General features: G+C 45.9%; 1 protein-coding gene across 1 annotated transcript; it reads left to right on the forward strand.

Annotated features, from left to right (window-relative positions):
• Nucleotides 1–3,857: 3,857 nt before the first annotated feature.
• CDKL3 (cyclin dependent kinase like 3) lies at nucleotides 3,858–34,630 on the forward strand (the record flags this gene model as incomplete). The annotated part of the gene is made up of 12 exons (XM_080698914.1): nucleotides 3,858–4,031; nucleotides 8,695–8,889; nucleotides 12,591–12,769; nucleotides 14,421–14,533; nucleotides 16,817–16,956; nucleotides 21,451–21,539; nucleotides 23,947–24,100; nucleotides 24,205–24,533; nucleotides 27,359–27,449; nucleotides 29,606–29,771; nucleotides 30,954–31,051; nucleotides 34,559–34,630. The coding sequence occupies exons 1-12, from the start codon at nucleotides 3,867–3,869 to the stop codon at nucleotides 34,628–34,630; spliced, it is 1,791 nt and encodes a 596-aa protein (XP_080555040.1). The 5' UTR covers nucleotides 3,858–3,866.
• Nucleotides 34,631–71,942: the final 37,312 nt, after the last annotated feature.

Here is a 71,942-nt window from a genome sequence, read left to right on the forward strand (position 1 = left end):
CGGTCTGCGGACACGGGGAGGGGCGCGGCCTGAGGTACGCCCGCAGGAAGTGCACGTGGAGCGGAAGTGCCCCGGTCCGCCCGGAAGTACGGATCCTGCGCACTGCCGCGGCCCGCCCGGTTCCCTCCCTCCGGATTCTCCAGTTTCAGTGCTGGGGACTGTGTTGGTCAGGAGGACTCGAGCACTTTCTGTGTATGCATCTGCGGAATTCCGTCCACCGCGGGGAGGGAGGGTGGGATGAGGATTTAACAGAGCCCCAAGCTCGTCCTGGTCCCACGGAACCGGAAGGGCTAACTCCCCCCCACCCCGTCCTGATTCCTCTCAAACCCAGATAGAGATCGCTTGCTTCCAGCAACCGTGCTGATTAAGTTAGCTAATCCTAACTCTTGATGGCTTCTGCTGTGCATTCACAATGTGATATTGTCTGTCTGTCTGTCTGTCTGTCTCTCTCTCTCTCTTTTCTTTCTTTTTTTGGTGGTACTGGGGATGGAACCCAGGGGCTGTCTGGGCTACGCTTCCAGACTATATATATACATAATTTTTTTTTATTAGAAACGGTCTCACTAAGTTGCTGAGAGCCTCACTAAGTAGCTGAGGCTGGCTTTGAACCTGTGCGATCCTCCTGTCTCAGCCTCCCAAGAGAAAGGGTTACTCTTAAGCCACACTCTTACCTTTCCTTTTTTGCCTTCCTGCCATAGAAGTCCTAATCCTCCTCATAGATAAGGAGTAGAAGTGTAAGTTTACAAAGGGGAAATGTTAAAGAGAAACTATGTTTCTAAAGAAAAAAAATAGCAATTTATAACTTTTTTTTCGGTACTGGGGATGGAACTCAGGAGCATTCTACCTCTGACCTACACCCCCAGGCCTATTTTTTATCCTTTATTTTTGAAATTGAGTTGCAAAGGGTCTCAGTAGCTGAGGCTGTCCCTGAACCGGCTTCCTCCTGTCTCTGCCTCCCAAATGTTGGGATTACAAGGGTGCTCCGCCACACCCAGCTTTCATAACTATTTTGGAAACTGACAGTTTATAATTTTCTGAAGTATGGTAACATCTTGACAAATTCTGTGCATGTGCTGCAGAACGTCCAAGAGCAGCAGATACACTCTATCCTGATCATCAGCCCTGACAAAACCCATTCATGGGAAGAACAGTCCTAAAGCTACAGTTGCATGGTGTAGCAGCCTTGTAGCTCTAGATTGTGAGTCTAGTGAGAGCAGGGACTGCCGCTTGTTCATGTTTTGTTTCTTTCAAGTATTGAACCCACAACAAATATTTAATACATATGCTTACATCAAGTCTTAGTCCTAAGATTCACCTATAACATCCTTATGTGAATAGAAATGATCATTGTTGTGCGTGTGTGTGTGTGTGTGTGTGTGTGTGTGTGTGTGAGAGAGAGAGAGAGAGAGAGAGAGAGAGAGAGAGAGAGAGAGAGAGAGAGAGAGAGAGATGGGTACTGATTGAACCCAGGGCCTCACCAGTGCTAGGCAAACACTCAACGCTGAGCTACATCCTTTTGAGATAGGGTCTCACTAAACTGTCCAAGCTGGCCTTGTGTGGAGATTCTCCGGGACTTGGGAGGGAGAGACCTGAGAGGGGAAATGGAACAGCTACCGGATGGGCAGCTGCCCTGAACACCGGACAGTTGGCTGATGACCAGCTGTCCTGCAATGAAAGCCACAGCTACCTGATGAGCGGCCGGACTGAAATGTAATCGCCTGATGAGCAACGACCCTGAAATGAACGCACGGACAATTCCTCTCTTGCAACTGACCACCTTATTTTAGGCACAAGATTTTTTATATTTCCCTATTTCCCAGTGATTCCCTAGTAGAAATGTGTAAAGGCCAAAGAACAATAGTGAGGCTTGAAGTGAAAGACAAGTGAATCACCAATCATAAACAAGACAAAAGGAAGGCCTGTGACATCACAGGGCTTGGGATTAGCCCCAGGATCTCAGGTCTCTAAGATCAGCCCCCTGACCTTGCGGGTGGGTCCTGGGGGGCAAATTCCGGAAAGACAATGGCCACGCCCAGAGTTTGGGAGAATTCCACCTTTCGTAGAATCTCCTTTGACTCTCGGAACCTTCCTTCCTCGGGCTTCGTCCGTCCTCCATCAGCCTTCAGCCTGTGATTCTCCTGCCCCAGCATCCTAAGCTGCTGGAATCGCAGGCATGTGCCGCCGGGTCCAGTTTGGAAGTGTTTTATAGTATGGTTGAGTAATGTGTCAAAAGGAAAGGCAGTTCTGAGATTGGGGAGATAGAAACCATGAACACCTCTCCTTCCTTCTCTGCTGCCTCTGAGTATCAACGCAAACTCCGGCAGCACAATAAAAAAACTAAAACCTTTTAAAACACCAATTTCTTTATTATTCCAATTAAACGAGGATGTCTGAGAGTGGGACCTTTTCAAAAGCGATAAATAATGTACTTGCCAGAGTTAGGACCCAATGGACTAGAGCTAGTGGATAATAATGCCCTTTTAGGGGAAGCATAGCTAGATTTGGCCTTTTAACATTTTACAGAAATAAGAAGGCCCCCAGGAGACAGCCAGCACGCCCTAGTACTTGCTCCAGTGATACCCTGTTACTCCTCCTGGCCTGTCATTCCCGGGGAATACCTTCTACTTTTTAAACAATCAGACACTGGCTGCCCTGACCCCTGTACGTCACTCCGTGTGTGCCAGAACTCTGAATTATTTGCTTCTCTAAGGAGTCTTTTAAGAGTTCTGACATGAAGTGAAGGAGTTTTAAAAAAGAATTACTAGGAGTTAGAGACATTTAGAAAGCCTATCGCTGATGTTCAGGAAAGGTTTTAATTTAATTTTAATTTTTGCTGGGAACTACACCCCCAGTCCTTTTTATTTTTTATTTTGAAACAGGGTCTAAGTTGCAGGGGTCCTCACTAAGTAGCTGAGGCTGTCCGCGAACCACCATCCTCCTGTCTCAGCCTCCCAAGTACTGGGATTACGACCGTGCGCCACCACGCCCGGCAATAACTTTTTTTTTTTTTTTGTACTGGGGATGAACGTAGGGCCTCGGCACTTTTGGAGCACGCACTGTACCAGTGGGCTATAACCCTCGACCAAGAAAGGTTTGTGATTAAAGAGCCATCTTACCCTCGTTTTCAGGATGAATGTCAGCTATTAAGGCCAACTCAGGTCTATTGGCTATTAAGGTAACGAGGTAATCTGTTAAAACTGCAACCACCCAGGAACTCCTTGGAAGTCTGGCTTTAACAAGTCCGCTCGGAGCTCGCTGTGGTCTCCAACCAGGGCGCCTGGCGACGCAGGCCGCTTTCCACGCCGCGATCACGGCGTGGACGCCCTAGCCCGGCTCCAGCGGTGACAGCCACCTGCGCACGCGCGCTTCCGCCCCGCCCGAGCTCGCTTCCGCTCGCCTCACTTCCGCTTCCGGACCGGCCCCGCCACATCCGGTCTTGCGCACTGGGGCCGGAGCGTCCCCGCCCCCGTTGCCGTGGTAGCCGGCGGGGTCGCCTGTGGAGGGGCCGCGCTGTGCAGCCGTCGGGCTGGACTCAGGATGGGCTGAGGCGGCGGCGGCCGGGAGGATCGAGGGCGCGGCGCGGGTGCGTGAGGTTTGCGGAGTGGGCGGCCCGGGGTCGACGTGGGGGCGGCCGCGGCGTCGGGGGCGGGAGCGGGGAGCGGGGCGCGGGGCGCGGGGCGCGGGGAGCGGGGCCGCCGCCGGAGACCGGCCCTGCGGGAAAGCTGCCCGCTGCCCGCGAGTCCGTGTTGGGCAGCAGGGGTTTTGCGCCTATACCTGATCCAGCCTGAATAAATACAAGTGTGGACGCTTAACATTTTCCATCCTCGTTCTTTATTTCTATGAAGAAGTAGAAGCCGGGCCTGAAAATGGAGATGTATGAAACCCTTGGAAAAGTGGGCGAGGGGAGCTACGGAACCGTCGTGAAGTGTAAACATAAGGACACGGGGCAGATAGTGGCCATAAAGATATTCTATGAAAAGCCAGAGAAATCTGTCAACAAAATTGCAACGAGAGAAATAAAGTTTCTAAAGGTTTGCTTCTTTTGCCTTAATTGTTGTCAGTCAAAAGAAAAATTGCGTTATGTAAAAGAAAATTTCATGCCGGGCACGCTTGTCATCCCCGCACTTGGGAGGCGGAGACAGGAGGATCGCGCAGGTTCGAAGCCAGCCGCACGCGCTGGTTTAAGAGACCCTGTTTCCAAATAAAAAAGTATAAAAAATAGGTCTGGGAGTGTAGCCCGGAGATAGACGGGCTTCCAGGAACCCCAGTACCACAAAAAAAAAAAAAAAAAGAAAGAAAGAAAATTTCAGTTAACACGTGTACTAAAGCATAAAACCAAAAACCTATCTTATTGCCTACATTTTGTAATTTTGCAGTGATTTAAAAAAGTATGTGTTTGTGTATAATGTAACCGAGTCATGCCAATATTCAAGAATATTAAAATATAAACTGTTTAGGGGGTGCACACCTGTAGTCCCACTACTTGGGAAGCTGAGACAGGAGGATCCAGGGTTTGGGTCCAGCACATGATAATTTAGCAAGACCCTGTCTCAAAATAAAAAGTCCTGGCTTGTACAGGCCTGGAGTCCCAGTACTTGGGAGGCTGAGATAGGTTTGAGTCAAGCCTGGGCAATTTAGTGGGACCCTCAGCAACTTGGCAAGACCTTGTTTCAAAATAAAAATAAACCAGGCATGGTCATGTATTTCTGTAATCCCAGTACTTAGGAGCCTGAGAGCGGAGGAATACGGCTTTGAGGACAGCCTCAGCAGGTAGTGAGATTCTCATCAACCTAGCGAGACCTTGTTTAAAGATAAAAGGTTGGGTGTGTAGCTCTGAGGTAGAGTGCACACACACACACACAGACAGACACACAAGTAAGGATTGAAGAGTGTGGCTCTGAGGTATAATACATATATATATATATATATATATATATATATATATATATATATATATATTTTGTGTGTGGTACTGGGGGTGGAACCCAAGGTTTTTTTCTACCTCCAGGCTCTACTCCCAGACCTATTTTATACTTTATTTGGAAATAGGGTCTCACTAAGTTGCTGAAAGCCTCATCAGTAGCTGAGGTTGGCTTTGAACCTGTGCGATCCTCCTGTCTCAACCTCCCAAGCGCTGGGATTATGAGTGTATGCCACTATGCCCAGCAATGCACTTATATTTTAAACAGAAGGACAGGAAAATAGATAAAAATAAGACTGAATTTAAAAATGTCTCTAGCCAGGTGTGGTGCTGTATGCTTGTAATCTCAGCACTCGGGAGGCTGAGACCGGAGGATCACGGTTTGCGGACAGCCTCAGCTACTTGGTGAGGCCCTCTGCAACTCGGACCCGGTTTCAAAATAAAGAATAAAAAATAGGGCAGGGGCTGTAGCTCGGAGGTCAAATTCCCCTGGGTTCCATCCCTAGACCCGCCCCAAAAAAAATAATAATAATAAAATTAAAATGTCTCTTAGCTGGGTGTGGTGGTGCATGCTTGTAATTCCAGTACTTGGGAGGCTGAGGCAGGAGAATCACAGGTTTGAAGCCAGCCTCAGTAACTTAGCAAGGCCCTCTGCAGCGTAGTGAGACCCTGTTTCCAAATAAGGAAAAAAAAAAAAAAACATCAGGCTGGGGTATAACTTGGAAGTCGAATGTCTCTGTGTTCAATTCCCAGTACTTCTACCACCACTACTACTGCTACCAAAAGTGGCTCATAATAATGCCAAGTGATTGACCCAAGCCCTGCTATCAGGACTTTGGAGTTTTCTGGAGAAAATGGGCCATGAATTTAGCTTTAAAAGATGTGTGAAATTTAGATAGGACGAACTATTGATTTCCAGGTTAGGGTAACAGCATTAAACTCAAAAAGGCTAGCGCAGGACCACAGGTAAAAAAGCCAGACTGCAAAGGAAAAAGAGCAGAGACATTTGCCTGTAGAGGTTCCTGTGCAGGATTAGAAAGACTTTGGATCAGTGCAATAAAGTGGAGATAATTTAGTCTTGTCTTTTAGGCTAAGGAGTCAAATTTTGATTTTGCGAGGGAAAGTGAAGAGTTTTGCTTTTGTTGTTTGGTGTTTTGCTTTTGTGCTACTGGGGATTGACCACCAGTGTTCCACCACCGAGCCACATTCCCTGGTCTTCATTGATTATTTTGAGACCTGGTCTCACTAAGTGGCCCAGGCTGGCCTGGAGCTTGGGGGCCTCCTGCCTCAGCCTCCGCGGTGGCTAGGATTAGACTCGGCCACCGTGCTCGCTGCTTCTTTCTTTAACTCGGGTGCATTTTGTAAAAGTAATCAGTGTGGTAAGAACATAGAAATGAACTTGAAAATGTATTTTACTGTTAGAACTATTGTGCAAACTATTTTAAACTATTCTCGTTGACTTCTGAAAGGATTTATTTGATATAATCTAATTCCACAAAGAGATTTCTTGACTTAACATTCTCAGTGGGAAATGATTGCCAAAATGTCTCACTTTGAACTGTTTTTTTTTTTTTTTTCCTGTTACGATTTCATTAAATAAATTATGGGAAGTTAGACTGTGAAAGTTATTTAGTAAGGGAGAACAATAAAATTAAATGCCATGCAAGGGGTGCTAGAGCATCTCCGAGGCTCCGTGGTGTATCTGAGAAGGTGCTTGAGTTCTTACCTGGCGACTCTTCGTGTTCGTCAGCCCACATGAGCCCACTGCTGTTTTCCCATTTAAGAAAAAGACTAGACGGCACTGGCCGCTTTCCTTAGGCCAGTAACTATGGCTGCAGCTCGCTGGCACTTTCCCAACTAGGGAAATCGGGGATGAGATGGGGAAGGAATTGCGTGCTGTATTTAGGCATGCTTTTCTATTAGGTGTGTCTCAAGGATGTTAGTCTCCATGTTAGTTACAGAGGAAGGGAGGGAAAATTGACGTTGTGCCACTGGAATAAAGGTAAATTTTCTAATGAATCCAATACTGAAAATATGCCCCTTAGTTTTTAGCTCAGTGGGTAAATATTTTTGGTAATTTGAAAAGATGGTTAAGTATTTCAGAACTGGTTATAATAAGGTCAGTGCGTTGAAAAATAGAATAGCAACATAAAATATTAAACCATTTGTTTTCTAAGCTGATGTGTGGCCACATTTTGGTGTGTGGCGGTAGCTGGCAGTTAAACCCAGGGCCTTGCACGTGATGGGCGAGTGATTACAACTGGGCTACGTCCCTAGCTCCTTTTGTATTTTGACAGTCTCACTAAGCTACCAAGGCTGGCCTCAAACTTGAGCTTCTCCTGCCGCAGCTTTCCATATACCCGGGATTATAGGCAGCACCAGTGCACTGGTTTATACGGCTATATTATTTTTGTTTTGGTGGTACTGGGAGTGGAACCCAGAGGCATTCTGCCTCTGGGGTATACTCCCAGACCTATTTTATATTTTATTTGGAAACAGGGACTCACTTATATGGCTATTTTTGACACTTTAAGATTATTTTAACGATTGGTGCCAGTACAAAAGGTATTTTGTTGTTTAATAGGAGAGTGCAGGCAGTGAACAGAAATTACAAGTAATTGTGTACTTATGTGAAGTCCCTGTGGCTACACACTGGTATCTCATATCTGAAGATTTTTTTTTTTTTTTTTTTTTGGTGGTACTGGGGTTCCTGGAAGCCCTTCTACCTCCGGGCTACACACCCAGACCTATTTTATACTTTTTTATTTTTGGAAACAGGGTCTCCTAAGCCAGCATGGCTGGCTTTGAACCTGCTCCATCCTGGGCGGGGTGGGGGGAGGATTACAAGCGTGCGCCACCACGCCCGCCACCACTCCCGGCTACTCCAGAGTTTAGAAAATAATTATTTTGTGTAAATCCAGAAAACACATAGTGGTGATAAATGCATGCTTATTTGATAACATAAGGACATAAGGGCTAGAGGTGTGGCTCAGAAGAATGTGCTGAGCACTCACGCCCTGCTCAATCCACAGGACAATCAGGAGACGTAAGGATCGTTGACGGTTCAGATGTTAGATTTAACCACAAACCAGGTTAAAATATATAAGAAAAACATGTGCTTGGGAGGCTGGGATAGGAGGATCGCAGGTTTGTGGCGAGCCTCAGCTACTTTGTGAGGCCCTGTTTCAAAATAAACCAATAGGGCTGAAGTTATAATGCGGAGGTAGAGTGCCCCTGGGTTCCATTCCCAGCACCACGTACACACGCAAAAATGGGATACTTCTCAGCTGTATACCAGGGTTTATTATAGCACGTTGGCCCTAAATTACTTTGGTAACAATCAGGTGCCAAGTTGAGATGAACTAGGACATCTTTTGGGGTTTTTTTGGTAGTACTGGGGATTGAATCCATAGGCATTCTACCTCTGAGCTACCCCAGCCCTATTTTTTATTCTTTATTTTGAAACAGTCTCACTAAGTTATGAAGGGCCTTGCTAAGTTGCTGAGGCTGGCCACAAACCTGCGATCCTCCTATCCCAGCCTCCTAACTACCGGGATTACAGGAATGCGCCACCACGCCCAGCAGGATATCTTATTTTATAAAACTGATTGTGAAATGGCTTAAAATTTTCTTAAAATAGAAATATAAACCAAGAAATTTTTATTGAAATATATGGAGGAAAAATAATATTCCTGTTTCCTTAAATAATTAGATATTATATGTACAAGTTATTGTGTTTGAAATGACATATTAAAAATCTGTTTTGTCAATAGCAATTTCGTCATGAAAATCTGGTCAATCTGATTGAAGTTTTTAGACAGAAAAAGAAAATTCATTTGGTCTTTGAATTTATTGACCACACCATATTAGATGAGTTACAACATTATTGTCATGGGCTCGAGAGTAAACGACTTAGAAAATACCTCTTCCAGATCCTTCGAGCAATTGAGTATCTTCACAATAATAATGTAAGTGCTTCTGCAAGGTAAGCAAATTATGGGACAAATATGAATTGTAAGTCCATTTAAATATTGTTTTATTTTGGTTTTGCTGAATTAGGGATTGTACCCAGGGGCATTCTGCCACTGAGCTGCATCCTCAAACACTGAGATTACAGGCATGTGCCACTGTGTCCTGCTTAACCTTGCATTATTTTTATAAAAGTGGCTAGAATTCTTTTTCTGTACAGTAGTAATAGGTATTCTGAAAATGAACATTTACAATTTAGTTGCAGAACCAAAATAATGTTGAAAGTTACTGCTGTGGGTTAATGGAGACCGGGTCACATGGAGGGAGGTGTGGAATGAGGCCAGTCAGTGCAGATCCCTTTAGAAGACAGAGAAACAAAGTGGTCAGAAGGTGCAGGGCATGTAACTTACCCGAGGAGAAAACCATCTATTGTGGTCTTTAGTGTTGACTTCAGTGTGGGCGAGTTCAGCCCAGCAGGTTTTTATGAAGCTTTGTTCTCAATATGGCACCACTTCCTGGAAAATGACATATTTTTTCAGAAAATAGTAGTAAATCACATATTCAGGAAATAACAGTGAAAACCTTAAAAAAAAAAGTAGATTTAGTAGGTGACACAGGCATTTTCAGATCAGAAATCTTAGTTTCTTTTTTTTTAATTTTTTTTATTGGTGCACTGTATTCATACATCATAATGGGATTAAAAAAAGGTTTTGTAGACATATATGCACACATCTCCCAATTAGCCCCTACCCGATCCCCACCCCGTTCCCTCCCCATCCCTGCTTCCCATGCTTGGCTTAGTGGTTGACATCTAGTATTAGAGTAATTTATCCAAAATTAACAATGATAATCTCACAGAACAGTTTCATTTGTCTGATACCAAGCTTCTGATGACTTAAAGATAACATTTCAATATTTCTTTTTGCTTTCTTTCTTACCAGAGAATATTTTTTTCTTTTTTTTTTTTTTAGGTGAAACTATCATACATTTATTTATTTATTTTTCAGAAAAAAATCTATCCTAATATGGAATATGGACTCTAGATACCCAAAACAATCTCAAAAAAGAACAAAGCTAGAAGATGTATATTTTCTGATTTCAAACCATATAAAGCTACAATAATTGAAACAGTGTAGTACTGTTGTAAAGGCAGATATATAAACCATTGAAATTAAAAGCCTAGAGATAAATTCTTCCATATATTGTCAAGTTATTTTTGACAAGGTTTCCACGAACATTTGGTGGAGGAAATAATAATCTTTTAACTAAATATTATTGAAAAATAATAATTACATGAAAAAGAATAAAATTGGACCCTTACCTAACACCATATACAAATATTAACTCAAAATAGATAAAAGACCTAAATATAAATCTTACAACTATAAACTTTAGAATAAAATCTGGGTCATAAAACCTCACAACATTAAAATTGGCAGTGATTTCTTGGATATGATTTCAATGGCACAGGCAACAGAAGGGTAAACAAACTCCCTAAAAAATAAAAAAAAAAAATTGTATATCCAATGACAATGTAAACAGAGTTAAAAGTTACTGATAGAATGGGATAAAATATTTCCAAATGCTATATCTGAAGGTATATTAATATTCCAACTAGAAATCCTAAAAATTAGCAACAATAAAAGCAAAGAATACAATTTAGAGATATGTAAAAGACTAACATAAATAATGAATCTCTATAGATAACCAGTCTTAGTTGTCTGTTGGATGGAAAATCTTGTTTCTCTGGTTCTGGTGTGTGTTACCTAATTCTTCTTTGTAGTTAATCTCTTTGAGTATTTTCTCTAGCGCTGGTTTTGAAGACATAAATTCCTTCAGTTTCTGTTTATCGTGGAAGCTTCTTATTTCCCCATCTAATTTGATAGAAAGTTTTGCTGGGTAGGAAATCTTTGGCTGGAAGTTGTTTTCTTTCAGAGTTTGGAATATGTTACTCCAAGCCCTTCTGGCTCTCATGACTTGGTTTGGGAAGTCTGGAGTGAATCTAATTGGTTTGCCTCTGAATGTCACTTGGCCCTTTGTTTTTGTTGCCTTTAAGATTCTCTGCTTGGCTTCCACATTGGTCATTTTGACATTTATGTGGCGTGGGGATCCTCTTCTCCGATCCTGTCTAAAGGGAGTTCTATAAGTTTCCTGGACCTGTGTATCAACCTCTTGCTCTATGTTTGGAAAATTTTCTCCTATTACTTCCTTGAAGAGATTGTTGATCCCTTTGGTTTTACCTTCTTTTCCCTCCTCTATTCCAATTATTCTTAGGTTAGCTCTCTTAAAATGGGCCCATATTTCTTCAATGTCAGATTCCTGCTGTCGGATCTTTTTTTCTAAATTAGAAACTATGCATTCATTTTTGGAGTGATCATCTTCTAAGAGCGAGATTCTATTCTCCATGTGATCTAATCGGTTGTTTGTACTTTGAATTGAGGCCTTTACTTCATTAATTGCATCCTTTATCTCTCTTTGGCTCTCTCTGAATTCTTTTCGAAACACCTCTATTATTTCTACAGTTATTTTCCTGATTTGATCTTCTAGAAATCTCTGAATTTCTGTTTTATCAGGTTCTGATGTCGTGGGGTTGTGGGTATTCATTGCTCCATTGTTATTCCTCTTTCCCATGATTTTGGAAGTTTGTGCCTTCTCTGGGTTCTTCCCTGGGTCACTACGACTTCACTTAAGGTGCTGTGGATCTCGAGTCTGTAGTATCTCAGTCCCCACTACTCCTTTACTGGGTTGTATCACAGAGTCTCAGACCCAGGGAGTCAATAGAGGCTGCTTTAGACCATGGGTGGTTCCAGGTTGGGCGTTCTCCTATGGTGTGATAACTCTGCCACCGCCACTCCCCCACTGGGTCAAGTCCCTGGGAGTGCAGTACTGGGATTTTTTCTCTAGGGGCCGCAATTTGACTCACAGTTGATGAGTGCGCCGATGGAGCTGTAGTGGACTCGGTGAATTCGCTGCTGTTGCCGCTGGTGGCAATATGGCGCCGCTGCCACACCCTCGGCTGTGAGGCTGGCGTATTTCTTCTCTGGTTTTGAGCTCCGCTCTGAGTCCCTGCAGGGTGTGCTGAGCCCAGCCACTGGGAGCTTTAGATGCTCCCTGTGCCGAAAAATCTGCCGCATCCCGCCCGGCTGTTCCGCAGCAGCTCACCTCGGCTCGCTGTCTGCTGCTCCTCTCTGCAGCCTGGTGGGCTGTTGAGTGCGTTCGGCAGTAAGGCGCTGTTGTCGCATCCTCGGCTGTGAGGCCGGCGTATCTCCTCTATGGCTCTGAGCTCTATTCTCTCTGGGACCTTGTGCTGCAAGGAAAACCCGAGGCTGGCCACAAACCATGGTCCAGGATCCTCCGTCTCAGGCTCCCAAGCGCTGGGATGACAAGCGTGCGCCCACGCCTGGCTGTCCTTTTTATTTTGTATCTTGCTAAGTTGCCAGGGCAGGCCTTGAATTTGCGATCTTCCTGCCTCAGCCTCTTGAGAAGCTGGGTTCCAGGTGCACGCCACAGCGTCCAGCTGGCTTCATTGCATTTTGAGATGATGGATGGGGCAAGAACTGAAAACATAACCATTTGTACCTGCGGTAAGGAAATAGCTTCACTGTCCTAATCAGCTAGGTTTTCTCTGTATAATTTTTGAGAGATTTTCTAAATAACGAAACCTCATTTTAAAGCGCTTCATCTTTTGTTTGTTTTTTAGATTATTCATCGAGATATAAAACCTGAGAATATTTTAGTCTCCCAATCAGGAATTACTAAGCTCTGTGACTTTGGTTTTGCACGGACACTAGCAGCTCCTGGGGACATTTACACAGACTATGTGGCCACACGCTGGTATAGAGCTCCAGAACTAGTGTTAAAAGACACATCTTACGGAAAGTATGTTGATCGTGGGAACCGGCCTCTCCTTTTCAGGGGTCTCTTGTCCCCTACTACTGACACTCTCTGCCCTCAATGTCTGGTCTGGGCTACAAAGAGGACTACTAGAGGTAACAGAAGGACCCTGTGGGCAGCTGTCCTGCTGGCCGCACAGCTATGCCTCCCTTCCGCTACGGGCCGCAGCCCCAGGAGGTGCAGGCTGACACCCTCACCAGTACGGCAGTCTTCAGTTCTTAGAATCCTTCTCATTTGGGTCAGTGAAAAATAGATCTTAAGCCGGGTGTGGTGGTCCCTGCCTGTACTCCCCGTACTTGGGAGGCGGAGATAGAAGGACTGCAGGTTTGAGGTCAGCCCCAGCAACTTAGTGAGAGTCTCAGAAACCTAGCAAGGCCCTGTTTCAAAAAAAAAAAAAAAAAAAGGAAAAGGGTGTAGCTTGGAGGTAATGGCACACATACACAACAAAAACAACAATTTATAGTTTATTTTTTGTAAATGTGAGGTTGAATATCTTTTCATCTATTTATACAAGCCCTACTGATAGAAACAACCTTTCACAAAGCATCATGTGGAAACAGTGATGTATTATAGGTGACTCATAATGAGTTAAATCATGAAAAAATGTAAGTGGTAAAATGTTTAAAAAATGTGTGTGGGGGGTACTAGGGATTAAACCCAGAGGCTTTCTGCCTCTGAGCTACACTCCATCCCTATTTTATTTTTATTTTGAAACAAGTTCTTGCTAGGTTTATGAGAATCTATTTGCTGAAGTTGCCCTTGAATCTGTGATCCTTCTGTCTCAGCCTCCCAAGTACTGGGATTATAGGCCTGCACCACCATGCCTGGATGAAACTTTTATTTATTTTGGTACTAGGGATTGATCCCAGGGGCATTTTACCTCTGACCTCATTTTACCTCTAGACCCCAGCCCTATTTTATTTTCTACATTGAAAAAGGGTCTTACTAAGTCAGGGTCTCTAAATCGCTGAAGGTGCATCAAACCTCCAACCCTCCTATTTCAGCTTCCAGACTCTTGGGGTCACAGGCATGTGACGCCGTGCTCAGACTGAAGTTTTTAACTTTTATGTTTAAAATATGAGCTGAGTGTGTTGGCACAGCTTGTGATCCCAGCATCTGGGAGGCTGAGAGAGGAGAATCGTGGTTTGCAGAGCCTCGGCTACTTAGTGAGGCCCTCTGCAGCTCAGTGAGACCCTGCTTCAAAATAAGAAATAAAAAATAGGGCTGGGGTGTAGCTTGGAGGCAGAATGCCCCTGGGTTTCATCTCCAGTACGGCAAAAACAAAACAAAACAAACCCTTACTGTCCAATGCTAACTCAGTAAGCCACTGTAGTAATATCTTTTTATACACATCTAAAACAATTTTAGAATTAATTACTTTTTATCTGAATTGCTACTTGGCTTCTTATGCAACTTAAATACAAGTTATTTAATGTTGTTCATACATCGTGTTAATCTTCAGTGTTAATCTTCCATGGGTGGTCTCAAGTTGGCATGTGAGGCTACAGTGAAATTTGTCAGTGACACCACTCAGTCATTCCTGCTTCTTAGGCCTTGACCTCACTGGAAGCTCCTTTGAGGGTGGTGAGTAGGTGTCCCACCTAGCTCTGCACGTAACGGTCCTGGTTTGTTTCAGGCCTGTGGACATCTGGGCTCTGGGCTGCATGATCATCGAGATGGCCACCGGGAACCCTTACCTTCCTAGCTCTTCTGACTTGGACTTACTCCACAAAATTGTTTTAAAAGTAGGTGGGTATTACTGAGATATTCCACTGCATGCCTAAGATAAATGTTGCCTGTTCAATTGGACTTGAGTTTCAAGCTTAGCTTTTCTGCCTAAGAACAGGAAGTGTATTGTCTTGGTAGATGGTAGCAGATGGATGCTTCGGGCTGTTAAAGAAGACAGAAATGTCTCTGTTTTTACAAATAATATTTTCTTTGCCAGGATGCAAATAGCTGAGCCATATGTTAATGGTACAATAGGAATGCATTCCAGTTTGTCTAAAAGTTATTTTTAAATTTTGGCTTCAGGTGGCTTCAGGGCACTTGCCTATAATCCCAGTACCTGGAAGGCTGAGACAGGAGGGTCGCAGGTTGGAAGACATCCTTAGCAAGTAGTGAGACTCTCACCAAACTAGTGAGACCCTGTTTCCAAATAAGAAATAATATTGGGCTGGGGGTGTAGCTTGAAAGTAGAATGCCTCTGGGTTCAATCCCCAGTACCACACACACAAAATAAATAAATAAATTTTGGCTTCTACAAATACTTTCACTTCTAAACAAGGACATTCAGTTTAATAGAATTGAATCAGATGGTTTAAAAAAATTCGCAAATAGAAAATAATTTGTTCAGAAACCATCCTCTTTAACAACAACAACAACAAACACCATAGCAAATAACAAAACCCACAGTAGATAGCCATGTAGTTAAAATAATTTATTCAAGAACATATCCGAGCCAGGCATGCAGCGCCCACATCTAATCCCAGTTCTTGGGAGGCCAGACAGGAGGATTGAAGGTTTGAAGCCGCTTCAGCAACTTAGTGAGACCCTGTTTCCAAATAACATAAATGAGGGCTGGGGTGGGGTGTAGTCAGGAGGTAGAAGGCTCCTGGGTTCCGTTCCCAGTCTCTCTCACACACACACACACACACACACACACACACACACACACACACGATGAGGAGGGCTGGAGCATAGCTGAATGTAGGGTGTTTGCTTAGTATGTATAAGGCCTGGGGTTTCACCCCCAGCACGACACACACAAGATGAATATATTTAGTATAAATTTAAAAATAGGTTTGATGAAGGCCTGATGATTTGATGGTCTGTTGAACTCCAGACCGCCTGCTAGTAGCACAGGGCAGTCCAGCGGTCTGCTGGCGTACTCCTGAGTGAACAGCTAAGGAACCTTTGTGTGGTAACTAAATGTAGTTACGGAGCTGAGCAGTTTCGCCACAGTGGAATCAGGACCAGTGGTGATCAAAGACCCGGGTAGAAGCCTGCGGTGCACACCTCTGACTCCAGAAGTTCTGGTTGAGATTAATATTGGAAGGAATCTTAGAAATGATGGGATTGAACCTGTTATTTTACAGATAAAATATGCCATAAAAAAGACTTTCTCAAGGTCACAGAACTAATTTCAGCAAAACTTGTTAGAACTTAGTTCCCTTCACACTTGTTCCTTCCATTCTAGTACCAGCCTCTAGCCTTATTTCTTCTATGCAATATTTTCTGTCCAAATCCCTTTTTTTGAGTGTTGTACTGGGGGCTGACTCCAGGGCGTTCTACTTCTGAGCCATACTCCCAGCCCTTTCTATTTTTTAATTTGAAGCAGAGTCTGAGTTGCTGAGACCTGCCTCGAACCTGTGGCCCTCCTGTTTGAGCCTCCCAGCAACTGGGGTTACAGGTGTGCACCACCACGCCTGGCTCGCCAAGTCATTTCAGTGTTGTAGCTAATCTGAGCAAAGCTGCAGTTTTGCTGACGAATGCTCGATAGTTAAGCCATTTAGATGCCAAAGAGGAAACGCGTAAAGGTTTGCGTGAGTTTCCATGGTAGTATCACGGTCTTCTAGCTTGGTAAGAAACAAGCCTGGTGGTCTCCCTGGCCATGCCCTGTGCTCTCAACAGTTTACTGGGGAAGGCTCCCTTTTTATGACTTGTTCAACTTAAAAGAAATTGAAGAGCATAATTGTTATTCTTCCTTGTTTCAGGTTTTAGTAATTTAATGCAGATCACGTGGCAGTTTGATTGTAGACTTCTTTTCTTTCTTATAAACATATTTTTCACCAGGCGTGGTGGGCACGCTTGTAATCCCAGCATTCGGGAGGCTGAGATAGGAGGATCACGGTTCACAGACAGCATCAGCTACTTAGTGAGGCCCTCTACAACTTAGTGACACCCTGTTTTAAAATAAAGAATAAAAAAATAGGGCAGGGGGTGTAGCTCGGAGGTCAGATGCCCCTGGGTTCTATCCACAGACCCACACACAAAAAATAAAAGATAAAAAATAAACATATTTTTTCTTTTCAGGCAATTTGACACCTCACTTGCAGAATATTTTTACCAAGAGCCCTATTTTTGCTGGGGTGATCCTGCCTCAAGTTCAACACCCCAAAAATGCAAGGAAAAAATATCCAAAGCTTAATGGATTGCTGGCAGACATAGTTCATGTAAGATTAGTTCCTGTTAAAATTAAGAATTTATATTTGAGAAATTTGCGTAAATTATAACAGAGTTTAAAAATATTACTTTAATGAAATTCTCAGAAAGATTCCTAAAGTAATGTTAATCTGTTAGAAGTTACAGAAAAATTCGAATTTACAATTAGAACTGAAAGCTCCAAAGATAATCGTGTTCATTACTTTTTAGCTCACCCCAATTTTAGTGCTGCTTGGGGGTAAACTGGGAAAGGTCCAAGGTCTTAGCATGTTGCCACCACGCTTTCATCCCGTCTAGCTGGTGAGGGCCTGCTCTCTGGAGTCTGGTGTCCCCAGGCTGCTGCAGAAGACGCAGCCGCACCGCGTCACCTGCAGCCACGGAGACAGGCCAGCCTCATTCACTGCTTTGTCTTTACGCTGCTTTTATTTACTTATTTACTTTGTGGTACTGGGGATGGAACCCAGGGGCATTCTACCTCCAAGCTACACCCCCAGCCCTATGTTTTATTCTTTTTGAAACAAGTTCTCACCAAGCTGTAGAGGTCCTCACTAAGTAGCTGAGGCTGGGGTGAGCCTGCGATCCTCCTGTCTCAGCCTCCTGAGCACTGGGGTTCCAAGTGTGGGCCACCACGCCCGGCTTATGTTTTACCTGGAAGCGGGGTGTCACCAAGGTGCTGAGAGCCTCGCTGACTGTGAGTCTGGCTTTGGGCCCATGATCTGTCTCGGCTTCTTGTGGGGTGCCATGCCTGGCCAGAACACAGTCTTTTTTTTTTTTTGCTACTAGACTCAAGGACATTCTGCCTCTGAGCTATACCCTCAGTCCTATTTTGTTTTTTATTTGGAAACAAGTTCTCACTAAGTTATAGAGGACCTCACTAAGTATAAGTTTTGGAAGACCTCACTAAGTATCTGAGGGCTGCCCTCAAACCTGCTATCCTCCTGTCTCAGCCTCCCAAGTACTGGGATTACAAGCATGCACCATGATGCCTGGCTCTAGAAATACCATCTTTTATTTATTTATTTATTTTTGATGGTACTGGGGATAGAACCCAGAGGCTTTCTACCTCCAGGCTATCCTCCCAGACCTATTTTATATTTTATTGCTGAGAGCCTCACTAAGTAGCTGAGGCTGGCTTCAAACTTGTGCAATCCTCCTGTCTCAGCCTCCCAAGCGCTGGGATTACAAGCGTGCGCCACCACACCCACCATAGAAATACTATGTTTTAAAATTTTTCATTTAAGGCCGGGCGTGGTGGCGCACGCTTGTAATCCCCGCGCTTGGGAGGCAGAGACAGGAGGATTGCGCAGGTTCGAAGCCAGCCACGCGTGCTGGCTTAGGAGACCCTGTTTCCAAATAAAAAATGTAAAAATAGGTCTGGGAGTGTAGCCCGGAGGTAGAAGGGCTTCCAGGAACCCCAGTACCACCAAAAAAAAAAAAAAAAAAAAAAAAAATTTTCATTTAGCGCCAGGCGTGGTGGCGCACGCTTGTAATCCCCGTGCTTGGGAGGCAGAGACAGGAGGATCGCGTAGGTTCGAAGCCAGCCGTGCTGGCTTAAGAGACCCTGTTTCCAAAAATAAAATAGGTCTGGGAGTGTAGCCCGGAGGTAGAAGGGCTTCAAGGACCCCAGTACCACCAAAAAAAATTTTTTTTCATTTATATTATTATAGTAAGAGGTTGAAAATTTTGCTAATATTCATTGGCCACTTTAATTTCTTGCCAGGCGTGGTAGCACATGCTTGTAATACTAGTACTTGTGAGGTTGAATCTGCTTAGACGATCACAGATTCATGGACAGCCTCAGTTACTTAGTAAGGCCCCCTACAACTTAGTGAGACCCTGTTTCAAAATAAAAAAATAAAAAATAGGGCAAGGGGTGTAGCTCAGAGGTTGAGTGTCCCTGGGTTCCACCCCCAGACCCACAAAAAAAAGAAAGAAAAAATAAAAAATAGGGCTGGAAATGTAGCTCATAGGTAGAATGTCCCTGAGTTCCATCCCTAGTACCACACACACAAAACTTAGCCTGTTTGTCAATTAGAATATTTATAATTTTATATTGATTTATAAAATAATAAGCACATTAATCTTTTATAAGATAATAAAAGTTGCAAAAAAGCTACAGCCCCAGCCCAGTTTTTTAATTTTAATTTTAATTTTTTTGGGTCTGGGGATGGAACCCAGGGGCATTGGACCTCTAAGCTACACCCTTGCCCAATTTTTTATTCTTTATTTTTTATTTTTTATTATTTTTGGCGGGTCTGGGGGTGGAACCCAGGGGCATTTGACCTCCGAGCTACACCCCTGCCCTATTTTTTATTCTTTTTTTTTTTTTTTTTAAACTGGGTCTCACTGAGTTGCAGAGGGCCTCACTAAGTAGCTGAGGCTGTCTGCGAAACGCGATCCTCCAGTCTCAGCCTCCCAAATGCTGGAATTACAAGCATGCACCACCACGCCCGGCTTATTCTCCATTTTGAAACCTGGTCTCACTGAGTTGTGGAGGGCCTCACTAAGTAGCTGAGGCTGTCCGCGAATTGCGATCCTCCGGTCTCAGCCTCCCGAATGCTGGGATTACAAGCATGAAACACCACGCCCGGCTTTAATTTTTATTTTAAAACAGGGTCGCACTAGGTTGATGAGAGTCTCACTACTTGCTTATGCAGTCCTTTAACCTGTGATCCTGCTATCTCAGCCTCCCAAGTATTAGGATTACAGAAGTGCTCCACCATGCCCAGCCAAAGTTTGCAAATAAAATACTATTAATTAATTAACTTACTAATTACTTAATTTTGTAGTATTAGGGATAGAACCCATGGGCCTTCTGCCTCCAGGATACACCCAAGACCTACTTTTATTTTTTATTTAGAAACAGGGTCTCACTAAGTTGCTGAGGCTGGCTTTGAACCTGCAATCCTCCAGTGTCAGCTTCCCAGGTACTGGGATTACAAGCGTGCGCCACGACGCTCAGCTGCAAATACTTTTTTATTTTTATTTATTTATTTTTTTTGGTGGTACTGGGGTCCCTGGAAGCCCTTCTACCTCTGGGCTACCCTCCCAGGCCTATTTTTATACTTTTTAATTTGGAAACAGGGTCTCTTAAGCCAGCACGGCTGGCTTTGAACCTGCGCGATCCTCCTGTCTCCGCCTCCCAAGCGCGGGGATTACAAGCGTGCGCCACCATGCCTGGCGTCTGCAAATACTTTTTTAACAGCTGAGATAATCTGATGAATTGGACGGCCACATGTGTCACAGAGTGCTTCTGTGTGCTTGCTTCCGTCTCTGCTCGCTCCCTCCATTCCTTCCCTTTGGACTTGGTACCGTTTTGGTTCTCACAGCTCCATGCTAGCATCTGCTGCGAGGCATGTAGCTGAGGCTGTCCTCAAACCGTCATCCTCCGGTCTCAGCCTCCCGAATGCTGGGATGACATGCATATGCCACCACTCCTGGCCACATACAAATCTTTTTGTAGACATTTATTTTTATTGCTCTGGAGTAAACAAGCATAAGGTAGGTGTATGTTCAATTTTTAGAGAAACTGCCAATCTATTTCCCAAAGTGTCATATTTTACGTTTTCCAAAGTAGGACATATATTTAAATTTTCTGGATTGTGTTACTCCCAGAGGACTGATCTGATTGCCTCACAGCTATGACTTGGGCAGAGCTTTGGTGGTGTTCCTGCTTTTATTCATCTTTTGCCATTATGTTTGAAGATAAACATGTTTTTAGCTTACTGCAATTTTAAATATGTAGGTATTCTCACTCATCATTATGTAAAAGACATTATTTTACTTTATGCGTACATTATTTTTTATTTTTAAATACACACACACAAACACACACACACACACACACACACACACACACACACACACATTGTTATAGCAGATCCATAGAACTTTTTCTGTGAATTGATTTAAACTATTCATTTCAGAGCCGGGCGTGGTGGGCACGCTTGTAATCCCCGCGCTTGGGAGGCTGAGACAGGAGGATCGCGCGGGTTCAAAGCCAGCCTCAGCTACTGAGTGAGGCTCTCAGCAACTTAGTGAGACCCTGTTTCCAAATAAAATATAAAATGGGTCTGGGAGTATAGCTGGAGGTAGAAAGCCTGTGGATTCCACCCCCAAGTAATTCCTGAGAAAATTCTCAGAAAATTCTCAGAAATTCCTGAGAGCCAGACATGGTGGCGCATGCTTGTCATCCCAGCATTTGGGAGACCGAGACTGGAGGATCGCGGTTCAGACAGCCTCAGCTACTTAGTGAGGCCCTTTGGAACTCAGTGAGACCTGGTTTCAAAATAAAGAATAAAAAATTGGGCAGGGGATGTAACTCGGAGGTCAAATACCTCTGGGTTCCATCCCCAGACCTGCAAAAAAAAAGAAAAAAAGAAATTCCTGAGGTCTAATTCCATTTTTCTAGAACTCTTTTAGTGTTAAATAATTAACTCCTTCTTTGCCAAATTTATTTTTACACTGTTCAGAACTCACTTAGTAAAGTCATTTTCATTTTCTAGGCTTGTTTACAAATTGATCCTGCTGAGAGAGTATCATCTACTGATCTTTTGCATCATGAATATTTTACTAGAGATGGATTTATAGAAAAGTAAGCATTAAAAATGTGGTCTTTTTAGCATTTTGTATTAGGAAATTTTAATAGCTGTGGAATTGGTATATAGGTTAGTGTTACATGACAAATACTTGATTTAAGCTAGGCGTGGTGGTGCATGCTTTAATCACAGCACTTAGGAGGCTGAGACAGGAGGATCGCACAGGTTCGAAGCCAGCCTCAGCTACTTAGTGAGGCTCTCAGCAACTTAGTGAGACCCTGTTTCCAAATAAAACAGAAAATAGGTATGAGAGTATAGCCGGAGGTAGAAAGCTTCTGGGTTCCATCCAGCAGCAACACACACACACACACACACACACACACACACACACACACACACACACAATAAACTTGATTTAACAAAAGCTGCTGAGTTATTTATCAGGTATGGACTAGGTATAGGATAGACTTACAGGTGTCATGGATGAACACCCTGATAAAAATCATTACAGCTAGTCAGGTGTGGAGGAGCACACCTGTAATACTTGGGAGACTGAGACAAGAGAAGTACGGGGTTGAGGCCAGCCTCAGCGCCTTAGTAATACCCTGTTTCAAAAAATAGCACTAGGGATGCTGTTTAGAGATAAAATGCTTCTGTGTGTAATCTCCAGCACTAAAAAAAAATCAAACAACCAAAATTAATTGCAGCCAACATTCACTGCAATTACAGTGTCCTAGGAAGTATATTAAGTTTTCTATTCTACAATTTCGGTGTCCGCAATAGACCAGAAATAACATTAAATAAATAGTCAATACTTTTAGCTTTGCTCCCATCTGGCCCTCTGATTCATAAAATAGTTGGCTGGGCCAGGCGTGGTAGGCACGCTTGTAATCCCCGAACGTTGGGAGGCCGAGACAGGAGGATCGCGCAGGTTCAAAGCCAGCCTCAGCTAGTTAGTGAGGCTCTCGGCAACTTAGTGAGACCCTGTTTCCAAATAAAATATAAAATAGGTCTGGGAGCATAGCCCAGAGGTAGAAAGCCCCTGGGTTCAACCCCCAGTACCACCAAAAAAAAAGTTGGCTGTTCCTCCTGTGGCAGCATCTTGTCTATAATTAGCATTTTCCAGTTGGTTCTCTTCTTTATTCTCTGTGGTAGTGCCTATTGTCCTTGCCTCCCCTCTAAACAGCAAACTTCCTAAAGACGGCTGTACTTCCTTAATCCTCCTGTGTCCTACACTGACAGTGTAGGTTCATTAGCCAGCCACTACTTTGTATTTATTTTGAAAGAAACAGGAAAAGATTCTCATTGACTGCAAAATAATTGAAATGGCCCATGGACGTGAATTTAGAAAGATGGACGTCACTTACTTTATTTATTTATTTATTGCTGTCTGGGGATGGAACCTAGGGGCAATTTACCTTTGAGCTACACCCCCAGCCCTATTTTTTCTTCTTTATTTGGAAACAGGGTCTCACTGAGTTGCAAAGGTTCTCACTAAGTAGCTGAGGCTGGCCATGAACCCAGATCCTCCTGTCTCAGCCTCCCAAATGCTGGGATTACAAGCATGCACCACCACACTCGGCTTCCTGTTACTTTTGAGGAAGCACAAAAACCACAAAGCCGGGCGTGGTGGTGCACACTTGTAATCCCAGCTTTTGGGAGGCTGAGACAGGAGGCTCCAGGTTTGCAGACAGCTTCAGCTACTTAGTGAGAACCTTTGTAACTCAGTGAGACCCTGTTTCCAAATAAAGAATAAAAAATATGGGGGTGCAGCTCGGAGGTAGAGTGCCCTGGATTCCATTCCTAGTATCACAAAAACAAAACAAACAAACAAAAAAAACCCCCACAAAGTTGTTCAAGTTTGCCTTGAAAAGAACAGTGAGAGCCGGGCGTGGTGGCGCACGCTTGTAAACCCAGCATTTGGGAGGCTGAGACCGGAGGATCTCGGTTCGCGGACAGCCTCAGCTACTTAGTGAGGCCCTCTGCAACTCAGTGAGACCTGGTTTCAAAATAAAGAATAAAAAATTGGGCAGGGGGTGTAGCTTGGAGGTCAAATGCCTCTGGGTTCCATCCCCAGACCCGAAAAAAAAAAAAAAAAAAGAACAGTGAGCCTATCAAACTGAAAACAATATTTTGCCAAGTCTGCGTCACAAAAGGAATCTAATCCATCAAAGTCTGTTTTGAAAAAGTTTTACACAGCAGATTTCCATAGCAATATTTTTTCCTTGAGTGAGTGGGCTGGAGCCCAGCCCCGCGTGCTAGGCAGCACTCAGCCGCTGAGCCACATCGCTTGCCCCAGGAAGCAGGTTTAGATAAATATTGTGCCATCTCTTGCTGTATGTAATAACTATACTGCATTATCCATGCTTAGTTGAAATGTAAGTTAATTGATTGAATGGTTCATTAAATATATGATATCTGTATAAATAAAGATTGTTGGTTGCTTATTGCTTGTTTTATCAGATTCTTACCAGAACTGAAAGCTAAATTGCTACATGAAGCAAAAGTCAGTTCATTTGTAAAGCCAAAGGAGAACTTCAAAGACAATGAATTTGTGAAAGATGAAAGAAAAATGATGTTCACCAATACGCTGCTCACCACGTCTGTTCTGGCAAAGGTAAGAGTCCGCTTCCATTGCAGCCGGTGTGACTGCACTGCGGTGGACACTGACAACAAAAATAACTGTTCTCACGACTCGGACTATGGATGCCTCTTTTCCAGGAAATAGAAAAAGAGAAGAAGTCCAAGGAGATCAAAGTCAGAGTTATTAAAGTCAAAGGAGGAAAGGGAGACATCTCAGAGCTGACGAGGACTGAGTACAAAGGCGGACGCGGCTGGCAGGATGCCTCCGAGAGCGCTCATCCCTTGTCCCAAGACAGCAGGGCTGGGCCTGCGGACCCCCCGAGCCCCGCCCAGCCCAGCACGCCCTCCACTGGTGTGAAAGAAGACGCGCACTCTGGAGCCTGCACGACCATGCCGCCCATCAACCTCACGAGCAGTCATTTGATGGCTGCAAATCTTAATTCAGGTCTCTCCCATCCCAACCCAAGGTGAGCTGTCACCAAGACAGTGATAAAACGTTCCTGCATAATGGTATTTCAAAGGATCAGTTGATGGTGTCTATATGTAAACTGAACTTAAAAAATCTGTTGAAATTATAATTGTATAACAGGGTCATTTACTGAATAATCTTAATAATTCTGTAGAAGAAATTAACTTTCCTTGACTATAGAGAGGCTTATCTTTTGGGACAAACCTCATTTTTAAAAAAAGACTCTTAAAAAAATACCTTTTATTTTTAAGATGAAAAAAGAAGGGTGATATCGTAGTGCCAGTGTCCTTGGCAGGGGTCCGAGAAGGGCCTGGGGAGAGACCTTCAATTGGGACGGTGGGGTCCTCAGCATCTGTGATGGGAGAGAACTTGTATCCGATGTGGAGCAAGAGGTTTCCTCATGGAGTCTCGGTCCACATGCAAGGGTGCGAGGAGTGAGAAGTGCTCTTCTCCTAAAGGAACCCGGTGCAGCTGGGCCTGGGACAGCCATGGGACGGCTGAGCCCGGGGACCACAGGGTGGCCCGCCGTGGGCTGCAGGCCTCAGGTCCTTGGGTCGCAGGCTTCTCCACAACATTGCTAGCAGTGTCCTCGTCAGGTTTCTTATCTCCCTTGGCTCAGTCTAGTCTAAGATACACGCATTAGCAGGCTAATTAACAGGACACAGGGCCATGCTTTTGTAAGTGAGCAGATTTCCTGTAACTTTAAGGTCTTGAGTGAAGATTTGGAGGTTTCCTAGAGACTTGGGAGTGACGGGCTTGGGGAGGAACATGACTTGGTGGGCGCCAGGCCTAGGCGGAGAGGCCTGGAGAACTCTAGCACAGGCTTCCCGTCAGAGCTACAATCTCCTTTTGCCCTGTGTTTCCTTTCTCCCTTTATTTCCTATTCTGCCCGACCTCAGTATGACCTGCCTTCTGTATCCCTGTGCCTTGTTGTCTTAGTGCATTTTTGTGTTGCTATGACAAAATGCCTGAGGCTGGGAACTTTATGAAGAAAAGAGGCTATTTGGCTCCAGTTTTCATGGCTGGAAGGTCCAAGAGCATGGTGCCATCCTGGCAAAGGCCTTGGCTGCGTCACAGTATGACAGAAAAGTGGGCAAGGAACTGGCCACACGTAGAAGGGGCAGACGTCTGAGCACAGGAGCAGAGAGATCCAGGGCAGGTGCCAGGCTCCCTTCTGATGGCCCCCTCTCCAGAGCCTTCCCTCCAGAGCAAGAGCATCCTCCTGGAAGAAAGGCGCTCGTCCCTCTAAGGACCTGGCCACTTCCCCAGGCTCCATCTCTTAAAGGTCTGCCGCCTCCTAATACCGGCATGCTTGGGCCAAGCTTCCAGCAGACGGGCCTCTGGGGGCAAACCATATGTAACTAGCACGTGGCTGACAAATAAGGCTCTACTTCTGAGCTGTAGCAACTTCTCTGACTAGAGAATGGTCCTCAGAGTTCATCTTCCAGTGGGTGTGCTGCCATATCCCCAGGATCCCCATCTTAGGAGGCCGAGACAGGAGGGTCACATGTTTGAGGTCAGCCTTTGCAATTTAGCAAGACCCTCTTTCAAATAAAAAATAGAAATGGTTGGGTGTGCTGTTGGGCGTGGTGGCACACGCTTGTGATCCCCGCGCTTGGGAGGCTGAGACAGGAGGATCACACAGGTTCGAAGCCAGCCTCAGCTACTTAGTGAGATTCTGTTCCCAAATAAAGTATAAAATAGGTCTGAGAGTATAGCCCAGAGGTAGAAAAGCCCCTGGTTCTACTCCTAGTTCTGAAAAAAAAAGAAACAAAGAAATGGCTAGGTGTGTAGCTCAGAGGTTAAACACTCTGGGTTCAGTCCCTTGCAACACACACACACACCCTAAAACAAAGCAAAACTTTCATAGTCAAATGGCCTGCCAAGAGCTGGGTGTGGTGGCGCACTCTTGTAATCCCCACGCTTGGGAGGCGGAAACAGGAGGATCCCGCAGGTTTGAAGCCAGCCGAGCTGGTTTAAGAGACCCTGTTTCAGCTGGGCATGGTGCGCACGCTTGTAATCCCAGCATTCGGGAGGCTGAGACCTAGAGGATGCGGTTCGCGGACAGCCTCAGCCACTGAGTGAGGCCCTCTGCAACTCAGTGAGACCCGGCTTCAAAATAAAGAATAAAAAGCAGGGCAGGGGGTGTAGCTCAGAGGTCAAATGCCCCTGGGTTCCATCCCCAAACCTGCAAAAAAAAAAAAAAAAAAAAAGAGACCCTGTTTCCAAATAAAAATATAAAAATAGGCCTGGGAGTGTAGCCGAAGGTAGAAGCGCTTCCAGGAACCCCAGCAACACACACACACACACACACACACACACACACACACAGCCTTCCAAGATCAAATTTTGGAGCAGAACAGCATATCAGGCCAGTTTTATTAGCGTCTGATCCAGATGTGAGACTGGTACCTTGAATGTGATTAGTGGTGGGCAGCATAACGAACAGTGAAGGTCTGCCTAGCAAGGCACTGGGCTGCTTCCAAATGCAGGGAGACTGCGCGACTCGAGCTAGGAAGGGGGCTAGGCCCAGCAGCCCGAGCAGATGCTGGCGGACTGGCCTGGGCTGCTGGCCGTGAGGATCTGTGGCTCAGAGGTGGGCCAGGGGGCGCGTCAGTCCAGGCAGCTCATAGTTGAAATCCAGGGAGCGCGGAGCCCAGCAGGGACCTGAGACCGCCGAGCCTAGACGCATCCCCCAGCCCGGCCGGGCGGGCTGCGGGCGCTGTCCTCACGGGCCCTCAGGGTTTCTCTTGCGCATTCTTGAAGCTAAAGCAGGCGCTGCTGGGGACCCCTACTGACCGCTCGTTGGTTTTTACATAATAGGTTAGCCGAAAGAGCCAAGAAGAGACGCGCTTCTTCGCAAGCTCCTGGACAAGTGCCGAGCAGCAGGCAAGAGGACGCGGGCCCCGCCCCAGTAAGCAGGCGCCCCCGCGCGCCCCCGCCGGCCGCGGCCCTCCTCCTGGCCTCAGTTGCTGGGCACCAGCATCTCGGAAAATGTGCTTCTAGTTGCGTTCCCTAGTTGGCTTCTTCGTGCCTTCTCCTCTCCTGCGTGGTGCGGGGATCGACCAGAACCTTGCAGTGCTGAGCGGCCGGCCACTGCGCTCAGCCTCCGCCTGCCGCCTTCCTGCGGCCAGGCCGGCAGTGTCTCCTCACTGCTCCCACACTTTCAGTTAACTTACTTCATCTTAATTCTTGTATTTGGTATGTGACCTGGGCAGAATAAATTGAGATTTCTGCCTTGAAAAGTCACAACTTTGGTTTTCACTTACAAAAATGTGTGTGTGTAGCCGGGAGTGGTGGCGCACGCTTGTAATCCCCACACTTGGGAGGCGGAGACAGGAGGATCACGCAGGTTCGAAGCCAGCCTCAGCTGGCTTAAGAGACCCTGTTTCCAAATAAAAATATAAAATAGGTCTGGGAATGTAGCCCAGAGGTAGAAGGACCCTGAGTTGCATCCCCAGTACCACCAAAAAAAAAAAAAAAAAAGGTGTGTGTGTGTATGTGTGTGTGTGTGTGTGTGTGTGTGTGTGTGTGTGTGTTACTGGGAATTGAATCCAGGGCCATTTACCTCCAAGTCCTATTTTATTTGTATATTGACACAGGGTCTGGCTAGGTCGAGTCTCACTACTTGCAGAAGCTATCCTCGAACCTGTGATCCTCCTGCCACAGCCTCCCAAGTACTGGGATTACAAGTATGTACCACCATGCTCAGCCAAAAATGTTTTTATTATCTTACTTTATGGATAAAAGACAACTGCCAAATAGACACAACTTATTTTCACGAAAAGAAAAAAATCAGGATAGCCCCCCCCCCATTTTTTATATCAGAAATGGTTTATTTAAAACCAAAGCACAGGTTTATTTACAGTAACAAAAATTGGAAACCGAAGCTTCTAATGCCAGGTAACTTACTAAATATATTAGTGAGCCTGGTGTGGTGGCACATGCCTGTAATTCCAGCATTTGGGAGGCTGAGACAGGAGGATAGCAGCTCACGGACAGCCTCAGCTACTTAGCGAGTCCCTTTACAACTCAATGAGACCCTGTTTCAAAATAAAGAATAAAAAAATAGGGCTGGGGGTGTGGTTCGGAGGTAGAATGCTCCTGGGCTCCATCCCCAATACCACAAAAAATAATAATAAAAAAAAAGTACATTAGTGTACATTTATTTGTACAGTAGAATAATCCATACTATGTTATGGAAGACTGGTCATTAGACTGAGAAAGTTTATGATTTGTCATCAAAATGATTAAAAATAGTTAAGAAAAAAGAAAGGTTTTTCAGAAACCATGTGCATAAGCAATTTTTTTCCCTTGGGATTTTCCCAGTGTCCATAAAACAAACCATTTTATGAGTAGAAAAATAAGGTATTAACAGAATGAATTTGTCCAAAGCCAGAGAACAATTAATAGTATTAAAAATTAAAAGCTAAGCCAGGCACCATGGTGCATTCTTATAATCCCAGTACTTGGGAGGCTGAGAAAGGAGGATTGCAGGTTTATACCTAGCCTCAGCTACTTCGTGAGGCTCTGTTTAGTTTTTTTTTTTTTTTTTTTTTTTTTTTTTGCAGGTCTGGGGCTGGAACCCAGGCGCATTCTACCTCCGAGATACACCCCCTGTGCTATTTTTTATTCTTTATTTTGAAGCAGGGTCTCACTGAGTTGCAGAGGAACTCACTAAGTAGCTGAGGCTGGCCACAAACTGCAATCATCTTGTCCCAGCCTCCCGAATGCTGGGGTTACAAGCGTGCGCCACCATGTCCAGCCCCCTGTTTTCAAATTAAAAAAATAAAATAGGGTTATTAGGGGTATAGCTCAGAGGTAAGATGCTTCCCCATTATCACGCACATACGCATGCACACACACGTTAAGATGTGGTTCCCAGAATATTAAATACACTGAAAAGTTTGCTTTATGAAACTTACCCTGGAGTTTGAGCCATTTGTAAGATTAATGGCATGCTACGTGTTTGTTGTTCAAATGATTGTTCTGTCTTGCAGAGCTAGCCATTCCAGCCTGTCAGTGTGCAGAGAGCGGCAGCACCTTTTCAGGTTCACTCTTATCTTTCAGAGCCACGTGGAGAAGAGCGTGTTCAGCGACCACCGAGCAGGTCACAGTGACCAGGTGGCGAGCGGGGGCAAGCGGAAGCTGGGCTTCTCCAGGTCGGGCCGGAAGGAGTTCCACTTCCCGGAGCTGCGCCTCGCAGGGCAGGCGAAGGAGCCCAAGGCAATGGAAGGTGCAGGCTGAGGCGCCGCGCTCCACATTCCCAGGCTGTGCCATTTGCGGGGGGCTTTGTAATGCAACATGTTTTATGGGATGATTAGTGGAAGAGGGGTGGGATGTAGCTCAGTGGCAAAGCGCCTGTTTTGCAGGTGTGGCGCTCTGGGTTCGATCCCCAGTTCCAAAACGACCCCCTGGGGGGGGAATAAGCTAAGTAAAATTGCTGAGAAATAAGCTAGGTAAATTGCTAAGAAAAAACATTTTCAATTGATGAGATTCCCCTGTCACCAAATATAGGGTGATACATCTTAATGGATACATTTTAAAGATCTGTTAAGTGAGCTGGCCTGGTGGAGCACACTTGTAATCCCAGTACATGGGAGGCTAAAATAGAAAGATTCCAGGTTTGAGGCCAGCCTCAGCAATTTAGTGAGGCCTCCACAATTTAGACCTTGTTTCCAAATAAAAAATAAAATATGGCTGGGAGTGTAGCTCAGAGGTAGAATGACTGTGGGTTCAATCCTCAGTACCATTAAAAAACCTTACATAGTCACATGTTCTCAATTTTGTATAGGAAAATAGGACATAATAGGTTAAAGATGGGTTAAGACAGCTTCAAAGGGTAACACTTTTATTTTATTTTATTTTTTATTGTGGTGGTACTGGGGATAGAACCCAGGGGCATTCTACCTCCGGGCTATATTCCCAGACCTGTTTTATACTTTATTTGGAAACAGGGTCTCACTCAGTTGCTGAGAGCCTCACTCAGTAGCTGAGGCTGGCTTCGAACCCGTGCCATCCTCCTGTCTCAGCCTCCCAAGCGCGGGGATTACAAGCGTGCGCCACCACGCCCAGCTAACACTTTTACTTACCAAGTAAATGTTCATATGTTTCTTGAGGGACAGCAAAACCTTGTGAAAATATGATGTAAGTGTAAGAATGCAGAATTTGTACAGCTCCTGAGGACTGAGCTGACCCCATTACAGTCATAACACAAGTGAAACATGGGCCTGCTTTCCGTACCCAGTAGGCCATTTGTGAAGTAGGAAACATCTCACCATATTCACATCACACCTCATGATTTATTCAGCTCCTTTGCAATAAACTAAGAAATCTACTTTAGTAGAAGTCAGAATTTTTATTTGAAATTCCAAGGTAGGAATAACACATTTTTTTGTTTCATATATTTTTGCAAAAGTTAAACAGATAAAAGTGCTGAGAAGGGAATCGAAGAAAACAGAATCATCTAAAATACCAACTTTACTTAATGGAGACCAAAATCAAGAGAAGCCAGAGGTAAAACTTTTCTCTTTATAGCTTCTACTAAGGAATGTTGTATGGAGCCCTTGACTCAGCATACGAATTTAATTGTTACTATTGAAAAGCTATGTAAGAGCCGGGCGTGTTGGCGCACACTTGTAATCCCAGCATGTGTGAGGCGGAGACAGGAGGATCTGGGTTCACAGACAGCCTCATCTACTTAGTGAGGCCTTTGCAACTCAGTGAGACCCTGTTTCAAAATAAAGAATAAAAGATGGGGCTGCAGATGTATCTTGGAGGTAGAATGCCCCTGAGTTCCATCCCTAGTACCACAAAAAAAAAAAAAAAAAAAAAAAAAAAGCTGGGCGTGGTGGCGCACGCTTGTGCTTGTAATCTCCGCACTTGGGAGGCGGAAACAGGAGGATCACGCAGGTTCAAAGCCAGCCGCGGTGGCTTAAGAGACCCTGTTTTCAAATAAAAAAGTATAAAAATGCGTCTGGGAGTGTAGCCCAGAGGTAGAAAGGTTTCCAGGAACCCCAGTACCACCAAAAAAAAAAAAAAAAGCTATATAAGAATTTAAAATTCTAGCCAGGCTTAGTGGTGTATGCCTATAAGCCCAGTGACTTGGGAGGATGAGATAGGAGGATCACAAATTTGAGGCCAGCCTAGGCAATTTATTGAGACTGTCTCAAAATAAAAAAGAGGAAGGACTGGAACTGGAAATAAAGCTCAGTGGTAGAGTATCCCTAAATCCAGTCCCCAGTACCAAAAAATATTTCAAAATTGTGTAATTTTCAAATTCTAGAAACATATTTTTATATTTCTTAGAATAACCAATTACTAAAAGTTTCTCAAAGTTATTTTTGGGGTAGTAAATACCAGTCCTGGCCTGGGTTGTTTGTCTTGTTTTTTGTTTGAGGTGGAGTCTTGCCCAGCCTGGCTTTCAACTGCAGGCTCAAGCCGTCTTCCCGTCCCTGCTTCCTGAGGAGCTGGGACTGCAGGTGTACACTGTGCTCTCATTTGAGTGTGTGTGTGTGTGTGTGTCTGTGTGTGTGCGTGTGTGTGTGTCTGTGTGTGAGTGTGTGTGCGTGTGTCTGTGTGTGAGTGTATGTCTCTGTGTGTGTGTGTGTGTCTGTGTGTGTGTGTGTGTCTGTGTTTGAGTGTGTGTCTGTGTGTGTGTGTGTGTGTGTGTGTGTGTTACTGGGGATGGAACCCGGGGCCTTCCACCTCTGAGCTACATCCCCAGCCTTTTGTTTTTCCTATTTGGAAACGGTCTCACTAGGTTGCTGAGTTTCTAACCCTACCCTCAAACCCGCAGTCCTCCTTCTGAGCCTCCCACTACTGGGGTCACAGGCACACACCACCACGTCCAGCTCACTTGCACCTTGAATGACTAAGTCACTGCACACTGGGCTCCCCCTACGACCCTCCTGTCTCAGCTTCCCAAGTACTAGGATTACAGGCATGTGCCACTGTGCTTGGCTGAGAGTGTGATGTTTTTAAAAACATAAGATAGAGCCGGGCGTGGTGGTGCACACTTGTCATCCCAGCGTTCGGGAGGCTGAGACCGGAGGACCGCAGTTCGTGGACAGCCTCAGCTACTCAGTGAGGCCCTCTGCAACTCAGTGAGACCCGGTTTCAAAATAAAGAATAAAAAATAGGGGAGGGTGTAGCTCGGAGGTCGAATGCCCATGGGTTCCATCCCCAAACCCACAAAAATAAATAAATTAATTAATTAAAACATAAGATAGGGAACTGGGAGTGTAGCTCAGTGGCAGAGTGCTTACCTCTCATGTCCGAGGCCCTAGATGAGACTCCCCAGTGATGCCTTCCTCCTCCCTCCCCCAGAATGACAGGGAACAGCAATGTACTCTATTACTGGGCTGCCGCTGCATTTTGAAATGTCCTAATCCGATTCAAGCATTTGCTAGATATACATGATGCTTCCTGGCATTTTAGTCCACTGGGGTTCTGGAAACCCTTCTACCTCCACGTTACACTCCCAGACCTATTTTTTATATTTTTTTAATGTGGAAACGGTCTCGTAAACCAGCTCGGCTGACTTCGAACCTGCGCGATCCTCCTGTCTTGGCCTCCCAAGCGCGGGGATTACAAGCGTGCCCACCACGCCCGGCTTTCCGGCCTTTTAATAGTTTGTACATTGAAGAGGTTCTGTGACCAGGCAGAAAGTCTAAATTACTGTGAATAAGTAACTTAGGCAAGAGAGAACTGTGTCCTTACAGAGGCCGCCTTTAGCAGCTGTGTTAGAGGAACTTTACTAAGCAGTCTCCCTGTTCTGAAACAACCCAAGGTGCAAGGTACAGGTATTTTCTCTGCCTGTATTTCCTTACCAGAGTCACCACTTCCTCAATTAAGGGACTGTTTTTATTTACTTTTTAGAATACAGAAAATGCAAACACTAAAAAGAAGAAGAACCTGCCAAGTGCAGGTAGAAAGTGGATCTGAGGACTCAGGGAGTCCCAGGGTCACTGCCTGGTCATCAGTGCTTTTCATTAACACACCACAGCAGGGCTGCTAGAGATTCCACACAGCTGTAAACCCTGTGCAGCCATGCCTAGCTGTCTGAGTTTGCTTCTAAGTTTATAAACTTTAAGTTATCAATATTTTAAAAATTTGAACATTTATTCATAAAATTTGCCTGCCTGGCATATCCTAGTAAAACTATAGTTTACATGAAGTCATATAATTTTATTTGATCACTAGTATTTCAGGCACGTATGCTTAGTGGTCACTCTCTACTTTGGTCAGAGCCTCACAATTACAGGACAAATGTCTAACTGTGTAATAAAGTGGGATCTCAATGTCTGGGAGCACCAAACATTTCTGAGCAAACAAATACCCTTGATAAGCATGAAGCATGGGTTTGGTTCTACACTGAATATTCTGGAACAGCATTTAAAGAGATCATGAAGATTGTTTAAAAGAGCCTGGCCTGGTGGTGTACACCTGTAATCCCAATACTTAATAGGCTGAGACGGGAGGACTGCAGGTTCACTGGCAGCCTCAGCAACTTAGTGAGACCCTGTTTACAAATAAAGAATAAAATAGGACGGGGTTGTATCCCAGAGATAGAATGCTTCTGGGTTCAATCCCTAGCAATACACACACACGCACGCACACACACACACACACACACACACACACACACGGAAACTGAATCAAGCTCTGGAGCAGATCTTTTGGCTTGACCAGCATGTTTGTGAGTGATTTACAGACAGTTTAACTTAGTACGGTCAAGGTCTGGGCAGCGTATCTTTGTATTCTTGTCCCTCTTTCTTACTTGCTTGGTTTCTTTTTTTTTTTTTTTTTTTGGTGGTACTGGGGTTCCTGGAAGCCCTTCTACCTCTGGGCTACACTCCCAGACCTATTTTTACATTTTCATTTTTGGAAACAGGGTCTCCTAAGCCAGCGTGCGCGGCTGGCTTCGAACCTGCGCGATCCTCCTGTCTCCGCCTCTCAAGAGCGGGGATTACAAGCATGCGCCACCACGCCCGGCGCTACTTGCTTGGTTTCTAATTTTAGGGTGGAGATGGCCATTGTGAGAGGAAGAATTTGAAGAGGAACAGATTTTTTTTTTCTGGTAGTGTCTTTTAAAAAATAACCTTAAAAGCCAGGCGTGGTGACTCACACTTGTAATCCCAGCATTCGGGAGGCTGAGACCAGAGGATCGCGGTTTGCGGACAGCCTCAGCTACTTAGTGAGGCCTCTGCAACTCAGTGAGACCCGGTTTCAAAATAAAGAATAAAAAATAGGGCAGGGGGTGTAGCTCGGAGGTCGAATGCCCCTGGGCTTCATCCCCAGACCCACAAAAAAAATCACCTTAAAAATACAAACTGAAAATTCTTCCATTTTATGTCATGTACAACAGAAATGTAACCTGAGCTGCTGTTAAGATAACTATTCATTCTGTCTGCGTTAGCAGGATTCAGCTTTTTAATTTTGTCAGCAGACCGTTTACTGCTTTCTTCTTTCTGTCTTTTAAGAACTGTACTATTGTGATCCTCTGATTTGGAATCATAAAGCCACCTCCACTTGCTTCTTTACTCGCTGTGATCACTGTGATCACTGGGGGGCGTTGCATCCTGTCACATGAGTGACACACTGTATTGACAGAGCTGTCTGTCCTGACAGCCACGGGGTCCCAGAAGGCCATCAGCTCCAGAACGCTCAGGCTTCCTGAACAAGTCTTTTTTTTTTTTTTTTTTTTTTTTTACTGGCATTGATTCCAGGGACACTCTACCACTGAACTGTATCCTCAGCCCTCTCAGTTTTATTTTGAGACAGGGTCTCACTAAGTTTTCTAGGCTGGCCTCGAACATGGGATCCTCCTGCTTCAGTTTCCTTTCCTGAGTAGCTGTGATTACAGGTGTGTACCATTGTATCCAACTAGAAACTTTTGTGTGTGTATGTGTGGTACTGGGGATTGAACTCGGGGGTATTCTACTTCCAAGCTGTATCCCCCAGCCCAATTTTTTATTTTTATTTATTTATTTATTTATTTATTTATTTATTGAGAGAGAGAGAGAGAGAGAGAGAGAGAGAGAGAGAGAGAGAGTGTGTGTGTGTGTGTGTGTGTTTTATACTGGGAACTGATCACAGGGACATTCTCTCTCTGAGTTAACCATAGCCCTATTTTATTTTATTTTTTTAAAATTTGAAACAGGGTCCCACTAAGTTGCTGAGGCTGATCGTGAACATGATCCTCCTATCAGAACCTCCCAAGTCCTGAGATTACGAGCATGTACCACCATGACTGGCCAGAAGTTAGTTCTTAATGAAATATCTATCCACTAATTTAAAAGCTACTCCTTACCATTACATGATGAAAAGTACATCCTGTTGGTCAACAGTAAGTGCATTTGTAATACCTGTAAAATACCTATAAATGCTGATATGCAGGTGTGAACCAAATGTCTTTATCTGGAGAAGAGTTGGAGGCACTCTTCTAGTTTCCTACTTCTATCTAGCAGTGTCTATGTTTGCTGACTTTTTTTATTTCATAAAATAAATTGTGAACAACCCCAGAAGAAATATGCCGCCAGCCTTAGTCTGTGTTCTGTTGTTATAACTGCATAGCACTGACTGGGTGGCTTATGATAGATGGAGCTGTGTTTATTCCACAGTCTGGAGGCTAGAAGTGTAAAGGCATGGTGCTGGCATCTCCTGAGCATTGCGAGTGCCTGCTGGCTGCATCCTGGTAACACAGCACAGGGTATCACTTGGTGAGACAGAGAAAACACGCTAGCGGTCTTTTCTTCTAAGACCACTAATGCAGAGATTAAAAATGGTGGCACAGAGGGAGACAGCATGTTTCAGTCTCTCTGAGATACAGAACTTAACTACCACGAAGACTGCTTCTTGACAAGAGAATAAAAGCAGCAAAAAAGCCAGTCGTGGCGCATGCTTGTAATCCCCGCGCTTGGAAGGCTGAGACAGGAGGATCGCACAGGTTCGAAGCCAGCCTCAGCTACTTAGTGAGGCTCTCGGCAACTTAGTGAGACCCTGTTTCCAAATAAAATATAAAAAAAAGTCTGGGAGTGTAGCCTAGAGGTAGAAAGCCTCTGGGTTCCACCCCTAGTACCACCAAAAAAAAAAAAAAAAAAAAAAAGCAAAAAACCTCAACAACAACAGTTGAAACTTGGTGGAATCAGAACCAAAAGAGAGAGCAGAGGACTGTAAAGAACTCTCCACATCTCACCTAGTGAGCAGAGGTACTGTGGCTCCCAGAGACCTCCAGCAAAGAAACAGTGGATTCTTATGAAGCCAGTGACCACAGACCAGCACTGAAAGCAATCATTTCTTCTCTCCTCTCAAGACAAGACACAACTACCCAGACAGTCCAGCTAGATCCTGAAGTTGCAGCTGAACTCATCTCTGCCTGCAGGAACCCAGAGCAGTGTCCATCAAGACTGTGAGTTAACAAGCTACCTCAGTGGGAAGCTGCCCCAGTGGTCACAGGGACTTGTGTGGCAAGAAATAGACTCACTGGGTCTATGACTTTGCAAATCACCCCTGTGGAGGTGGGGGTGAGGGCTACTGTTGGACACAGTAGAAACATGAATTAGCAGACACTAAGGCCATTTAGGTGGGAGGACACTAGAGTTGCAGTTCACCAAGCCCTTGATGTGTCTACAGGGATCACCACAGGACAGCCAGCTATGGTGTCTGTGGGGAGAAATAATTCAGCTTACTGAGTTGTAGGCTCTGAAAGCCATAAACTCACACCAGGCCATGTTTGGGCACTACGAGCACCACCAACAAAGACCAGTAAGGCCTCACAGCATCATAACTGCCCAGAGCAGCAGTGGTGCTCCTGGTACCCCAGGCTTAGAACTCTACAATATCTCCCTGCCAGATCTTGGACCTTGAAAACTGAGAGGCCAGGGGCCCAGCCATGTTTCACTTGATCACAGCTACAGGCTGGGAACTCAACAGTCGTTCCACCAGCAGAGTTTGTGCCTGGCATACATACATACCAGTGACTGACAGTCCTCCACATGATCATGACCAGGGGCCATCAAAGCTCAGGAACATAGCAACCACTGGCCTTGATGAGCTTAATCCCACTGCCCACAGAGACTGGAGGTCAGTGCTCTGCAGTTTCACAGGCTCATAATCAGCAGAGCAGTGGTGGTGTCTGTAGGGCATTAAATCCCAGCCACCAGGCTGCAGGCTCTGAATAGAACATCATAGTGTCTGACTCTACGAAGTTTGGGCCTGGAGAATACAGCAGCCTGCAGCCAATCAGAGACTCCTGTTTGTCTGCACTAAGAACTTTTTTTGTTTGTTTGTTTTTGGTGGTACTGGGGATGAAACCCAGGGGCTTTTCTACCTTCAGGCTATACTCCAAGACCTATTTTTTTTTTATAGTTTGTTTGGAAACAGGGTCTCACTAAATTGCTGAGAGCCTCACTAAGTAACTGAGGCTGGCTTCGAACCTGTGTGATCCTCAGGTCTCAGCCTCCCAAATGCTGGGATTACAAGCATGTGCCACCATGCCCAGTTCTGCACTAACAACTATTATCTAATTAAAGAGGCTGTGAGAGACAAACTCAAAAGTCTGATTATATAAGACAGATTAGAAGAGGCAAATATATACCCCCCAGCGCATACCTTAGTATTAAGGGATAACAAATAGACATAGGACCCCACACACAAAGAGGAGGAAGATGCCAAGACAATAGAAATAGAAAAACCTGAGAACTCTGAAAATGTGAGAACTAAGAACAGCAAGGAAACAATTCCTGCAACTCAACAACAAGGGAAATCACCAATACTGATCTGCAGAAAATGCAAGGAGAATTCCAAATTTTGATCTTTAATGTGATGAAAGGCCTCAAAGAAAGTGTACAGGAAATGAAGAAGGAAAGTGAGGCCCTAAAGAAGAACAAAAAAGAGGCTTTGAATAAAATGAAGGATTCAATAAATGAATTAAAGACCTCAATAGAAACCACCTCTGGGAGATTAGACAACATGGAAAACAGAGTATCACTCTTGGAACAGTTCATTCAAAACTGAAAACAATATAAGGAAGACAATACAATATATCCTGAACATACAAGAAATATGGGACAATATGAAATCTCCTTATAAGTAAAAGATACTGAAGAAGTTCTAAAAGCATAAACCAAGGGTATCAGAAACCTCTTTAGAGAAATAATTTCAGAGAATTTTTAAACAAAGAAAAAGACTTGAAGAAAACTTCCAACCAAGACTGCTATGTCTAGCAAAGAGATCATTCAAAATTGATGGAGAAATAAAAGCATTCCAAGACAAGCATAAATTAAAATAATTTATGACTACCAAGCCAGCACTAGAGAAAATACATAAGAAATAAAAAACAAAGGAGAAAAAAAGAAGCCAATTCCAGAGCCAGAGAAGGGGTAAACTCCACCAGATGGGCAACTAACCAAAGAAGAAATAACATTACATCACACAGAAAATAAAACTCAAAATGATGCCGAGCAGCGAGGCCGGGACCAGGGCCTGCTGCACAGCAAAGGGCCAGTGGGTCCCTGCAGTCATGCAGTCAGGAAGCACTTGAAGCTGCTGCTGCCTCACCCCATCTCTCAGCAGATCTCCAGACCCAAGTGACCTCCATTAAAAAATTGGGTATGAGTGGATCATCTCGTCAAAGTCACTCACCTTATGGCTGTCATAATTTCAGCAAATGGGAAATAGTGTCGAAAATAAAAGTAGGACTTCCAAGGAAGAGATAAACTGTAATTGATCAGGTGTGGAGAAGTAGAAACTCTAATTATCGGTGGGATTGCAAATTAATGCAGCCACTTTGAAAGACAACATGGGAGATCCTCAGAAGGATGGAAACGAACTTATTATATGACCCAGCAATACCACCTATATCTACCAAAAAATGAAAACCAGAGTACAAAACCAATGCATGAATATCTGTGTTCATGGAATTTTACCCAACCATAAAGGAAAACTAAACTATGGCATCTACTGGGAAATGTCACAAAAAATAAGAAATCAGATGCTTTCTCTAATATGTGAGAACTAGGGAGAAATGGGTATAGGAGGAACTCTGGTTGAAGAAGGGGCCCTATAGAGGAGCAGTTAAAGTGACCTATCTGAGGGTATGGGAGGGAAGAAGATGGAAACTCTTTAAAGCACACGATATACTTAAATATATCAGTCAATCACTAAATCAAGTATGGGAATGAGTGAGGGGGAGGAAATGGGATGGGGATTGGATAAGGGCTAATTAGGTGATGTGTGCATGTATATCTCCACAAGTTTTTTATTCCATTAAGATGTTTGACTACAATGCACCAATAAAAGTATATTAAAAAAATAAAGAAATCAAAATGACAGGAAACAAAAATTGTGTCTCAATAATAATACTGAGTGTCAAAAGTCTTAACTCCCCAATTAAAAGACATAAACTGGCAATGTGGATTAAAAAACATAACCCAACTATATGCTGTTTGCAAGAAATTCACCTTACAGACAAAGATATCCATATGCTAAAGATGAAAGGATGGGAAAAGATGCACCATGCAAATGGAGACCAAAAACAAGCAGGGGTAGCAATGCTTATATCTGACAAAACAAACTTTAAGTTAAAACACATGAGAGAGAGACAAAGCATATCACTTCTTATTAATAAAAGGAAAACTCAACAAGAAGATACAATGAATATTAAATTTATGTCCCAAATGTGGATGCACCCACTTTTGTAAAACAAAGTCCTCGGGACATCAGGTCTCAAATAGACCCAAATACAATAATATTGGAAGACTTCAACACACCACTAGATCAATCTTCTAGACAAAAGATAGCATGGTGGCGCACACTTATAATCCCAATACTTGGGAGGCTAAGACAGGAGGATCACAGGTTAGTGAGGCTTTCTGCAACTTAGGCCCTGTTTCAAAATAAAGAATAAAAAATAGGACTGGGGTGTAGCTCAGAGGTAAAATGCCCCTGGGTTCAATCTCTAGTACTACATTAAAAAAAATTTTTTTTAGACCTAAAGAAAAGTATAAACCAAATGAACCTAATCGACATATACAGAATATTTCAACCAGTAACAGTTAGATACACACTCTTCTCATCTGTTCACACAACTTTCTCTTAAAATAGACCGCATCCTGGGCCACAAAGCAAGCATTAGTAAATTCAAAAAAATGTAATTTCCTGCATCTTCTCAGATCACAAGAAAATGAAAATAGAAATCAACAATAGGACAAGATAAATTACATAAATATGTGGAGACGTAATGATACACTTTTTTAAAAAAATGTTTTTGTGTGTGTGGTACTGGGGTTCCTGGGAGCCCTTCTACCTCCGGGCTACACTCCCAGACCTATTTTTTATATTTTTATTTGGAAACAGTTTCTTAGGCCAGCATGGCTGGCTTCGAACCTGCGCGATCCTCCTGTCTCCGCCTCCCAAGCGGGGGGATGACAAGCGTGTGCCACCACGCCTGGCTGAATGATACACTCTTGAATGAGGATTGGATCAGAGAAGAAACAGCAGGAGAAATAAAAAAAGTTTCTGGAATTAAGTGAAAATAGAGACATGATATACTGAAATCTATGGGATACTTTGAAGGCAGTAAAGAGGAAAATTTATAACACTGCCCACATAAGAAAAACAAAAAGTTACCAAATAAACAACCTAATAACACACCTCAAGGACCTGGAATAACAGAAACAGTTTAATCCCAAAGCTAGTAGAAGGCAGGAGATCATAAAATTAGAGCAGACTTAGTGAAATAGAGAGCAAGAGCAACAGCAAAAGAGAAAAAGAAATAAAAAGCTGTTTCTTTGAAAAGATTAACAAGATCGACAGACCCCTAGCCAACCTAACCAAAAGAAAGAATAACCCAAGTTATTACAATTAGAAATGAAGAAGACATCGCCACAGACAGTGGGAAATCCAGATCATCAGAACCTGTTTTGAAAACTTATATTCCACTCAACTGGAAAACATGGAAGAAATTGGCAGATTTCTAGACACACACTTAAATTGAACCGAGAACATATACAAAACCTAAATCAACCAATAGCAAGCAGAAAGATAAAAACAGCACAACAAGTCTGCCATTAAAGAAAATCCCAGTTCTAAACAGACTTCAGCTGAATTCTACAAAAACTTTACAGAAGAACTAAACCCAATGCTTCACAAGTTATTCTGTGAAATCAAAAGGGATGAAATTCTTTCAGATTCCTCTGTGAGACCAGGATCACCTTAGTACCAAAACCAAATTAAAGATACCTCAAGAAAAGAAAATTATAGATCAGTAACATTGATGAACATAGACACAACAATTCTAAACAAAACATTAGCCATGCTTACTCAAAACCACCTCAAGAAAATTGTACACCATGAACAAGTTGGTTTCATCCCAGGAAATCAAGTCAGGTTCAACATACAAAAATCAGCCGGGCATGATGGCGCACGCTTATAATCCCCGTGCTTGGGAGGCAGAGACAGGAGGATCGCGCAGGTTCGAAGCCAGCCATGCTGGCTTAAGAGACCCTGTTTCCAAATAAAAAACCTATAAAATAGGTCTGGGAGTGTAGCCTGGAGGTAGACGGGCTTCCAGGAACCCAGTACCACCGAAAAAAAAAAAAAAAAGGAAATGTGGGAATTCACTTTAAAATCAGGGACAAGCCAGGCATGGTGGCACACGCTTGTAATCCCAGCACTTGGGAGGCTGAGACAGGAGGATAACATAGGTTCAAAGCCAGCCTCAGCTACTTGGGCTCTCAGCAAATTAGTGAGACCCTGTTTCCAAATAAAGTGTAAAATAGGTCTTGGAGTGTAATCCAGAGGTAGAAAAGTCCCTGGGTTTCACACCCAATACCACCAAAAAAAAAAAAGGAACAAGACAAGGATGCCCACTATCACCACTCCTTTTCAATATAATCCTCAAGATTCTTGCCAGAGCAATAAAACAAGAGAAGGATATCAAAGGAATTCAAAAATAGGAAAAGAAGAATTAAAATTATCTTTATTTGTAGATATGATCCTATATTTAGAAGACCAAAACTCACCCAAAAGACTGCTATAACTGATTAACCAACAAAGTAGCAGGATACAACATCAACTTTAAAAATCAGTAGCTTTTCTATATGCCAACTGTGAATCCACAGAAAGAAATCCAGAAAACAATACCATTCTCATTAACCTTAAAACCAGTAAAATATCTAGGAATAAAAATAACCAAGGAGGTAAAAGACCTCTACAATGAAAATTATACGACATTAAAGAAAGAAATTGAAGATCTTAGAAGATGGAAAGATCTCCCTTGCTTTTGGGTAGGTGGAATAAATATTATCAGAATGGCCATTCTAAGCCTGGCATGGTGGTGCACACCTGTTATCTTAGTACTTGGGAGGCTGAGACAGGAGGGTCCAAATTCATGGCCAGCCTCAGATACTTAGGCCCTTTTCAACTAATTGAGGCCCTGCTTAAAAATAAAGAACAACAAATAGGGATATGGGTGTAGCTTAGAGATAGACTGCCCCTGGGTTCAATTCTCAGTGCCTTAAAAAAAAAAAAAAAGCCAGTCTTTCAGTCTACCAAAAGTGATCTATAGAGTCAATGTAATTCCTATCAAAATACCAGTGTCATTCTTCACAGACTTAGGAAAATCAGTCATAAATTTTATGTGGAAAAACAAAAGACCCAGAATAGTCAAAGCAATTCTCAGCAATAAGATGAGCATACAGATGGCATCATAATTTCTGACTTCAAATTGTACTCCAGAGCTATAGTAGTAAAAACAGCATAGTATTGGCACAAAAACAGACACCTAGATCATTGGAACAGATTAGAAGATACAGAAACAGAGCCAGGTGTGGTGGCACATGCTTGTGATCTCAGCATTTGGCAGGTTGCGACAGGAAGATCACGGATTGTGGACAGCCTCAGCTAATACTTAGGCCTTTTGCAACTCAGTGAGATCCTGTTTCAAAATAAAGAATACAATATAGGGCTGGACATGTCATTGGAGCTAGAATGCCCTTGGGTTCCATCCCCAGTACTGCAAGAAAAAAAAAGAAACCACACACTTATACCCAATTGATTATCAACAGAGGTGCCAGACACATACGTTGGGGAAGACAGCCTTTCAACAAATGGTACTGGGAAGCTGGTTATCCTTTTGTAGAAAAATAGAAAAATGGAACTAAATCCTTACGTCTCACTCTGCACAGGAGTCAACTTGTGATGGATCAAAGACCTGGAAGTTAGACTGGAGACTGTGAAGCTATTGAGGAGGGCATAGGTCCAACACTCCAACATACAGGCACAGTAGAATCTTTCTCAAGACCTTCAAAGCTCAGGAAATTAAAACAAGAATTAATAAATGGATGACACAAACTAAAAAGTTTCTGCTCATCAAAGGAAACCATCAAGAGTCCAAAGAGAAAGCCTATAGAATGGGAGAAGATCTTTGCCAGCTGTCCTTCTGATAGAAGACTAATATCTAGAACATAAAAAGAGCTTAAAAGACTTTAAACATGACAGTAAGTCATTCAAAAATGGGCAATTGAAGCCAGGCATGTGGCGCATACTTACATGTTTATAATCCCAGTGCTTGGGAGGCTGAGACAGGAGGATTGCAGGTTCGCAGACAGCCTCAGCTACCTAGTAAGGCCTTCTGCAGCTTAGTGAGACCCTGTCCCCAAATAAAGAATGAAAAGTAGGGTTAGGGGTGTAGCTCAGAGGTGAAATGTCCCTAGCTTCATTCCCCAGTGCTACAAAAAAAGGGGGAGCAATTGAATTGAATTGAATTGAATTGACATTTCAAAAAGAAGAGATATAAATGGCCAATAAAAAATGAAAAAAAAATGTTCAACATCATTAGCAACCAGAAAGATGCAAATCAAAACTACACTAAGGCTAGACATAGTGACACATGCTTGTCCCAGTTTTTGGGAAGCTGACACAGGAGGATCACAGGTTTGTGGCCAACCTCAGCTACTAAGTGAGACCCTCCACAACTTAGACCTTGTTTCAAAATAAAGAATAAAAAATAAGGCTGAAGGTATAGCTTGGAGGTAGAGTGCTCCTGGGTTCAATCCCAAGTACCACACACACGTGCGCTTGCACGCGCACACACACACACACACACACACACACTACATTGAGGCTGGGCATGGTAGTGCACACTTGTAATCGCCGCGCTTGGGAGGTGGAGACAGGAGGATTGAGCAGGTTCAAAGCCAGCCACGCTGGCTTAAGAGACCCTGTTTCCAAATTTTAAAAAAGTATAAAATAGGTTTGGGAGTGTAGCCTGGAGGCAGAAGGGTTTCCAGGATCCCCAGTACCACAAAAAAAAAAAAAAAAAAAATTCACTGAGATTTCGTCTAACCCCAATCAGAATGGAAATCATTAAGAAATCAAAAACAGTAAATGTTGGTGAAGATGTGGGGAAATAGGAACTTTTCTACAGTATTGGTAGGATTGCATTTTTGTGCAGCTGCTATGGTGATCAGTGTGGAGATTCTTCAGAAAACTGGGAATGGACCCACCAAATGACCCAGCCAATACCACTCTGGGAATTTTCCCAAAGGGGCCGAGATCTGAGAACTACAGTAACATAGGCATACCCATGTTCACAGCAGCACAATCACAATAGCCCAATTATGGAGCCCACCGAGGTGTCCATCAGCAGATGAGTGGATACAAATTGTGGGATGTACATACAAGGGGATTCTACTCAGCAATAAAGAAGAACCGAATTGTGTCTGCAAGAAAATGGAAGGACTAGAGAACATCAAGTGAGATCAGCCAATCACAGAGAGCGCAGGGCCATGTTTTCTCTAATATGCACAAGCTAGAGAGTAATGGGTATACCAGAGGGACTCCAGACAGTGGAGGAGAAGCCTGGTGGAGCAGGGAGGAGGCTGCGGGGGGTGGGGGGGAAGACTGAGGCTTATTCGTGGGGTCACTACCATTGGCCGAGTACTATGTGAAAATACCAGTGTCAGTCTCAGGCCTCTATTGGGCACCAAGTGCAGTGTGCGTGCATGTCACTGTCGACATGGCTTACCTTAGGATGCGAGACTATAATGCACCAATAAAAGCATTTAAAAATCCTACACAGTATTACAAGCAAATATAACTACTACCAATCATGGTGCTGCGTGCTTGTAATCCCAGAATTTGGGGATGCTGAGACAGGAGGATCACAGGTTCGAAGCCAGCCTCAGAAACTTATCAAGGCCCTCTGCAACTTAGTGGTACTAGGAATTGAACCCAGGGGCAGTCTACCTCCAAGCGACACCCCCGCCCTTTTTATTGTATTTATTTTTATTTTGTTTTGAAGCGAGGCCTCACTGGTGACTGAGTCTCACTGCGTCGTCGGAGCTGGCCTCGCTGTGTGCTCCGCGCACGGCTCCTTTGCTGGTCTTCACTTCTAGACAAAGTCTTCTCCACCAGCCTCGCGGAATGCTGACTTTCCACTCCTGGTCCCCTTTTGCTTTATTTTTCATATGTTATTTCTTATCTGATAGGCCATGACACTTGTTCAGTAACGGTGTCTCTCCACTACAGTATGTCACCTCAAGGGCACAGATGTAGTTTTGTTCACTTTTCTATAATCCACATGCTTAGAACAGTGCTTTGCCTATATTGACAATAACATTTGTCCTGTGAATGAGTGAATTGATTTTTATTCTTTATTTTGAAAAAGGTCTCACTAACTTTCTGAGGCTGGCCTCAAACCTGCGATCCTTCTGTTTCAGCCTCCCTAGTACTGGATTGCAGGCATGCACTACCACGCTGGGTGATGAGTGAATGAATGAATTTAAACATCCCTCATATTGAGTCGCTTGAGAAGCAAAAGAGGAATGACACCTGAGATGATGTTTGGTGGAATAGAACATGCCCGGGGAGCGCGCCCATCTCTGGCTTTGGTTTTGAGATGGGTCTCACGGTGTTGTCTAGACCGGCCCGGCCTCCTGGCCTGTGATTCTCTTGCCTCAGCTTCCCAGGTGGTTGGACCACAAGCACGCGTCCCTGCAAAGACTAAATCATGCTCTATTTCTGTTTTCTAGACTACAGTATTTAGACCGTAGTCATTACAGGGTTTCTGTCCCTGTCGTCCAAGAGAGCAAAACTGCTTCTGAAGTTGTCTTCAGTGTCAGTTAGGCCTGGCTCCTCCTGGGGGCGCCCACGCTCCGCTCCGCCCCTGGAGCCAGCCTCTGCCTTTGGCCCGCAGGACAGGCATTTGGGGCCACTGGACTGTGCTGGCCTGTGCAGATGGGGGCTAATGTCGCGGCACTTTTGCTTTTTGCTCCGGTCCTCCTAGATGGGAATGTAAAAATGCACACTAGAAGCTGGTTTCCGCAGATGGGTGTATCAGGACACTGCACACTTAGCCCTGAAAGGTTTGTGCACGCCGCAGCAGCATCGGCTCTTGGGCGTCTCCCTGAGGAATTTCTTCCGTTTATTTTTTGTTTTGTTTTTTGTCTTTTGTTTTTGGTTTTTGTTTTGCGGGTCTGGGGATGGAACCCAGGGACATTCAACCTCCTAGCTACACCTCCTGCCGTATTTTTTATCCCTTATTTTGAAACAGGGTCTCACTGAGTTACGGAGGGTTCGCACTAAGTAGCTGAGGCTGTCCGTGAACCGCGATCCTCCGGTCTCAGCCTCCCGAATGCTGGGATGACAAGCGTGCCCACCGCGCCCGGCATGTCCACTAATTATTACATTGAACAGTGTTACTGGAATGTTAAAAGTATCTGCCTCCCCGTGAAAAACAACACTTACCAGGGAGCAATCCTGCTATCAAGAGTTCTGCTTGGAAAAGTATTTTTCTCTATTCTCCAGAGAATGCCTGGTGGTTTCAGAATATTTATTGAAAGTATACTTATAAACTCCCAGGGATTCTATTATTTTAAAAATTGTCGCTGAACGAATATTCCATTTCTTAAGAAAGATGCAGTCTTAAGTCAGGCCTCTGGGGTCTCTTCAGGACTATGGAATTGAGGCCTTTGTTCTGGTCTGCTGTCCAGTCATCTGAGTGCTTTCTGACCTGACTCCAGAGGCCCTGTCCTCCGGTTGCCAACATCAGGCCTGCAGAGCCCCGAGCCCGGCTGCGTTGGTCTGCACTTACACAGGAAGTTGGCCTCTGAAATGTTCACTAGACTCAAGAGCAAACGTGTCGTTTAGAGTTTTAAAAGAGAACTATACAATGCCTCGTGGTCGGGAAGAAAATCTCTGGGAACGCGTCACAGTTTCTAGAGTCGGCAAAGAGGAGACACTGATGTCGTCGTCCCCATCCTGGGGAGGAGTCTGCAGCGGCAGCCGCACCCTTTGCTTTCCGAGGGTGCGCTGGGCTTTCTCAGGCCTCGATGGTTTGTGGGGTTTGCAGGGCGTGCCGCACACCGGGCAGTGGCACGGCGCTCAGAGGAGGAGTTTCTGGCTCGTTGGCCGACCCAGCCTCTCAGTGAAGGCCCTTTTTGAGAAAAAGAATGTCTGAGTGCAAATGCAAACTCGCTAGGGCCACTTCCACGGCCTGGCGGGAGCCTGTGCGAGCGAGGGCCACATGGGCTTCTCGTGGTGGGCCACGGGGGTCTCTGCGGCTGTCAGGTCGCCCACCGAAGTGGGCTGTGGCAGGTGGGTAGGCTTTGAAGCCTGGTGGGTAGCCAGCGTCGTGTGAGGATGGGGGCCTGGCCTCAGGCCTCTGGCCACGGGGCTGTTGTAAAAGGAAGGCTATGACTGGGGGCACAGTGCTAACGTTGCTGCTGGACGGCACTCATTGCCTTTCCTCTGGAAAAAGAACCAGAGCTGGGTGTGGTGATGCACACCTGAGATACCAGGGCTGGGGATGCTGAGACGGAAGGATCGCAGGCTTAGGGCCAGCCCCAGAAACTCAGTGAGACCCTGTTCAAAAATATATGTGTAGCCGGGCCTGGTGGCGCATGCTTGTAATCCCAGCTTTTGGGAGGCTCCGACAGGAGGATTGCGAGTTTGAGGACAGCCTCAGCTACTTAGTGAGGCCCTCTGCAACTCATTGAGACCCTGTTTCAAAGTAAAGACTAAAAAAATAGGGCAGGGGGTGTAGGGAAGTAGAATGCCCCTGAGTTCCATCCCCAGTACCAAAAAAACCTCCAGAACTATTGTTAGTGCCTTGTGGTCACGCGTCATAGTGGGTCCAGTGTGCTGAAGCAATATGCACATGGCTCGCTCTCGTCGTGTCCTTTGCGCTGCCCTGCACCGCCCTCCGTGTGTCTGCCAGCCAGCCAGCCAGCGGGCATCGGACGTGCTGGGCTCGTTCTTCCTGGCGTGCCATCAGAGCCTTTGGGACCTCGTTGCACTCGTCTGTTTAAGCGTCTGTGCCTCGCTGGTGTGAGCCGGGCTTGCTCTTTATCTCCTCTCGACCCCACAGCTTGTTATTTGTCTTCGTCTCACGCCCTGCTTCCTGACACTGGCTACCTGGGGACTTATGTGTGTCCCCAGTAGTCACGTCTGGCAGGTTTGAGTTGGCACTTATCTTTATTATCTTTCTATCTCTACCACCCCATTCCCAAGCTCTTTATATAGTTATGTACCTTAATATGTGGAGAAGCCGGGCGTGGTGGCGCACGCTCGTCATCCCCGCGCTTGGGAGGCGGAGACAGGAGGATCGCGCTGGTTCAAAGCCAGTGTCGCTGGCTTAAGAGACCCTGTTTCCAAATAAAAATATAAAAAATAGGTCTGGGGGTGTAGCCCGGAGGTAGAAGGGCTTCCAGGAACCCCAGTACCACCAGAAAAATATATATGTGGAGAAATAATTTAAATACCTCTGTAGTTTCGAGGCTTGCTAAAGAATTCATGCATGATGTTAGCATGCACCTCAGCAAGACCTTCAATAGTTCAGTGAGACAGTTTCAAGATTAAAATATTTAAAAAGAGCTGGAGGCAGGGTGTGATTGTGCACGCCTGTAATCCCAGAACTTGGGAGGCTGAAACAGGAGGATCACAGATTTTGTGGCCAGCTTCAGTAACCTCATGAAACCCTGCACAACTTAGTGAGCCCCTGGTTCAAAATAAAATAAAATACGGCTGGGGGTGTGGCTCAGAGGTAGAATGTCCAGTACCTAAATAAATTAATAAATACACACATATAAATAGAGCTGGGTGTTGCTTGGAGGTAGACTTCCCCTGGGTTCAGTTTCCAGAACCCCACCCCACAAGTGTTACACTTAGTAAATAGTGAACTAGAAAAATATTAAAAGCCAGGTGTGGTGGTGCATACTTGTAATCCCAGTACTTGGCAGGCTGAGATAGGATCACAGATTCGAGGATAGTCTCAGCAAGTGGTGAGACTCTCATTAAACTAGAGAGATCCTGTTTCAAAATTTAAAATAGGGCTGCAGGTTCAAATCGGAGGTAAAATGGACCCCAGTCCCCACACACAAATATTAAAAAAGAGATGCTAGGGGAATTTATCTTTCTATTCCTTGGCTCTGGATGGAAAGAAACAAAACAAAACCAACAGCCTTCCCCTGAGAATTCAAAACCATCCTTATGCAAATGTGGTGTCAGAATTCACAAATGAAGGCCGGGCGTGGTGGGCACGCTTGTAATCGCCACGCTGGGGAGGCTGAGACGGGGGATCGCACAGGTTCGAAGCCAGCCTCAGCTACCTAGTCTCTCAGCAACTTAGTGAGACCCTGTTTCCAAATAAAGTATAAAAAAATAGGTCTGGGGGTATAGCCCGGAGGTAGAAAGCCTCTGGGTTCCACCCCCAGTGCCAAAAAAAAAAAAAAAAAAGAATTCAGAATATGATCCAAAATACCCTAGGTGAGAGCTTAAATTGTAGTTTAAAGTGATCTTAACTAAGTGGTGAAAGCAGGTGCCTGGGCCAGTCCTTCTGCAGGAGCACACACTCGGGTCTTACGGAATCCACAGTGTTCCCGTGAGCATGAGCTCACCACTGAGAACCACACACACACAAGTTCATAAGCCCACAGGAATGAGGGTGCAGAACAACAAACACAGTCAAACTTGCGGAAATTCCACAAATGAAACTTTGAGGTGTATAATATGCAAAAGCTTATTTTCTATATGTAAAGAAACAAAAGAAGATGTTAACATATAGGTCTCTTTTTTTCAGTGCTCGGGATCAAACTCAGGGTGTGCTAGGAAAATAGCTCAGCAGCTCTGAGCTATTGCTCCCATCCCAAGACACTGAATATATGATTAAGAAACAGAGTATCAGGGCTGGGAGTGTAGCTTGGTGGTAGAGTACTTGCTTAGCATGTGTGGGGTGTTGGGTTCAATTCCCAACACTTGAAAAAGAGGAGAGAGAGAGAGAGAGAGAGAGAGAGAGAGAGAGAGAGAGAGAGAGAGAGAGAGAGCGCGCGCGCGCAAAAGCTCTGCTCTCACACCATGGTGGCAGGAAGCAGATTGAGAGCCAGCAAGGGATCAGGGACCACACTAGTCACCAAGGCCACACCCCAGGGGTCCACCACACCCTTTCTGCCTAGGTTACCAATCAGATAAATCAGCGGATTTATCTACTGATGAGACTGCAACCCTCATGACTTTTGAGCTCTTCCTGGAGGCATTCTGTATCTGACTGTAACATTCTGCCCCTGGCCCCTGAAGAGCTCAGAATGCAAAACGCATTTAGTACATCTCAGGAGTTCCCAAAGCCTCAACAGTGCCACCATAACTCAAAGTCCCCAAGTCCAAAGTCTCTTCTGAGAATGAAGATAAACTTGACTGTGAACCCCTGTAAAAAAAAAAAAAAAAAAAAAAAGCAAGTGAAATGCATGCAGTGTACAATGGCACAGAGTAAATATTTGCATTCTAAAAGGGTGGAGCAGGGCCACAGAATGAAGGAAAGGGACCAAGTCAGGATTGAAATCCCGCAGGACAGACGTTCAGTCCCGCAGCTCCGTCTCTGGCACGGCACGTGGTGGCGAGATGCGCTCTCCAAGGGGCGTGAGCTGTCCCTGTGGCCGGCCGACTGCAGTGGGCCGTGCCCTGGCTCTTCCAGCCCGGCTCCACGCGCACACCTGCAGCTTCCCTCAGAGTCATCCCGTGCTCCTGACATGTATACATCGTGAGTGCCTTTCTTCAACCTTGGCTTTGCCCTCACCAACTCTCAAGCTACCCCACTGGGGCCTGCTTGCAGGCATTCTGCCCTTGCCACACACTGCCTGGCTCCCCCGGCCTCCCTTTGAAGTCTGGGGGAAGACACCAGGATCCCTTTTTTCCAGCATTATGTGAGCACCAAAATTCACCACTAGAGCCGGGCGTGGTGATGCACACTTGTGATCCCAGCATTTGGGAGACTGAGACAGGAGGATTGCGGTTTGAGGACAACCTCATGAGGCCCTTTGCAACTCAGTGAGACCCTTGCTTCAAAATAAAGAATAAAAATAGGGCTGGTGGTGTAGCTTGGAGGTAAAATGCCCCTGGGTTCCATCCCCAGTACCACACACACACACACAAAAAAAAAATCACCACTAGCAGGAAAAATAGTCATGCCCTTTTCAGCCACTGCTGCTGGGCACTTCAGTCATAGCCGTCACCATTTGGCTTTGTTTCCTGATTCCGCACTTGGGCTTGAACTTCCTGACAACGTTCCTTTCTTTGTTCCTATGCAAAACAGTCATCCTCCCTCAGCAGTCTTGCTTTCCGTCACGGGCCATCTGGCTCCAGCCTTACACACGCCTTTCTGGCCAAACTGCAAGTTAGTAAAGCCTCTCTGCGCCGGGCGCCGGGCGTGGTGGCGCACGCTTGTAATCCCCGCGCTTGGGAGGCGGAGACAGGAGGATCGCGCAGGTTCGAAGCCAGCTGTGCTGGCGTAAGAGACCCTGTTTCCAAAATGAAAATGTAAAAATAGGTCTGGGAGTGTAGCCCCGAGGTAGAAGGGCTTCCAGGAACCCCAATACCAAAAAAAAATAAATAAAAAATAAAAAATAAAGCCTCTCTGCTTTGCTTTCTGTTCCCTAAATCCACTGTAAAACTGGATGAAGCAGATATTAATACCCATGATACAACTGGGTACTTTGCTGTTCTGAGATTTCCGCTGCCAGTTTAATCAATCCACCATCTCTAAATTCAGCCTCACACAATTCTAGAACATGGGCAAAATGCTGATAAATTTTTTGCCAGAATGTAGTACATGGAATCTCCATTTTCCTATGGCATCCTCTTTGCCCCACAACATCTCCTGAGCAGAGTTTCTACCATATCCACCTTTTGGGCCACATGCTGGCCTTTCCAACTTCCTCTCACAAAGCAGTTCCAAAGACAGAACACATAGTCAGATATAGCAGTGACCCCACTTCTCCAGTACTGATTTCTGTCTCGGTCAACATCCTCATTGCTATAATCCAAAATACCTGGCCGCTCAACTTGCAGGAAGGAAGGGTTATTTGCTCACAGATTTTTGAGGATTCTGGGTTCGGTCTGCGTGAGGCCAATGTCTGATGCTCAGGGCATGGTGGTGCGAAGAGAGGAGAGAGAGCACTGCAGGAAGCTCTGCTTCCGCATCACGGAGGTGTGAAGTAGAGTCGGCAAGGGGATCGGGCCATATATAATCCCCAAGGCCACATCCCCCGGGACTCACCCGCCCAGCTACACCCTTCCTGCCGAGGTTACTACTGATGAGATCATTACCTCGTGGCTTAACTCTGCTGCCCCTGAGCTCTTAGGACATTCTCTATCTGACCATAGCAATGTCATATGATGATTTAATTCACCAAAAAGATTTGAAAAGCACCAGCTGGTTGAGGGTGTAGTTCAGCCATCCTTGTGCATGCCTGGGAGCACACCCCAGGCGAGCACATCCCAGGCATGCACAAGGCCCCAGGTTCCTAGGTTCAATCCCCAGCACCAAAAAAAACAAAAGTTTTATATTTACTAACATACCTTTAAAATATATAAAAGTCAAATTTAGTGAATACAGGGAGAACTTGGAAAATTCTAATAATAGGAAATTCTTTCTTTCTCTTTTTCTCTCCCTTTTTGTGGTACTGGGTATTAGGGATTGAATAAATATAGGGGTTTTCTACCACTGAGCCCACCCCACCCTTTTTACAATTCCGCTTTGATAGTTTTGCTAAGTTGCACCGGCTGCTTTAAGCCTCGGCTCTCCTTCCTCAGCCCCCTGAGTGGGTGGGATCACAGGCACACACCAGCGTGTTTGGTTGGAGTGCGGCTTTTGTGTGTGGTGTTGGGCGTTCTCCCTGAGAGAAGGACCTGCCACTAAACTCTGCCCCAGCCCTTCTACGTGAGTCTTAAGTCTCATTTTACCAGGATCCATACAGTCAATATCCATTTACACTTATCAAACATTCCCCTCTTTTGTTGTTCTTTGCTCCTTCCACTGAAACAAAGTCTCACCAAGTTGCTGAGGGCCTCAATAAATTGCTGAGGCTGGCTTCAAACCTGAGATCCTCTTGTCTCAGCCTCCCAAGTACTGGGATTACAGGTGTGTGCCGCCACACCCAGCTTCAGTGTGTGAGTTTTTGTTTTTTAGTACTGGGGGTGGAACCCAGGAGCTTTTCTACCTCTGGGCTATACTCCCAGACCTATTTTATATTTTATTTGGAAACAGGGCCTCACTAAGTTGCTGAGAGCCTCACTAAGTAGCTGAGGCTGGCTTCGAACCTGTGCGATCCTCCTGTCTCAGCCTCCCAAGTGCTGGGATTACAAGCCTGCACCACCACGCCCGGCTACAGCGTGAGATTTTTAATGCTCTTTCAGTAGCTGACAATACAAACAAAAAAGCAGTATGAATATAGGTTTGAATAACACAATATTTAAGCTTGATTTAGTGGATATATAAGAAAATATCGTACCCTAAATATATTTCATATATAACAATATATGAAGATATAACCCAAACATGAAATTTTAAAATATTCTTTTTGAACACATCAAAGAATAGATAATGAAAATTAGAAATATACAGAAGATATTAATGAAAATGGAATTTCACACCAAATGCTGTGTGTGTGTACGGATGTAGAATCTCACTGTGATGCGTAATTACAGTGCACCGATGAAAGTATCAAAAATAGGATTTAGAACTTACAGGAGGCCCGTGCTCCTGGGTCAGGAGGAGGAGGTGCCGCAGAGTGAAGACCCGCTGAGAACGACCAAGCTGGACAAGTGCCGAGTGTGTGATGGAGGCAGAGGGCTCCTGATGCAACAGTGCTGAATGGATGGATGGATGTTTTCAAAAGGGCTGGGCGTGTAGCCTAGTGAGAGCACTTGCCTAGCATGCATGTGGAGGAGGAGCAAGAGGAGGAGGAGGAGGAGGTTTAATCCTCAGTGAAGAAGAAGAGGAGGAGGGAAAAAAAGGAGAAAATGAAAGACCTGGTGCCTGGTGACGGAGATTAACACGTGGTCCCGACACGGCATTCTTCCCAGAGGAGATCAAGCAGTAATGTGGGGCCCAGCACATCGGCCTCTTCTTCTCCTCCCATCCCTGAAGAGCTCATCCTCACAGGCTTACGGGTGCACGTTCTCTCTTGTCTGCAGATTTCCCCCTGAGGCTCATAGAACAGGAAGCCTACCGGCATGGCACAGCCACAGTGTGGCATCTGGACAGTGTGCAGCGGGCCTCTGATGGAATTCACCGGTAGTATGATGTGTGTCGCCGTCCAGGAGCGGCCTTCATGCTGCAGCTAGAATATCCGGGCAGAGGAGACCCACTGCAAGAATGGCGGCCACTCTTGAGGAATGTGTGCTATGCACTAATCAGAGACTTCCAGGGTGCTGCACCCCCACCAGGGACAGGCGTTGGGTGTGGGGACGGAGGCCTGGCCACAGGGGTGGCTCCATTTACCCCCACTTCCAACATGAGATTCATGGCCCACCGAGGAACCCTGACTCCCATCCCTGCCGCCCGGGGCGTTGGCAGAAGTGGAGTACCCAATCTCCACCAGGCGCACACTCCTGCCAGGGACCGTAGCAAGGGTCCTGTTCAACAGCTACAGCTGCCACCTGGCATCTTGAGTTTCTCCTGCCCAGGGACTCGCAGGCAAGAAGAGAAGTCCCCATGCCAGCGGGGGAGTTTGCCCTGCTCAGCAGGAGCAGGGGACCTCCATCCTATGAAGTGGACAGGGTGGCTGGCACACGTGTGGGTGGCCCGGCACTGCCATGGGCCCTGAGTGGACACGGGTCATGCCCTCAGAACAAGGAAGGTGTGGCCGCCAAAGTCCAGCCATCTGCAAATGGGGGCTCGGGCCACCTCGCCAGCTTGGCCGCCCAGTGTGATGCGGGGTGAGCATGCCAGAGTTCAGAATGAGCCCATGGAGGGAGAGGTCCGGGCTGCGCTGGGCCCCGTCTTCTTTCTCTAGTGCATTTGTTTCTTCAAAACGTATGTCTTTGGTCTCCCTCGCAGGATCGCCGAGCGGTCCCCGCTTGCAGGCTGAGATCTGTTCGCACGCTCCCACTGAGGACGCAGTTCCGGCTGGTTAATCCAGCTAGTGGTTGAGTGTCTCAGGGATGGGAAGCAGTTCTGTTCCTGAGAAATACAGAATGCTCTCCACATCTGCCACCTCACCATTCTTACTCTCTCTTCCACGAGGGTCAGACCTGTGCTCTAGCCCCCCTTCGCGTTCTTCCTTACACATTTACTTTAATAAATCTCCTGCGAGCCACACGTTTCTCTTGGCATCCGCTCTTTGTGATGCTCAAACTGACAAAGCATGCATAGGGCAGAATTCACGAGGCCACTCGATACCTTCCAGGTACATCGTTCTTAGAGACGCTACAGGGCCAGGAGAGACTCGTTTCTGCCAGTGAGTGTAGAGAGATCTGGATGAATAACCAGGGCACTGAGCAGAGATCCCGAAGGATCAAGCTTTGTAGTGGGACTAAGCTAGCCTTAAAACATAGGCCATTTTAGCCAGGTATGGTGGCTTATGCCTGCAATCCAACTAATTGAGAAGCTGAGACAGGAGGATCGCAGGTTCAAAGCCAGACTTAGCAACTTGGTGAGACTCTCCAAAATTTAGGGTCTCGCTAAATTGTGGATGTTTGGGGGTGCAGCTCAGAGATAGAATGCCCCTGGGTTCAATCCCCAGTATTGAAAAAAAAAAAAAGGCAAGCTCCCCAGAAGCTTTGAGAGCCTCACCTGAACTTAGTCACATACCAGGTCACGTGTGTTCAGAATAATAATAATAAAAAAATAACATGAATGCTAAAAATACACTTAATACTGTGATTCCGTGTGAGAGGCAATAAGGGGCTTTAGAATGCCTTCAGCTTTCTGGGAATGAACTGCCCTTAACACCTACCAGCCTATCCTCTGACAGCTGAGTATGTTGCATAGAGCTTCCTCTCGGGGTTCCCAGGGCCAGGACTCTGGAAACCAGCCCGCCTCCCCACAGGTCCTTGAGCTCAGCCAGCCTGGAGCGCGGCAGTGGGAGGACGGGCCGGACCACTTCTCCTGCCCTGGCAGCCCAGGACGGCAGCCCAGGAGAGCGCCTCTGCTCCTGTGCCAGCTCACACGGTCCAAATATGCTGCCGGGCCGCCTGGCTGCCTGGCGGTGGGCGTGGGAGGTGTCACCTTCCGGTATCTGGGCAAGGTGGAGCAGCCTCCCCTCAAGTCAGACACCTGGAGCCCAGTCAGTGGGTGCAGGGCGGGAGGGCCTGCGGCGGGCAGTGGGCGGGCTTGCTGGCTTTCTGGGGCGCCCAGGGACCTGCGCCTCATCACTCTGCTCTGAGTCATGGAAATGCCAAGGATGCACACCTCCGCAGTCACCAGGGCCAGGCGGCCAGCAGGGGCCTGGGCCTCCGCCATACTGTAGGCGCGACCCTTGGTGTGTTTATTTGGCCAAAGCTTTGGTAGCAGAGGCAGTCGCCATGCAATGGCGCCGTTTGAATCGACATCACCAGTGTGATCACGCTTCCATTGGAAGCCCACCACACCCAGCTGTGTTCAATTATATTTCACTGTGTTAACCCTCGAGAGGTTAATTCTGCTTAGCTGGCGTGGTGGGGCACACCTGTAATCCCAGTACATGGGGAGGCTGAGACAGGGGGATTGTAGGTTAGATAGAGGCCAGCCTCAGCAACTTAGCAAAACCCTGTTTCAAGGAAAAAAAAAAAAAGACTAGAAATGTGCTTTTTTTTTTTTTCTTCTTCCTTTGTTGGAACCCTTTTACCTCCGGGCTATACTTCCAGACATATTTTATATTTTATTTGGAAACAGGGTCTCTTAAGCCAGCGAGGCTGGCTTCGAAACTACGTGATCCTCCTGTCTCCGCCTCCCAAGCGCGGGGATTACAAGCGCAGGCCACCATACCTGGCTGGGAATGTACTTTGGAGATAGAGTGATATTGGGTTATAGATAGATAGATACTGGGTTCAATTCCCAATGCCAGAAAAAAGAAAATAAAAGAAAAAGGTTAATTGTGCTTAATAGTAGGGAAATTGTCCCTGGGATACAATCTATTTTGTACTGAGATTCTGCTATTCTACAGAGACCCCCCCCCAAAAGAAATGAAATATTATAATGATGTTAATAAACCACAAATATTCAACAAACGTTGGTGAATTATATTTCAGTTGCCAGTGTTCTTTTTGTTTTGGTGTGGTTTGGTTTGGTGCTGGAGATTGAACCCAGGGGCGTTGAACCTCCGAGCTGCACCCCACCCATTTTTTAATTTTTTGTTTTGAAACAGGGTCTCTGCAAGTTGCTAAGACTCTTGCTAAGTTGCTGTGGCTGGCCTCAAACCTGCCATCCTCCTGTCTCTGCCTCCCAAGACCTGGATGTATGGGGACACCACACCTGGCTGCCAGCGCCGATTTGCCCAATAGATGGTGTGCATGGAGAACAAAGTTTTCTTCTTCTTCTTCTTCTTCTTCTTTTTTTTTTTTTTTTAGGATCTTGGGATGGAATCCAGGGGCATTTGACCTCCGAGCTACACCCCCTGCCCTATTTTTTATTCTTTATTTTGAAACCGGATCTCACTGAGTTGCAGAGGGCCTCACTAAGTAGCTGAGGCTGTCAACCGTGATCCTCCAGGTCTCAGCCTCCCAAATGCTGGGATTACAAGCGTGCACCACCACGCCCGGCAGTTTTCTTCATCTTTAATTCCCCGTGGCACAGAGTGCCTGGCAGGGGCTCAGGGAAGCAGAGTAGTGAAGATGTGTGGGTAAATAATTATGCCACAGTGCAGAAAGTTGTTAGGCCGATGAAGAGGCCCGCGGGAGCAGGGGACAGGAGAGGCTTCCTGGAGGCTGGCAGCTGGGTCTTATCAGACAAAGTGGGGGTGAGAGTGACCGTTAACTGGGTGTTTGCCCCATGCAGTTGACAAAGTCCTCCCCGCCACTCGTAGAGAAGGTACTGTCAGTCTTCCAGTTTGGAGCTGCAGTAACTGTAGCAGGCTGATTTCCTCAGAGCCCCCAGCTACTGAATGGTCTTTGGGCATGGATCCACAGAACACGCGGTGGAGCTCTCACACAGGCGCAGCGGCCTGTGGTGGGGAAGCCCGGACCGCGCAGGAAGCGCCTCCCATCTCGGTGGGGAGTGGCGGGCATCAAGGCGGGTCCAGAAAGCCAGGCTTTCAGAGTGGGTCGGACGAGTGTTTGGGTTTCTGCAGTACTGGGGATGGAACCCCGGGATTCGACCTCCAAGCTACACCCCAGCCCTAATTTTTATTCCTTATTTTGATACAGGGTCTCCCTGAGTTGCGGAGGGCCCCACTAAGCAGCTGAGGCTGGCGGTGAACCCACGATCCGGCTGTCTCAGCCTCCAGAATGCTGGGATGACAAGCGCGCCCACCACGCCCAGCGCAGCTGTTTGGATTTTAGATTCTCATATTAGGGATTCTCGACCTGTAAAGTCCGTGTGAGTTTTCCAAACTCTACAAAACCCCACTATCTGAAAGGTTTCTAGTCCCAAGCATTTCAGACTGTACTTTGCGTCTCTTCGCTGGCCAACATTTTTCATTTATTGCCTCAAACGTTGACCACCTGGGTATTACAGAGCTACTCATCGCTAAGTTTAGGCGTGAGCGCTATGCGGAGGTGAGCTTTTCTCTTTCGGAGAGACATTAAATATTCACAATTGAAATGACGATGTCTGGGTGTCGCTTCACCACAGCACAGGCTGGAGGGAGCTCGCAGGTGCAGGTGGAACAGCAGTGGCCGTGAGTTGGTTGTGGGGGCCGGGAAATGAGGGCGCAGAGGTCATTAGAGCATTTATTACGGGAATTGGTGAGTAGTTATTAGCTTTACAGGAGGCCTACTCCTGTATATGTTTGAAATTACACAGGTCAGAGATGTATAATTATACATATACATATGTGTTTGAAAATATACAGAATTTTTAAATGCTAACTCTTTAGGTAGAGGGCAGAATCCACAATATTTGGATTTGAGGTTGAGTATTTCTGAGGGAAAAAAGAGAAATACTGATAAACTGTTTCTTTGAAAATGTGTGTGCTAGTCATTTCATGAGTGTGTGCATGCGTGTGTGTGTGTGTGTGTGTTACTAAAGATAGAACCCAGAGTCGGACGTGCTGGCACACACTTGTAATCCCAGCATTCGGGAGGCTGAGACAGGAGGATGGCAGTTCATGGACAGCCTCAGCTGCTTAGCGAGGCCCTCTGCAACTCAGTGAGACCCTGTTTCAAAAATAAAGAATAAAAAATTGGGCAGGGGGTGTAGCTCGGAGGTCAAATGCCTCTGGGTTCCATCCCAGACCCGGAATAAATAAATAAATAAATAAATAAATAAATAAATAAATAAAAATATAGAACCCAGGGACATTCTACACTTTGGGCTACACCCCCAGGCTTATTTTATTTTTTTTTGGAAACAGGGTCCCACTAACTTGCTGAGGCTGGCCTCAAACCTGCGATCCTCCTATCTCAGCTTCCCAAGTACTGCTATTACAAGCGTACACCACCATGCCCAACTAATAGCATTATTTTATTTTAATATATATATATATATATATATTTTTTTTTTTTGGTGGTACTGGGGTTCCTGGAAGCCTTTCTACCTCCGGGATACACTCCCAGACTTATTTTATATTTTGAAACAGGGTCTTATAAGCCAGCGCGGCTGGCTTCGAACCTGTGCGATCCTCCTGTCTCCACGCCCCAAGCACAGGGATTATAAGCGTGCGTCACCACGCCCAGCTAATAGCATTATTTTAAAGGGTATCCAAGCCAGCCGTGGTGGGCACGCTTGTAATCCCCGCACTTGGGAGGCTGAGACAGGAGGATTGCGCAGTTCAAAGCCAGCCTCAGCTACTTAGTGAGGCTCTCAGCAACTTAGTGAGACCCTGTTTCCAAATAAAATATAAAAAATGTCTGGGAATATAGCCCGGAGATAGAAAGCCTCTGGGTTCCACCCCCAGTACCACCAAAAAAAAAAAAAAAAGTAAAGGGTTTCCAAAGCCCTGAATATGCAGGGATCTGCTGAAGGTCACACAGTTAGGCAGACTAGGGCGAGGCCAGACCTCCCCAGCAGTTCAGGACCCTAACCAGCTCCTTTCCTCCCAAGTCCTACATCTATTTGGGAGACTTTTCTGGAGGATTTGGTGGTGGTGGTGGTCTTATGGAATAGGTTAATAGTGCCCCTTTTGAGAACTATAATCTCTAGTTTTGGCTTTCAAAAAGGTTGGGCACAGTGGCGCACACCTACAAACCCAGTACTTGGGAGGCTGAGACAGGAGGATTGCACGTTCAAGACTAGCCTCTGCAGTTTAGAAAGACCCTCGGCAACATAGTGAGACACTGCGTCAAAAAAAAAAAAAATTTAAAGGGCTGGGGATGTAGCTCAGAGGTAGAACGCCCCTGGGTTCAATCCCAGTACCATAACATTTTAAAAGGCAGTCTGGGGAGGTGGCCTATCTCTGGAGCGAGTCCCCTACGGGAGGGCGCCGGCCCCTCCCTCTCCACACTGAACCCACGCTGTGCCCTGGCAGGATGTCTGAGGAAGCCAAGAGGATTCTTTGCTCGGGAGCCTGGTATGCGGATCTGAGCCCGCCCAGGAGACGCCCTTGAGGCGGGGACCCAGGGCGCTGCCTTGGCAGCCGGGTGTGTCAGTTGTCCCCTGTGTGGAGCCCTTCAGCTCCACCAGGGAGCTTTCCTTAGCAATAACCCTCCAGCAGTTCTGAATGGATGAGGCCCAGCGAGGCTTGGATATATCAAGAAGGTGTATTCCATCACGCGAAAGTTTCTTCCAGTTATGGATATGAACATGTGAGCGTCTGCTGCCCTGGGCTCCCTGAAAGTGGTTCAGAAAATGAATAGTGAACAGGGCACGTTCTAGGGGCTGAGAAGACACGCAGACCTGGGAGCTTTTCAAATGTAGGCAGGCCCTCAGCGCTCCATAGTCCCTAGGAACAGGTATGTTTTCAGTTGTAAGAATAAAAAAGTAAGCCAGGAGTGGTGGCGCAGATCATAATCCAGTACTTGGAAGGACCGCGGTTCGCGGACAGCCTCGGCTACTTCGGCCCTCTGCAACTTAGACCTTTTTCAAAATAAAAATAATTTAAAAAATAGGGCCGAGCCAGGCGTGGTGGCTGGTAATCCCAGCGCTTGGGAGGCTGAGACAGGAGGATCGCACAGGTTCAAAGCCAGCCTCAGCTACTTAGTGAGACCCTGTTTCCAAATAAAGTATAAAAAAGGTCTAGGAATATAGCCCTGAGATAGAAAAGCCCCTGGGTTCCACCCCTAGTACAAAAAAAAAAAAATAGGGCTGGGGGTGTAGCTCAGAGATAGAATGCCCCTGGGTTCCATCCCCAGTACTGTAAACAAAACAAAAGAATAAAAAAGTAAGCCAGGGCTGGGCGTGGTGGTGCATGCTTATAATCCCAGCACTTGGAAGACTGCAACAGGAAGATACAGGTTCAAAGCCAGCCTCGGCAAGTTAGGCCCTCAGCAACTAGGTGAGATCCTGTTTCCAAATAAAAAATAAAATAGCATGGGGAGTATAGCTCGAAGGTAGACTATCGCTGGGTTCAATCCCCAGCACATCACACACACACACACACACACACACACACACACACACACATTTGCACAAACCAAACGACATGCACTTCACATGAACACACAGAAGCCAAGAAATACAAATAAGTACATGATCATTGTTGCCTATGGGGGAAGGACAGGGGGAATGAACGGAAGTACACAAGGACATAGACTCACTTAACAAAAGTGGGGCCTTGTGTGGCCTGTGATGTGCCATGAACTGAAAAGTGTGATTCTGCCGGGCGTGGTGGCGCACGCTTGTAATCCCAGCATTTGGAAGGCTGAGACAGGAGGGTCATGGTTCATGGACAGCCTCAGCTACTTCCTGAGCCCCTTTGCAACCTAGTGAGACCCTGCTTCAAAATAAAGAATAAAATATAGGAAGCCGGGCATGGTGGCGCATGCTTGTAATCCCAGCATTCAGGAGGCCAAGACTGGAGGATCATGGTTTGCAGACAGCCTCAGCTACTACATAGTGGGGCCCTCTGCAACTTAGTGAGACCCTGTTTCAAAATAAAGAATAAAAAATAGGGCAGGGGGTGTAGCTCAGAGGTTGAATGCCCCTGGATTCCATCCCCAGACCCTAAAAAAAAAAAAAGTGTGATTCCCTTAGCGCCCTATATCTGAGGCTTAATGAGTCAAAAAAAAGAAAAGAAATAGCCGGGCGTGGTGGCGCACGCTTGTAATCCCCGCGCTTGGGAGGCTGAGACAGGAGGATTGCATGGGTTTGAAGCCAGCCTCAGCCACTTAGCGAGGCTCTCAGCAACTTAGTGAGATCCTGTTTCCAAATAAAATATAAAAAAATGTCTGGGAGTATAGCCCGGAGGTAGAAAAGCCTCTGGGTTCCACCCCCAGTACCACCACAAAAAAAAAGAAAAGAAATAATGAGTATATTCCCCAAGTCACACCCCGTAAGGCCTTCCTCCACCTGGCTGCGGGCCACCAGCCTGTCTTTAACAGTCAGTTGGCATTTGTATAATCTTACTGATAGAAATTTAAATCTGAAGTCCCTGAAGAACCTTACCATGCCTCTATTATTTTTCTGACACCTGTAAATAGAAATGTAACCCAAATAGAATAAAATAAAAACTCTATTAATGATGAATGGGGACTGTCAAAAACAAAAAGAAAAGAGAAAAAAAAAGACAAGACAAAAAACCCTCTAATTCTATTTAGCCAGATTTCCCAAAAATTCTGTGCCCACTTTTTGCATCTAACAAAGGTTGGCAGCAGATGGGTCAGGCTGTTGGGACACAGTGCTTCAGCTTTTTAAAGATAGGTCTAGAACATCCCAATGTAATAAATAAGCCATTTGTGCTAAAAACACCTTTTTTTTTTTTTTTTTTTTTGGTACTGGGGTTCCTGGAAGCCCTTCTACCTCTGGGCTACACTCCCAGACCTGTTTTTTTAAATATATTTTATTTGGGAACAGGGTCTCTTAAGCCAGCGCAGCTGGCTCCGAACCAGCGCGATCCTCCTGTCTCCGCCTCCCAAGCACGGGGATTACAAGCGTGCGCCAACACGCCTGGCTAAAAACACCATTTAAAAGCAGTATTTGGCTGGGCGTGGTGGTGCATGCTTATAATCCCAGTACCACTCTCAGCTACTTAGACTCTTAGCAACCCAGAGAAACCTGTTTTAATATAAAAAATAAAATAGGGCTGAGGGAGTAGCTTGGAGGTAGAACACCACTGGGTTCCATCCCCATTACCATGAAGAATCAAAGTAAAGCCAGCGTTTGAGCCACCTAGCCTCATGTTTTAGATACTCTAATATTCCTTGGCCAGCTTGTGGGTGCAGCTTAAACCAAAACAAGGCTTCACATTCTCCAAAATAGCATGTGTTCTTTTTTTTTTTTTTGGTGGTACTGGGGGTGGAACCCAGGGGCTTTCTACCTCTGGGCTATATTCCCAGACCTTTTTTTATATTTTATTTGGAAACAGGGTCTCACTAAGTTGCTGAGAGCCTCACTAAGTAGCTGAGGCTGGCTTTGAACCTGTGTGATCCTCCTGTCTCAGCCTCCCAAGCGCGGGGATGACAAGCGTGCGCCACCACGCCCGGCTCAAAATGGCATGTGTTCGATGCTTGTCCAGTGAGTGTAAGTCAGAATGGCTTGTTACAGTGCATTAGGCACTGCCATGCGGCGAGGCCAGTGCCAGGGCCTGCGAGGGTGGATCGGAACATGCCGTGCAGCGAAGCCGGGACGGGGCCTGCTGCACAGCAAAGGGCCAGCGAGTCCTTGCAGTCGTGCGGTCAGGAAGGTCTTGAAGCTGCCGCTGCCTCACCCCATCTCTCAGCGGATCTCCAGATCCAAGTGACCTCTTTAAAAAATTGGGTGTGAGTGGATCATCTCGTCAAAGTCACTCACTATCATGATTTCAGCAAATGGGAAATAGTGTGGAAAATAAAAGTAGGACTTCCAAAAAGAGAGAAACTGTAACTGCCCGGGTGAGGAGAGGTGGAAACTAGGGCGTTGTCGGTGGGATTGCAAATTAATGCAGCCCCTTTGAAAGACGTGGGAGACCCTCAGAAGGATGGAAACGAACGTACCACATGACCAGCAATACCACCTGTACCTACCAAAAGAAAACCAAAGAACCAAACCCATGCACGAGTATCTGTGCTCAGAGATGCACAATTCATCATTCCCAGACTGTGGAACCAGCCAAGACGTCCATCAACATGCGAGTGGATTACAGAACTATGGGATATGGACACAGTGGAATTTTACCCAGCCATAAAGGAGAGCAAAATTATGGCACCTACAGGGAAATGTCACAAAAAATAAGAAATCAGATGCTTTCCCTAATATGCAAAAACTAAGGAGAAACGGGTAACAGGAGGAACTCTGGTTGAAGAAGGGGCCCTACAGAGGAGCAATTGAGGTGACCTATCTGAGGGGAGGGGGAAGAGGGAAACTCTAAAGCACACGATGTACTTAGACGTATCAAAGTCAATCACTCATCAACCATGGGAAAGAGGGAGGGGGAGGGAAGGGGTGGGGATTGGATAAGGGCTATTAGGTGATGTGTGCATGTATATCTCCACAAGTTTTTTATTCCATTAAGATGTTTGACTACTGTGCACCAAATATATATATATATATATATACACACACACAATGCATTAGGCACCTCCTGCCAGTATAGTATCTTATGGATGGGGAAGGCGCCATCCTCCTGGAGCCCCTCAGTTGTTCAGGACACAGTGTCCACTACTGTAGGTCGGGGCCTCGCAGACAAACCTTCTTTCTCTCTTTCACCAGGGCGCCTCCGTTGACAGCATCTTTCCTGGTTGGTGCCGGAAAGGCAGGCTCGACTGACCGTCCTGCTCTCCAAGTGGGACTTCCCCCAGGCCCTCCTGGCCCCTGGCTCCTCTAAAGGTAGAGTCTGATTCCATCTTCAGGGTGTGGGTGGGCTTGGGACTTGTGCCCCCAGAGGAGCACAGGACTGACCCATGCGATTACTGAGGCTGGGCTGTAAAGGTGATGGAGCACGCACTCCGTTGGCTGGAACACGTGTATCTGTGGCTCGAAGCTAAGACTGACCGGGGCTCAAGGTGTAGCTCAGTGGTACGGCACGTGCTTCAGTGCATGAGGCTGGAGTTCAGTCCCCAGCACTGGAAAAAAAAACAGTCTGAGTGTCCTGAGACTGTCTTGTGGTGAGAAGCCAAGCCACAGAGAACGAGCCCTGGCCAGTGGTTCAGCCCTTCAGATGCCTCTCGCCCCCACTGCAGCATCATCAGAGACTGAATCTTCCTGACCGGGGACCCGGATGGCACAGAGGAGCCGCCTCCACCGTGCCGCGTTGAATTCCTGACTCACAGAGTCCCACATGCACGATAAATTGGTTGTTTTACGCCACTAAATTTGAAGTGGTTTGTTACACAACAGTAGCAACTAGAGGACCCATTATCAGCTGGGCACTGTGGCGCACTCCTGTATTCCCAGTACTTGGGAGGACAAGACGGGAATTGCAGGTTCGAGGCCAAGGTGCAGCAACTAACTGAGACCCTGTTTCAAAATAAAAATAAGAAGGCTGAGGTGAGGCACAGAAGTAATGCCCCTGGGTTCAACCCCCAGTGGCATACACACACACACACACACACACACACACGCACACACACACACAAGCGAAGGCCCATTCAACATCATCAAAAATTAGAGCAATTAAAAGCTGGGCGTGAGCCGGGCGTGGTGGGCACGCTTGTAATCCTCGTGCTTGGGAGGTGGAGACAGGAGGATCGCGCAGGTTCGAAGCCAGCCTTGCTGATTTAAGAGACCCTGTTTCCAAATAAAAATATTAAAAAGGTCTGGGAGTGTAGCCCAGAGATAGAAGGGCTTCCAGGAACCCCAGTACCACCAAAAAAAAAAGGAGATTCAACCGGACATGGTTCACAGCTTGTAATCCCAGCATTTGGGAGGCTGAGACAGGAGGATCGCTGTTCATGGACAGCCTCAGCTACTTAGTGAGGCCCTTTGCAATTCTGTGAGACCTTGTTTCAAAATAAAGAAGAAAAATAAGCCGGGCATGGTGGTGCACGCTTGTAATCCCTGCGCTTGGGAGGCGGAGACAGGAAAATCGAGCAGGTTCGAAGCCAGCCTTGCTGGCTTTAAGAGACCCTGTTTCTAAATAAAAATAAAAATAAAATAGGTCTGGGAGTGTAACCGGGAGGTAGAAGGGTTTCCAGGAACCCCAGCATCGAGAGAGAGAGAGAGAGAGAGAGAGAGAGAGAGAGAGAGAGAACGAGCACACTTGTAATCCCAGCACTTGGGAGGCTGAGACAGGAGGATCGTGGTTTGTGGACAGCCTCAGCTACTTAGTGAGGCTTTTGTGCCTCAGTGAGATCCTGTTTTTATTTGTTTTGTTGTTGTTGTTGTTGTTTTTGGTTTTTGCGGGTGTGGGGATGGAACCCAGGGGCATTCTACCTCCAAGCTACACCCCCTGCCCTATTTCTTATTCTTTATTTTCAAAGTGGGTCTCACTGAGTTGCAGAGGGCCTCATTAAGGAGCTGAGGCTGTCCGCGAACCGCAGTCCTCTGGTCTCAGCCTCCTGAATGCTGACGTTACAAGCGTGCACCACCACGCCCGGCCTCTATTTTTAAATAAAGAATTTAAAAAAATAGGGCTGGGGGTGTAGCTCGAAAGTAGAATGCCCCTGGGTGCCATCCCCAGTACTGCAAAATTAAATAAATAAATAATAAAATAAAAGGGAGAACCAAGTGGGGCGTGGTGGCCCATGTACTAATCCCAGGACTTGGAAGGCCGAGTCAGGAGGATCACAGGTTTGCAGCCAGCCTCATCTACTTAGTGAGGCCCTCCATAACTTAGTGAGACCCTGTTTCATTGTGTGTGTGTGTGTGTGTGTGTGTGTGTGTGTGTGTGTTACTGGGGGTGGAACCCAGAGGCTTTCTACCCCTGGGTTATACTCCCAGACCTATTTATTTATTTATTTATTTATTTATTTATTTATTTATTTATTTTGCGGGTCTGGGGATGGAACCCAGGAGCATTTGACCTCCAAGCTACACCCCCTGCCCTATTTTTTATTTTTTATTTTGAAACCAGGTCTCACCAAGTTGCAGAGGGTCTCACTAAGTAGCTGAGGCTGTCCACAAACCACAATCCTCAGGTTGGTCTCAGCCTTCCGAATGCTGGGATTACAAGCGTGCACCACTACGCCTGGCTTTCCCAGACCTATCACTACGCCCGGCTTTCCCAGACCGGCTTTCCCAGACCTATACTTTATTTGGAAACAGGGTCTCACTAAGTTGCTGAGAGCCTCACTAAGTAGCTGAGGCTGGCTTCAAACCTGTGCGATCCTCCTGTCTCAGCCTCCCAAGCGCGGGGATTACAAATGTGCGCCACCACGCCCGGCAAAAGATCCTGTTTCAAAATAAAGGATAAAATATAGAGATGGGAATGTAGCTCAGAGGTAGAATGTCCCTGGGTTCTGTTTCCAGTGCCATAAAATAAAAAATAAGAATAAACTAAAATTAAAGCCGGGCATGGTGACGCATGCTTGTCATCCCCATACTTGGGGGGTGGAGACAGGAGGATTGCGCAGGTTCGAAGCCAGCCGTGCTGGCTTAAGAGACCCTGTTTCCAAATAAAAAGTATAGAAATAGGTCTGGGAATGTAGCCCAGAAGTAGAAGGGTTTACAGGAAGCTCGGTACCACCAAAAAAAAAAAAAAAAATTAAAGCCGGGCATGGTGGTGCACGCTTGTAATCCCAGTACTTGGAAGGCTGAGACAGGAGGATCGCAGGTTCAAGGACAGCCTCAGCAAGTAGTAAGATTCTCATCAGCCAAAGAAGACTTTCCAAATAAGAAATAAAATTGGAGTGGGGCGTATCTCAATTGTGGAATGCCTCAGGGTTCGATCCCCAGTACCACACAAGGACCAAAAATAAAATAAAAACGGAGAACTGTTATAAATTCTGAGTTGGGCTGAGCATGGGCTCTGTGATGTGTGTTTGCCTGGGTTTGACTCACCAGCACCACAAAAAAAACAAACAAAACCCCCTACTACAAAAAGCCAAAATTTTAAAAAAAGATAGGCTAAAAGTGGCGGAAACCATAACAAGCATCGCCATGTGCGGCCTCTGTTCTCAGCTTGGTTTGGCCTAATTTCTGTATCAACAAACACAGGTGATGTCTCACTCCCAACGAGACTATCGCTGGAAGACAGGAAAGGCAGGTGCATCTGAGCGCTGCGGATGCTAGCGGGCATTAGGAGAGGATTGGTACTGTTTTAGAAGTAGTATATGGTGAGTACTGAGAAGTGCTTATCACTGTTACATGTAGAGCACTCCAGTATCAAATACAAAACGAATGTAGTTTGCCTTAGGATGAAGGAGATAAGGGAACAGATGGAAGGAGAGCGCCAAGACACCACTCTCTCTCCTTCTGTGCACATCTGGAAACTTCCCAGAAGGAAAGGCTAGCAAAGCTGAGCACAGCGGTGCTCCCCTGCAGGCCCAGGCTTGGGAGGCCGGCAGGCTCCAGGCCCGCCTCAGAAACCTAGGGAGACCCGCAGAGACTTAGCAAGACCCTGTTTCCAAATAAAAATTAAAAAGACTGGGGTGTAGGTAAGAGGTAGAAGAATGCTCCTGAGTTCAGTTCTGTGTGTGTGTGTGTGTGTGTGTGTGTGTGTGTGTGTGTGTGAGAGAGAGAGAGAGAGAGAGAGAGAGAGAGCGCACGCGCGAGCGTGAGCATGGAGCAGGCATGGTGGCCCACGCTTGTAATCCCAGCGTTCAGGAGGCTGAGACTGGAGGATCACAGGTTCGAGACCAGCCTCAGCAACTTAGCAAGACCCTGTTTCCAAATAAAAATAAAAATCAACAGAGTTGGGGTATAGCTCAGAGGTAGAATGATCCTGGGTTCAATTCTCAGTACAGAAAGAAAGAAAGAAAGAAAGAGAGAAAGAGAGAAAGAAAAGAAAGAAAAGTGCCTGGCGGTCTTTCTCTCCTCTGTCTCAGTCTCCAGATGGGGATGGCACTGACTGGTACCAGTGGTCTAAATGGATAGGAAGACACCCTGTCTGTATGCTTGAGGCTTCTCGAAAGCCAGGACCTGCCCCCATGCCAGGGTTTCTCACATGGAAACTGACTTGCAGGGGACGTTGTGGTCTTGGGCAAATGTCTAGGGGACTCCTCAAATAAGCATAGTCCTGGTGGCCAGAGCCCCCTTGGAGGCATCTTAGCTGAGCATACCTAGTCCAGTGTTAGGGTCATGGGTGGGGCTAGGGGGCCAGAAAATTCTTTGCAAATCAATTTAGGAAAGCTGCTAACAGATGAGCATGGTGCACGCTTGTGATCCAGCACTCGGGAGGCTGAGACGGGAGGACTGCGGTTCGCAGACAGCCTCAGCCTCAGTTGTGGAGAAGCCCTCCACAACTCAGTGAGACCATGTTCAAAATAAAGAATAAAAAGTAGGTCTGGGGGTGTAGCTCAGAGGTTGAATGCCCCTGGGTTCCATCCCCAGTTGAAAAAGAAAGAAAGAAGGAAACAGAGAGAGAAGAAAGAAAGAAAGAAAGAAAGAAAGAGAAGAAGAAAAGCAAGCTGCTAGTTGAGATGAACTCGCCAGCTGGCTCTGAAGGCTGGGCAGTGGTCTCTGTTCAGCCTTGAGCTCTGTGTCAGCAGGCTGCTACGCACGCAAGGCCGCGTTTGGAAGGCTTGGAGCCTCCTCCAGAGGGAGGATTATTAACCCACCCTGCAGCTGCTGCTCTGGCTTGGCTTTGTCACCAAACCCCAAACAGAAAGTTCTTTGACTGCAGAGCAGGAAAGAAGGTTTAAACTTACAATTGGAGTAACAAAGGGTAGCATTATCGTGGCTCTGGTGGGGAGGAGCAGGGACAGATAATGCCTGTTACGTTATTGGGAGAGGAGAGGGAGCCATCGGACCCGGGCCGGGCTGGGCCCAGGACACAAGCCCTCTCTGTGCTGAGATGGGCTCCTTTCCCATCCTGCTCTGCTTGCTCCTTCCCTCCAACACTGTCACCTCTTTTAGGACATGGGAAGGCTGCTGAGCCACTGGGGAATCAGGTCCAGAAATGTCACTGAAGTTATCAGACTGGGAACAATTCTTGGAGCCAAACCCTTCTCTTGGCTTCTGGAGGAGCCAGTACCTTCCCACAGAGTGAACCCGCAGTGTTAGGGTTAGATTGCTTTCCTCCTATCGCGTGGCCAAGAATGCTCCAGTGAGCCCCATCGTTGGGAAGAGTTTGGGGGCACGAGCTGGAGGAGAGGCACAGGGAGCCAGTTATCCGGAGAGCAACGTGGCAGCAGCATCTCCAGCCGTAGGAAGCTGGCGGCCGCAGCTGCCGGTGGAGCATGGGTGAGAACGGGGCGAGCGTCAGTGAGAGCAGGGAGCGGGATGAACTTGAGCCAAGTGGGAGGGTCCTGGAAGGTTGCGTCCAGCATGGTATCCTTGTATAAAGCTACCCATAAGCTCCTTAGTGAGGCCCTCCACAACTCAGTGAGACCCTGTTTCAAAATAAAGAATCAAAAATAGGGCAGGGGGTGTAGCTCGGAGGTCAAATGCCTCTGGGTTCCATCCCCAGACCCGCAAAAAAAAAAAAAAAGCTACGCATATTTTTTTCTTTTCGCTTCTTTTCCATTCTTTTCTTCTTTTGTGCTAGGGATTGAACCCAGAGGCATTCTACTCCAAGCTACACCCCCAGCCTGATTTTATTTCTTCTTTGGAGACAGGGTCTCTCTAGGTTGCCAAGAGCCTCACTAAGTTGTCGGGGCTGGCTTTGAACCTGCAATCCTCCCATCTCTGTTCCCAGGTACTGAGATTTACAAGCATACACCACCACACCCGGTCACGCATAATTTTTTAAAGTTACTCTTTAGGAATAGAGACAAATATAATAAAACTATGTATCCAGGAAAGCAATGGAATTAGTCTGGGAGCCAGGAAGCACCCCTGGGGAAGGAGCAAAGGATGCTGGGAGAGGCTGTGGCCACACAC

Source organism: Muscardinus avellanarius (assembly GCF_963383645.1).
Source record: "Muscardinus avellanarius genome assembly, chromosome: 7".
Lineage (NCBI taxonomy): Eukaryota > Metazoa > Chordata > Mammalia > Rodentia > Gliridae > Muscardinus > Muscardinus avellanarius.